Below are 70,205 nucleotides of genomic sequence, written 5' to 3'. Positions count from 1 at the left end.
CTACTCCTTGTACTTGTAGGGGCTCCTGGGCTTGGAGATAGGGGGAAACCACGACATAGAGCCGCTTAGACGAAAGCTATGACAGCCATGGAGTGGAAAGGGACCTAGCAGAGGGAGGGACAGGACAGCCCAGGGCAACCCCGCACCGCTGTGCAGGTGGCCGTCCGCGGCAGTCTTCTGTGCCAAGGGCGGCCAGTCCGGGCACATGCTGGTGTGTGCGGGTGGCTGGGAACTGCACATCCGGGTGGCTGAAATGTCCGTGCTGGACCCCCGTTCTTGAGGAGGCGGGCAGCCGCACACGCGGTGCCCTTCCTCGGCCGTGTTGTTGCAGGACACGGCTGTTCTATTTCATTCCAGGGAAGCCGGGTGCCTCTAAAGGCAAGGAACAGAGCAGACACCTTTCCAAGCCCAGGAGGCCAGAATGAATGAGCAGGGCACTCCCAGGGCCCCCAGGAGAATGTGGGACATGACTGTGGATGGGCCGCAGGGGGAGATGGCAGTAGGGGTCGTGTTCCCACATTGCCTTCCCTGCCCCCTTAGCAGCCAGGAGTGAGAACATCCGCAGCTTGGGGATGGCCGTGGGGTGGTAATGTGCCACCAGCGATCGTTGTTACGTATTATTTCCTTTTACTAAATGCCCACGCCCACCAACCTTTTAGAAAAATGGCTGGCCGGCATGCCTGCCGCTGTTCCAGAATCCCCGAGGGTCCTGCCCCCAAGTCATTGGTCTTGCCTGGCAACTGTCTCTCGTGTCCACCCACTTCTGTCCCATCCAGGAAGCCATCCTGCCCTGCCTGGACCACCGCAGCAGCACCTTTCAGTGCACGGACCACTGAGGACAGAGTGCTTGAAACCCTGCGGTGGGAGGGGGGGCGGTCCCCCGTTGTCCAAACTCCTCACTCCCCTCCCCTGCCAGTCCCTGAGCCTCATCCCTGGCATCTCCCTCTCCGTACCTCCCGCTCCCATGATGCCGCGCGGCCGCTGTCAGCTTCCAGTCCTGTCTGTCATCTGGAACTTGTCACAGGCTGCTCCCCCAGCCTATTGCCTCCCACGACTAACGAATCCTGCTCCCCCAGGACTTGACTGAGCTGCCACCTCTTCCGAGAAGCCTCCCCCGGTTTCCCATGTTCAGGTTAGCCCCCAGAGTCCCCTGCAGGGACTCATGTCACAAAGGCCTTGCTTACTTGCCTATTTCTCCCACTGGACCAGTGTTGTCTGAGGACAGGGGTTGTGTCTTCATCTCTGTGTCCCAGGGCCTGCCACCGTGCTGGGCGTAGAGTAGGTCTACCCTCCCCAAGGGGATCCACCCTGGGGCTGGACGCCCGAGAAAAGGCCTTGTCTTGACCTCTCGAGAGCTAAGTGATCTTCATCGAGTCCCTTAACCTCTTCGGTTTCTTTATCTGCAAAATGGAGAATGAAAATACTTAACCGTACAGGTTTTTCTTCGAGTATCCAAATGAGATAACCCAGCCCGGCGGCTGGCTTATCGTAAGAGCTCAGGAAATGTCTGCACCTTAATGAACTAATAAATAAATAAAAACAAATGTGTAGAGATCGTTTACTATGTGCTGAGTGCTGTTCACGGGGCTGAGGATACAACAGGGAAGCAAATGGAGACAGTGTGGATGCTCCAGTGCTGGGGGAGACAGACAGGGAGCAAGCGAAGACAAGGGAGTCAGATAGAACGGGGCGCATTTAATGTCACATGTAACAAAGGCTGCAGTGAAACATAAAGTTGCAGCAAGACACAGGGATGACAGTGGAGGCTTCTTAGACAGGGTAGAAAATAATAATAATTTATTATAAAGTTTTTTCTCAACCTTGCCACTATTGACGCTTTGGACCAGATGCTTCTTTGTTGCGGGGCCTGTCCTGTGCATTGGGGGGTAGTTAGCAGTATCCCTGGCCTCTGTCAACAAGATGCTAGCTGTCCTCCTCCCCTTCAGTTGTAACAATCGAACTGTCTCCGGACACTACCAAACGTCCCCTGGTTGAGAACTGCCAATATGCAAATGTCTGCGGTTAAAGGGTATGGCGGGCTGATGGGTGGCCCCCCCCAAATGTGTCCACATCCTAATCCCTGGAACCTATGAATATTGTCTGATATGACAAAAGATGTCATCAAATTAAGGATCTTGAGAGGGGGTGCTTATCCTGGGTTATCCCGGTGGCCCTAAATGCCATCGACGAGTGTCCTCGTAAGAGCAGGGCGGAGGGAGGTGAGACAGGGCCACACAGAAGAGAAGGCACTGGGAAGACAGAGGCTGAGAGTGGAATGATGTGGCCACAAATCCAGGAATGCCAAGGAACTCCTGCCACCATGAGACAGGGAGGGGGCAAGGGACAGACTTTGTTTTTTGTGTTTTTTTTTTAATGTTTGTATTTACTTTTGAAAGAGAGACAGAGACAGAGTACAAGCGGGGAGGGGCAGAGAGAGGGAGACACAGGATCCGAAGCAGGCTCCAGGCTCTAAGCTGTCAGCACAGAGTCCGATGCAGGGCTTGAACCCACGAATGCCGAGATCAGAGATCATGATCTGAGCCAAGTCGGACATTTAACTAACTGAGCCACCCAGGCACCCAAGGGACAGACTTTGTGAGGGCTTCTGGAGGGAGTGCGTCCCTACCAACGTCTTGATGTCAGACTCCTGGCCTCCTGAACCGTGAGAGCATACATTTCTGTTGTCTGTCACCTGATTTGTGGTCCTTTGTTAACAGCAGCCCCAGGAAACGAAAACACAGGACATACATCATCAGTGAGTGTTTCTCAACATCGAATGTTCTAATCTAAGGTTCAAATTGCCACATGGAGAATTTATGAAAGGGGTTGCTGATGTTGGATGAGGGTGATCTCATTTGCAGGTCACCCGAAGCCGGAAAAATTAGTAAAAACTTTGGCCACTGGACTCCAGACCCCAGAAGATGTCCACGGGGCAGTGGACAGATCTGAAGGTCAGGCTGTCTTCATGGGACACTGCAGTCCCATGTGGAAAGGGCCAGGATGACGTGGCTTAGCTAGCAGGACAAAAAAAAACAAAAAAACAAACAAAAAAAAAAACACCAAACCTTGGGGATTTCATCAACAGATTCAGGATGAGTCAACATTTTTGGGGCCACGGTGTAACAGTGGCTGTCAAGGGGATGAGATTATAGGGCTTTGTTTTCTTTTCCTAAATTTCCGGGGTTCCTCTAATGTAGTTCTGAGGCTTTGATTGTGACACAAAGGTCAAATTTGGTATCACCTCTGCTCCAGGTTGGGTTCAGCAGAACATTGGGTCCAGTAGGTTCCACACTTAAAGATTCAATAGGGAGCGACCAGAAGGAGGAAGGGGCTTGAAATCCTGCCCATGGGAGAGAAGAGACAACGGGGTGGAATGTCCCGGTTGCCGAATGTCCACAAGGCTGCCCCTCAAAGAAGGCTGACGTGTCTGGGGCAACGCTTTAGCAAAGAGCTAGGATTTCATGGTGATAGGTTTCAGCTCTGAGCACCGTGGCCCTTTCCTTAGAACCAGCAGTTTACAAAGTCAGGTCCATGGACGCCCCTATGGGTCCCCGAGGCCACTGCCGGGATCTAGAGGGTCAAAACGATTCTCATACTAACATTAAGACAACATTCGCTTCTTTACTGTCATAATCTGCCTCGTACAAAAGCCTTGATGGCTATAACTGCAGTGGCATAAAGTTGTCCTAGAAGTCACGGAATTCTCCAACCCCGTGCTCAGAGGACAAGCGGGAGACGCATTGCTAGCTTTACTTAAGAATGTCCTCAACGAAGCAGCTAAAATTACTAACGTTATCAAATCACAACTCTTGCGTGCACAATTTTTTAGTATTCTGGGTGACAAGAGGAGAATCTATAAAGCCCTACTGCTGAATCCCACGGTGCAGTGGCCACTACTGGGAAGAGTGTCGTGTCATCTGACTTGCCAGTGAGCTGGCTGGGTCGTCGTTTTTGGGGGGTTTTTTGGTTGGTTTTTTTTTTTTTTGTCATGGAATGCCATCTTTACTTAAAAACTCTGGGGGCGCCTGGGTGGCGCAGTCGGTTAAGCGTCGACTTCAACCAGGTCACCATCTCGCGGTCCGTGAGTTCGAGCCCCGCGTCGGGCTCTGGGCTGATGGCTCGGAGCCTGGAGCCTGTTTCCGATTCTGTGTCTCCCTCTCTCTCTGTCCCTCCCCCGTTCATGCTCTGTCTCTCTCTGTCCCAAAAATAAATAAAAACGTTGAAAAAAAAATTCTAAAAAAAAAAAAAACAAAACTCTGGTTATTCAGACTGGAGAATTTGGCAGATAATTTTTTGAAACTGAGCAAAGGAAGCCTGTCACTTCCAAAAAACACAAATGGCAGTATTTGCTGCCAGTCGTGAGTTTGGAGCTCTCAAGTGAAATCTCGAATTCGAGAGAAACTCATATCTACCACTGCGCTCTTGACAGCTTCCCACTACTTAAAGTTTTCTGAGGGGATCAGAGACGACATTAACGAAGGCGACTTTTTCCTATCATATAATGCCACATGTCAACATTTGGAAGATCGGCATAACTTTTGTGAGCCAGCATGCTCCAGAATGATCGATGCATGTTATTACACAAACACGCATGCGTGAAAAATCCGTTCAAAGTGCCAGGTAGGTCAATGGATTTTAATTTAACAGCGGATTAAAGTTCATTAACACAACTTTAGATCCCATACTCCAGCCAACCTTTAGAAAACATCACTCGTGGGGCGCCTGGGTGGCTCAGTCGGTTAAGCATCCGACTTCAGCTCAGGTCATGATCTCGCAGTCCGTGAGTTCGAGCCCCGCACGGGGCTCTGTGCTGACAGCTCAGGGCCTGGAGCCTGTTTCAGATTCTGTCTCCCTCTCTCTCTGACCCTCCCCCATTCATGCTCTGTCTCTCCCTGTCTCAAAAATAAATAAACATTAAAAAAAAAAAAAAAAGAAAACATCACTCGTCAAACTTTGTTGCAGCATCGGCGAAGGATATCTAAATTATCTTTACAAGGTATACAAATATTTTTAAAAAATAAAAGGTATAAAAATACTCCTTCTTTTTCCAACCGTGTATTATGAGGCCAGATTTTTTTTTTCCATATACAGTGTGCTTCGACCAAAACAACACATTTCAACAGACTGAATGAAAAAGCTGATATGAGAGTCCAAACATCTTCTATAAAGTCAGACATTAAAGAGATTTCAAAACGTGTGGAATCATGCTCCTCTTCCCCCCCCCCCAATTTTGTTTTGTTTGGAATATATGGTAATTTTTCATTGGAAGTGTTATTTACATTGACATGTGATGAGCTCATTGTTGATACTTTTTAAATGACTTAAATAAATCTTTAGAATTTGTCAGTTTAATTTCTTTTTTTTTTTTTAATGTTTATTTATTTCTGAGACAGAGAGAGACAGAGCATGAGTGAGGGAGGGGCAGAGAGAGAGGGAGACACAGAATCAGAAGCAGGCTCCAGGCTCTGAGCTGTCAGCACAGAGCCCGACGCGGGGCTCGAACTCACAAACCGTGAGATCACGACCTGAGCCGAAGTCGATCTCTCAATCAACTGAGCCACCCAGGCACCCCTATCAGTTTAATTTCTAATACGGTAAGTATCAATAGATACAACCCACATAAACAAAAGTTCTTTGGGTCTTTGATAATTTTTAAGAATATAGAGGAGGCTGGAAGGGGCGCCTGGGTGGATCAGTCAGTTAACTGTCTGACTCTTGATTTTTGGCTCAGGTCATGATCTCACGGTTTGTGAGATTGAGCCCAGTGTCGGGCTCTGTGCTGACAGCGTGGAGCCCGCTTGGGATTCTCTCTCTCCCTCCCTCTCTTCCCTTCTCCCACCTCTCTTTCTCAAAAATAAATAAATAAACAAACAAACATTTAAAAAAAAATTGGAGGTGCCTGGATGGCTCAGTCTGTTAAGCATCTGATTCTTGATCTCAGCTCAGGTTGTGATCTCAGGGTCCTGCATTCAACCCCCTTATTGTGTTTCATGCTGGGCATGAAGCCCACTTAAAAAAAAAAAAAAAAAGACCATAAAGGAGACTTGAGACCAACAAGGTTGAGAACTGTTGCCCCCTGTGTGCTAGAAGGTGGGAGACACGCCTCTCCCACCCAAAGATTCAGGTGGCTGCCATATTGGGCAAGATTTTAGGTGTCCAAAGGTCTGGGGCATGCCGGGACACTGCCTCTATGGCAAAGACCAAGACTTTGCACCTGCAGCCCCTCCCACCAAGAACAGGGCCCAGTACGCAGTGGGCCTTTTGGGAACTTGGAACATGGACCATCCTTGGCAATTCTGTTCCCACCCGCTTATCATGTGACATGAGGGGCTGCCGGTTCTGAGTGGGGTCCAGAGCAAAAGAAGACTTTGTGGCAGTTACAGGCAGTGGCACAGGCTGCTGTGCCCCGCCCCGGCCCCCGGCTGTGAGACCTGGACAGTCCAGTCATGCCAGAGGCACCAAGATTGATACGGATGCTGTGTGTAGTCTCTGGAAGGCTGTAAAGGGGGAGACTGTGCAACACAAGCCTCTAGCGCCCTGGAGAATAGAGGTCTGACTCCTGCAGCAGAGAACCACTTGTCATCTGAAAACCATCTCCTGGGGCGTCTGGGTGGCACAGTCGGTTAAGCATCTGACTCTTGACTTAGAATCAGGTCATGATCTCATGGTTCGTGGGTTCAAGCCCCGTGTCAGGCTCTGCATTGACAGTGCAAAGCTTCCTTGGGGTTCTCTCTCTCCCTCTCTCTCTGCCCTCCCCCTGCAAAATAAATAAACTTAAAAAAGAAAACAACAAAAAACCATCTCCTGCTGAGCTACCAGGCCCTGGTAGAGACTTGTGTCTGACGATGGGTGGCCAATGACGAGGCGACCTAAGTGCTGGTCATCAGCTGGAGACTGTAAGATCTGTGGGGCGAGCAGCAGGGATTCACTGCACGCAACAGCTTCAGGCCCAAACGGGCCCAGAAGGTGCAATGATGTTCCAAGAACAGATGGCCCCGACCTCTGTGGCATCCGTGTTTCTCTTTGAACTCATACCTCTGGCCTCTATGGAGCTGCCATTGATGGAAGAGAAAAAGCTCAGCCCTGGTTCACAAACGGGACAGCAGAGTAGGCCGTTAGTGAGCAGAAATGGGAATCTTGCCGGTGGGCAGAGATATGAAAGTATGTTTGGTCATCTGCTGCCTGTGGAAGGAAGTGGCTGAAGGCATGGGTGTGCGTGAACCCCTGGGCAGGGCCTGTGGACAGGTCTGGGGGAGCGGGCGCCCGTGTCTTATGTGAATGGCCAGCACAGAAGGTCTACCCAAAGGAGTCTCCAGCAATCCGGTGGGTGTGATGCCTTTTCCCGGAGGTGTTAGCCAGCTTCTCTGCTTCTGTCCTTCAGCGCTGGTGCATTGGGAGGCGGGAATGGGGGCTGGACCTGGGCCGGACTGTTCTGAGAACCATCACGGACATCAGCTCGACTTCTTTTTTCCATATAATTGACTTATTTGCTATGTCCGTTGTCTATAATGGGACTCTCCCACCAAAAACAGCAATGTTTGCCCGTTTCGCTCAATGCTGTGTCCCCAGTACCCAGAACACACGACATCCGTGCTGAATGCGTGACCAAGTGATGTGGGTTACTATGTGTACATTTAAGGACCGGATGTATAGACTGTGGTACAGAACGCTGGGCCTCAGAAAAGACGAGGACTGGCTGTGGACCTGCTTCGGGGATTGTCTCAGGACTCCAGAGACTGAGGAGGGGGCTTGACTTGAGCTGGGGCAGGACTGGTCCAAATTCAGAGCCCCATAGAGCCAGAACCTTCCTGGCAGAGATGCTGTGTCTCAGCCAAAGCATTCATGCTTAGACCACTCCCCCCCCCACCCCCTCCATCGCAACAAGGCTGACCTGTCCAAGGCTAAGAGCTCAGGGTCTTGGGTTGGACAGACCTGAGTCGGGAGCCTAGCTCTACACCACTCCTTAACTGCGGGTCCTTGAGCAAACTGCCTAACTTCAGTTTCCTGATCTGCACAGGTGTATTAAGGACAGTACCCATTTCATTGTGCTGCTGCGAGAACCGGGGTGTGTGTGGTGGGGGGTCCCATGTGAAACACTGGACACAAGACGATGAGCTCACTAAGTGCCCGTCAGCATGAGGCTTCCCCCCTGCGCCACATGGCGGGGATGAAGTTTGAGGGCCTCCCTTCCTTCGGGCCAGAAAGGCAGACTTACTTCCCTCAATAATGTTGCTTATTCTACTCTGCTGGGCCAAGGTCAGGAGAGAGACACAGTGTGGATGGAAGATGCCAGGGGCACTAGGTGTCCCTGCAAATGGAGTTCAAAGGGTCTTGGCTCCAGGGTGCCTGGCCCGCTCTGTCGGTAGAGCACGTGACTCTTGATCCCGGGGCCGTAAGTTCGAGCCCCATGTTGGGCATGGAGTTTACTTTAAATCAATACATCAATAAATCAATACATAAAATCTTAAAAAAAAAAAAAAAAGGTCTTGGCTCCAAGAGTTATAAATAAAAACGAGCTCATTGAGTTGGGTATCCAGCTGGGTTCATTTTCTAAGGTTCTGTACAGAGCTTCACGTCCGTGACATGTTCCTGAGGTACGTCACATCAATTCCCAGGGATGCTCCCACTACGACGTCCTGCCTCAACTTACCCCGTGCCCTCTGCCAGGAAACCGGCCATCCTTCTGTTCGTCCTGCTTGTCTTATTTTGTTTCTTTTCCTTCCCTTTCCTGCACGTCTTTCTATCAGGCCTTCAAGTCATTCCATGTTATTGTTCCGCTGGCTTAACATGCACGTTTAATTGAACAAAATCAAAAGCTAGTCGATGTTTTATGGGTCTGCCACATAACAGATCTTTCCAACTCCGCGCACTCCTTCCTCGTTGATGCCATTATCTTCTGGTTCTCTGTTTTTATCTTGTGTTTCCTAACCCCACAAATTAGACGTTATTGTAATTGTTACATACCACCCATGCTTATTTAATTTGCCTCCGTGTTGATGTATTTCTTTCCTCACCATTCTTACTTGAAACATATACTTTCCTTCTCTGGTTTTCTTTTCTTTTTTTTAATTAAAATTTTAAAAAAATTTTTTAATGTTTATTTTTGAGAGAGCAGGAGAAGGGGAGGAGCAGAGAGAGAGGGAGACACAGAATCCGAAGCAGGCTCCAGGTTCTGAGCTGTCAGCACAGAGCCGGATGCGGGGCTCGAACTCCCAAACCGCGAGATCATGTTTGAGGTGAAGTCGGATGCTTAACTGAGCCACCCAGGCACCCCTTGGACTATTCTCCTTGTTCTTGAAGATTGCTCTTTAAAATGTCCCTAGCTGGGGGTCTGTTAGTTGTAAATGCCCTCAATGTTTATCTGAAAATGATTCTGTTCAGCCTCATTTTTGTTTGAGTCTGTAGCAAAGCCATTTTGGTCTTTTTTTTTTTTAATTGAGGCATAATCGATCTACATCATATTGGTTTCAGGTGTACAAGGTAATGATCTGATGCTTGTATACACTGCAAAATGATCACCACAATAAGCCCTATCGCCATCTGCCACCATCACAAGCTACAAAAAAAAGCTTTTGTGTTTTCCTTGAGATGAGAGCGTCCAAGATCCACCCTCCCGGCCACCTTCGAGCCTGCGCCACAACACCGCTGCCACGGTCACCCTGCTGCACACATCCGGATGACCCGTTTGGTCCACACCTGGAGTCTGTACCTCTTGACCCCTTCATGCATTTGTGCACCCGCAACTGCATCCCCTAGCAACAACCGCTCTGTTCTCTGTATCCATGAGTTTTGCTTTGTTGGTTTGGTTCAGTGTTTGGATTCCACATATAAGTGAGATCATGCGGTATCTGTCTTTCCCTGTCTGACTTATTCCACTCAGCGTAATACCCTCGAGGTCCATTCATTGTTGCAAACGGCAAGATCTCATTCTTTTGTATGCCTGAGTAATATTCCATGGCCTATATGTAGTTTTTATTTTTGAGGGGGGTCTAGCGAGGGAGGGACAGAGAGAGAGGGAGAGACTGATGTTCGGAAGCAGGCTCCACTCTGACAGCAGAGAGCCTGATGCAAGGCTCGGACTCACAAACTGTGAGATCATGACCTGAGTTGAAGTAGGGTGCTTGACAGACTGAGCCACCCAGGGACCCCTATCCCGTTGTGACTTTAATTTGCATCTCCCTGATGACTGGTGATGTTGGCATCTTTTCATGTGCCTGTCGTTCATTCGAATGTCTTCTTTGGAAAAATATCTATTCACATACCCTGCCCATTTTTTAATCAGATTTTTTTTTTTTTTTTTTGGCTATTGAGTTGTATGAGTTCTTTACATATTTTGGATATTAACCCCTCATCAGATAGATATATGATCTGCAAATCTATTCTCCATTCAATCTCCTTCTTGAAACATAGTCAAGATCGACTGTTATTTTCTTAGCACTTCGAGATGTTATTCCATTGTCTTCTGGCTTCCATTGCTACCATGAAAAAGTTAGCGGTAAATCTACTTTGTAGTTCATCTTTCTAGATTAACAATTTTGTTACCAGAAGTAATTGGTGTAGATTGATTGATTGATGTGCGTATGAAAACATTTTCATTCTTTTAAGGTTATTTTTCCTCCTGGTTTTAATGAGAGAGATTTATTTTTATTCAACAGCTGGGGGTTGGAGGGAGCTTCTGGGATCGGAGGGCTATGTATTTCATCAATTCTGAATTCGAGCCATTCACCTTGTTCCGTCCTCTACATTAACTTATTTTTTAAAAATTTTTTAGAGGGGCGCCTGGGTGGCGCAGTCAGTTGAGCGTCCGACTTCAGCCCAGGTCATGATCTCACGGTCCGTGGGTTCGAGCCCCACATCGGGCTCTGTGCTGACAGCTCAGAGCCCGGAGCCTGTTTCAGATTCTGTGTCTCCCTCTCTCTCTGCCCCTCCCCTGTTCATGCTCTGTCTCTCTCTGTCTCAAAAATAAATAAACATTAAAAAAAATATATATTTTTTTAATTTTTTAAATGTTTATTTATTTTTGAGAGAGTGAGAGCGTGAGCAGGGGAGGAGGAGAGAGAGAGGGAGATACAGAATCCGAAGCAGGCTTCAGGCTCTAAGCTGTCACCACAGAGCCTGATGTGGGGTTCGAACTCACGAGCCGTGAGATCATGACTTGAGCCAAAATCAGACACTCAACCAAGCTACCCAGGTGCCCCTGTGTTCTTAACTTCTGTTTCATAATTCCCTTTTTTGTCTCTCTGGGTGGCATTCTCAGTAAGTTCTTCAGGTCTACTGTCCAGCTCACTTGTTCTCTCTTCAGCTATGTTAATCTGCTAGTTAATCTGCCCATTACGTTGCTAGTTTTGAAGGTTACATTTTTCATTTATTGTATTTTTTTTTCTCCACATCTTCCTGGTCACTTAGTGTCTTATCCATAGTCCCTTGTTCCTTCTCTATAGCCTCAATGATCAACTTTATTTTTCTTTAAGTATATGAAACAACCCTATTTGATATTATGTATACCATAATTCCAGCAGCTAAAGTGTTTGAAGGTCTGAGTTTACTGCTTCCTGCTTTGTGCAATTCTCACCTCAAGGGCCTTGTTGTGATGCTTACTTTTAGATGTCAGTTTGACTGATTCATAGGGTGCCCAGATATCTGGCTGACCATTATTCTGGGTGTGTTTGTGAGGGTGTTTCTAGATGAGATTAGCATTTGAATCAGTGCGCTGAGTAAAGCAGATTGCCCTCCCCACTGCGGATGGGCTTTATTCACTGAGGGCTTGAATGGAACAGGAAGGGATAGTAGAGAATTGTCTCTCTCTGCCTGTCTTCAGATTAGGATGCCAGTGTTCCCCTGCCTTTCAGCTCAGGCTCCAACTGGAGCTCATACCAATGGCTCTCCTGGGTCTTGGGCCTTTGGACTTAGACTGGAATGGTACCACCAGCTGTCCTGAGTTTCCAGTTTTCCAGCTGACATCTTGGGGCTTAGTTTCCAAAATCACTTGAGACAATTCCTTATAATAAATCTCACATAAATTCCATTAATTCTATTTCTCTGGAAAACCATGACTAATACACTTGTGTCTTATGTTTTATGTCTTCTCCTCTCCTCTCCTCTCCCCTCCCCTCCCCTTCCCTCCCTTCTCCCTTCCCTTCCTTTCTCTTTTCTTCTCTCTCAGACCCCATTGCAGGCGGCCTTGTGGTTAGGAACATTCAGGGTTAGCATTTCTTTTTCTTCCACTCAGAAGTCAGTGCTGAGCCAAGCACATTCTACGTCGGATCCTTTTGAGAGGTTTCTCTTTCCTGTTCCTCCTAAGTGGGTGTTGTTTTTCATTGTTTTGCTTTAGGTGGGAGATTTCTGATTTTGCTTTTCATTTGCTCAGGCGCTAGGTTTTGTCCCATTAAACTGAAGTTCTTGGCCACCTGGGGTCAGCGGGTACCTCAGGGCACCCTCTGCTTCTGTCGTCAATCATGTCTTCGGATTCGTGCTTTCTTGTCCTGTTGGTCTATCCTTACTTTCTTACCACCTCACCTTTGCATTTCTAAAGGCGTTTAAAAATAGTTCTTGTAGCAGGAGAACTTTCAGCATATGCTGGTTACCGTATTATCAGAAATGGAAGTCTAGCCTGTCCTCCAGCCCATTCAGACGTGTCTCTCTTAGGACACTACTCATCAGCAGGAGACCTCTCCTGTGTTCATCTCACCCTGGCCTGTGGTTTGGTCCTCTGGGCTTGTGAACTCTGTTCTCCTTGAAAGCAGGGGTCTGCTTTCTTGCGTTCACCTTCCACAGAGTTCCCCACACCAGTCTCCCTAAGTGTCCATTAAAGGGAAGTGAACCCAGGAGGTAGAGGTCCCCGTCCCCTGCCTGTGCTACCAGTGACCCTCCACAAGAGGGCAGCGTCAGCTGGTGCCAGGGCCCTGTCCACCCTGCAGGTCTGGGCCGGGTTTACAGTGGAGGGGCCTGGCTTCCCGTGGCTCCCATACCGGCAACATCAGAGGCGCCTTTGGACCGGGATCCAGTGAGGAAATCCTCCCCATTCCACAGACGGGGAAATGAAGTCAAGCGGGGGGCCCCGCCCCCGGGAGTGTCAGGCCAAGCCAGGTAAATCTGAGATGGGGTCACACGGGGAAGGACCAAGATAAAACCAGTCTCCTCCGGACTCAGTTTCTTCAAGGGCTCTGCTTATACAACCAAATTAAATTGTCCATTCCTTCCTTCACTCAGCATTTATTCAGCGCCTACAGTATGCCCTGCAGGGAGTGCCCCACAGGGAGGGCAGTGGTGAATGAAACACACAGGTCCCTGCTTCCTTCCTACAGCGTTCACCATAGACCAACTGAACAACTCAGCACCTCCCAGCAGTCCTGGCCCTTTGCTCCTGCTGTTCCTTCTGGCCCTTCCAGACACTTTCCACCATCTCTGCCTGTTGAAATCCTGCTCATCCTTCTTGGACCAGCTCCTCTGCCTGACTCTCACCAGGGAATGAACACCCAGCCCATAGGTGGGGGCCGGTGGGGGGGGGCACTGGAGCCTCCTGTGCCATCTCGGGGGACAGGTCCAGCCTGGGAGGATGTGGGGGACACCCTATCTCTCAGACCCTTCTCCATTTACAATTCTCCAAAGGGCATCTGGGACTTTCCCCTCTCAAAAGTGCAGGACCCCACCCTCCTCCTGACCAGCCACAAACACACCCAAGGACGAGGTAAATGTCGCGATTTTATCCCAGAAGAGCTGGCTTCCGTGGACCGGGACAGGGAGTGGGTCATGCACTCACTCTTCCCACCTGGACTGATTGATCATCTACTGTGCTTCAGGTCTCCAGAAAGGAAGCGTGTCCGCGTTTCCCTTTTCTTTGGGAGACACTTGGAGGAAGTGTGTGTGTGTGTGTGTGTGTGTCCCTCTCTATGACTTCTGGGGTTCAGCAGGGCTGGGTGGGCTCACAAGCAGCTGGGCTCTCCCCCTCAGCCCCTGTGATACCAGCCTGGCTTCCTGGAGACCAAAACCACAAGAAGAGAGCACAGAGGTGTGAGAAACACACTCACAGGCTGGTTTTGGTCGCATGCGTGCAAAGGAGCGCTCTCTCTTGCGGAAAGAGAGTCATAAACAGGAGCAGCCAAGGTCCGAGCGAGCGAGTGGGTGCGAGGAGCACCCAGCAGCCACGTCCACCTCCTGGCCCGGGGATGGCGCTTCCTGCTGGCAGGCACGCATAGCAGCCAGAGATGGCCCCGGACATGTGGCTGTTCTCTGCTATCCTTGGATTGCTGTCGGCAGCCCTCTCAGGTAGGGCCCCTTTCCCACCTCCTGCCGCTCATGCTGGGCGACCTGGGTCCTGGCCTCTTGCTTGGCCCCCTTCCCAGTCATTTTCTCACTCACCTTTCTAGAACCATTTAGCCGAGACGGTACCAGGGAGGCCCCAGCTACGGCAACAGCGGCTGGGACCTGGAGAGGGGCCAGGATCCCCCTGGGGGAGCTGGGCTGTGCCCGGACGGTGCCAGAAGTCTCAGCATGCGCGCGTGGTATCTTGTCAGCGGGCTCCCAGGGTCTGAGGAGGGAGACGCTTCCCACCATAAGTTTGGGAACTCCCCCATCCCCATTTCTCGGTGACTCTCAGGGAGAGAGAGAACGGTCCGGAGACAGAATTCAGGGAAGCCAATGGGAACTGAGGACAGCTGGGGGCTTGTGGCTCACATGCAACCAGTAAGGGGTAGTTTAGAGCACACGTGAATAGGAGAGCTCTTGAGGACCCCCTCCTGCCCCCTCCTGAGCTCCCCCAGGGTGCCAAGGCACTTTGTGACCTGGGCGGGGGCGTCAGGCAGGCAGTTTGGGGGCTGGCTGTGTTCATCAGACGCCGTTGGCCTCTGTCGAGTGCGGGGTCCAAGCTGGCGGGAGCTGGGCGGGGGCCCAGAGTTGCGAGAGATCCTGCTCCTGTTGGGACCTTTCGGGGGATGGGGAGACTCATGGAAACAGAATTCTGGGCCAGGGAGCCCGGGTCCGCCTGGCAGGGGAGATACCAAGTGCTTTCACTTTGCTGTCACAAGGGGACCCAGAGAGGCCCCATCAGGAGGGCCACCCAAGCCCAAGCCGACTCGGAGAGCTGAGAGAGGCGGGGAGTTATTTGGGATGGCGGACAACTCCTCTCTCGGCCTCCATCTAGAGGCATGTGCTCCTGAACTCACCCCGGGTCGGGGAAAGCCATTTAGCTGGAACGCGTGTGCCTTCATGTCCGTGTGGGCTCGTGTGGTCTCTCTCGCTCTACCAGGAGCACCCAGAACTCAGCCGCCTTCTGCCCCGAAGCTAAGAGCTAAGACCTAAGACGGACAGAGGGTCAGAGTAGGGGCCCCTCCTTCCCCATCTCCACTGTCGCCACCCTCTGTCCTTTTCCATGAGACCCGACCGCCGGCCTAGGCTCAGAACGAAATCTGGGACAGAGAGGGTGGCTGGCCGGCCCCTGGGCCCCGGGGAACCGGCCTTGAGTGGTGCCGCAAGCAGGTGGGAACCCAGGGCCCCGGGAGAGCCCAGGAGGGTGAAATGAAGGGACTCCTGGAGCCAAGGTCCCTACACCCCAGCCCTTTTTGTCCCCTCCTGACACTCCTGCCCGCCTCACCCCACTCCCAGCACAGATATTTCACTCTGTGTTCCTAAAGCCACATTCATATTCAATGGTCTCACTTGTTACTAATACCAGTTTAGTCTTGAAAGGAAACTTGATGTCACGATTCTAAGTGGAAAACCGACATCATGTGCCATAAATAAAAGGTGAAGGTAAGCATAAAAATAAATGGGGGTGGAAACCAATTTCTATTACGTGCTAGCAAAAAGTTGAAAGAAAGCAAAGGTCCTTGAGCCTGAAGCCGACACCTGTCCCCTCTGTTAAAGGGGAGATGGGGTAGCGATGGAGATACCCTGGCTCCAAATTGTTACTTTCTTCTTGATTTTCCAGGGGGACTGATAGCACTTGGAATGGGGAATAGTTTCCCTGCCGTGTGATTTAATGGCACTAAATGCTGCTTCCTGAAAGCCTCCTAAAGGGTCCCCAGAGGCATATGTCCTACTGCTGACAAATAGGGCCTGGCAGGAAGAACACTGCCGGCAGAAGGAAACGGTGTCCCCAGGAGTAAGGTGGGGAAGGCCAGAGCGAGCCGGTGTAGGGAGGCTGCTCCCCGGGCCTGCCAGAATGTTCTTCCCCGCCCCGCCCAGGTCCAGCAGGCCCAAACCCCAGCAGAGCTGAGCCCTAGGCGGGCAAGATGGACCCCGATCTGCCTGGGGGGTTCTCCTTGGCGAAATCAGTGTGTTGGGCCGATCAGACTTGGGGAAAGGAAATGAGGGTCTCCAAGGAGAGAAAGAAAAAGAAAGAAAGGAAAACAACAGAGACGAGGGAGGAAAGGATCCTGGAAGAATGAGGCCCCAGAGCGAGTCCCAGGGCCTTCACTCATGGAGCCCCGGAGGGGTTAACAGGCTGCGTCTGGGGCCGCAGGAGGCCAGAGGCTGGCCCTCCTGGGCCCCGGAAGACCCAGCCATGGCTCTTTCACGTTCAGCAGGCCTCCCCTCTCCTCTGTCCTCTCCAGTCCTAGCACCAGGCTCCATCCTGGGCCTCACACGGCCATTTCTCTGGCCAGGCTGGCCTGGGTTCTGGGCCCTTCTCTCCTCAGGTCTGGGTGCATGCTGTTCAACGACCAGGGCAGGGACCACGCTTTCCAGTTCTGCTGGTGCTCCCTGGAGGCCTGGGTCCAGGACCAGTTTGTCCACATACCCTCCAGTTTTGTGCCTCAGTTTCCTGATCAGTCATCTGGGGACGAAGAGGGAGAAGGAATGGACTCGAAGCCTTTTTACTGGGGAAGATTGGGTGGGGTCAGGAGGCCAGGGTATTGCCTGGGCCCCGTCTCTGACTCACCCTGTGTTCTTCTCTGATCTGGACTTGGGTTTCTGCGCCAGTGAAATGGGGTGCTTTGGGTGGACGATCCCTAAGGGCTCGGTCAGACCTGACATTTCTGTGTGCAGAGCGATAACATAGAACCAGGCCTCTCCCCCAAGGGCCGTGCCGAGGTTGGTGACTCTAATTCCATCTGGACGGTGGTGGGTTGAGGGCTTCTGTTGTGCACTAAAAAGGCTGTTTGTGGTTACTTTATAAAAAAAAAAAAAAAAAAAGTTTCTTAAATTAGCAAATTTTTTAACATCGATTTTTTTCCTTTCGCTTGTAAATTCAATATACAAAAATCACTTTATTTATAAGTCCAGTAATTTTCGACAATGACTCTCAGGGAGCCTTTGATGAATATCTCATCAAATCAGGTTGAACGGAGTAAGCGCCTTAAATAATAAATACCACTCACAAAGGTAGCTAATTAAATTCCCTTAGATCTGTAATGTCTAATATAGCGGCCACGGGAAGTTGCATTTGAAACGCGGTAGTCTGAGTTGAGAAGGTTGGAAAGGTAACATACACAGCAGATTTCGAAGACATGTTCAAAACAAGAACACAAAATACCTCATTAGTAACTTTTATGTGAATTGTATGTTGAGATGATAATTTGCTGGATATGTTAGGTTAAATACATTTTATCATTATAATTAGGTTGATCTATTCCTTTTTTACGTTTAAAAAATGTGGCTACTAGGACATTCTAAATGACCCAGGTAGCTTGCATGATGTTTATATCGGATAGCACTGCTTTACCTAATCTAAGCTGCATTTGTACATCTAACGAACTCGATTGTCTTATAAATGCTTCAAACAGCTCTAAGAAACACAACTGTTCCAAGGATTTCAGAGAATACTTACAGATCTAAAACCCTAACTTTTAAACAAAGTGAGGATTAAGTTCTCTGAAATATGCCAATAATGTTTACAGACATTACCAAACTCTCTTAAGTTTTTAACTCAAAATTTCAACTGAAGTCAATTACTCGGTCACACACACGAGAAATTCCAGCGGCCACGTGTTCTTTAACATCACAGGTAACAGGACTTCATGCAGCAACACAGGGAAATTGATCCAACCGAAACTTAACGTAAATGTATAATTACTCGGGGTTTCCACGTCTTTCCATCATCTTTATTTTTCAAATTCTAATCTTCTTGGGCTTCAAAGCCACTTACCAAGAAGAAAAGGCTTGTCCCATAGCAGATAACACGGATTATCCCCCTGGAGACTGGAGGTTCTGTCTTAGTGCATTGACAGGAGGTCAGCTTTTCTATTGTTTTGCTGAAATAGAAGATTAAGATTCTCCTGTGCTGCTGATGCGTGTGAGATGAGCTTTTGGATAGGCTGTGCCCTCCACTTGAGCCGGTCCCTTGACCTGTGACCTCTGGACCCAACTTCTGCAAGCCTAATTCTCTATGTGTCCTGGATCAGATTTAATCCAATCCACCCGATTGGATTAAATCAAACAAATGTGTTTGCTCTTCTATTCTTCTTCTTTTTCTTCATTTTTGCCCCCCTCATTCTTCCCAGCTGGCAAGACAGATGTATAAATAATATATGACTGGCATCTGTGTATTTCTCCTGGCTTAGTCTGGGTCTCTGGTCACAGGTCAATGACTGGTGGGGGACGTTGGCATGACGGTTACCATCGTTGTGATGTGGGATGACGTGGCTCCTAGGGTAACGTGGCTTATTACAGAGGCATCTAGAATGAGTAAGAAACACTGTCCACTGACTGCCTCACTCAGTCTGCGTTTATTGAGGCCTGCTGGGAGCCAGTCTCATTGCCTGATAGGGAAGCTCAGGCATCACATTGGGCCCCCAGCCGTTGGATTCAAAGGCTGAAGAATCAGCCCTATTCCTGGGGACAAGGGAGGGATTAAGCAGGTGGCCCCAATGGAGGCTTTGGGACAGGGGCTTGGAGGAAAAGACTAGGCCATGCGGATGGCTGTGAAACCACCGACCTGTACCCATGTTGATGCTCAGCCCTGCACTGAACAGACCCTGGTGGGGGCTGGAATCCCCAAGCCCATCTCCTCTCTACTCACAGCGTCCTCAGACTCTCCATCCCAACCCCTGGCACTGCCTCCTACCCGCCCCCCCAAGCCTCCCCCAGAGTCAGGGCTACCAGAGTCCCTCAGAGCAGGACTTCCTGGGGGCCCTCATTCCTGTCCCTTCCCAGGGTTTTCGAAAGCTGCCAATTCACTGATAATTTACTTAATATTTTCAGTGGATATTTGATTTTTGTTTTTATTTTTCGACAGCAGAGATCCCAATGCAGGGCTCAAATTATCTTTTTGAGATCATTTCCTGAGCTGAAGTTGGATGCTTAAACAACTGAGCCACCCCAGGTGCCCCTAAGCTGATGTTTCAAGGTGTAAATACTTTCGTTTTTAGAAAAAAAACTTTATCTTGCTCCCTTAAAGATAAGGCCATTGTAAATCGCCTTAATGGTGGTAATGGTGAAAATAAACATCATGGAAACAAAATGTCACTAAATTCTAGCCAAATGTGTTGCTGCTTTCCTTGAGCTCAAATGGGAGGGTTTCTAGATGTCAGAGAGGCATTAGGGACTAGCGCCCTGAGAGATTTTCTCCTCCAAGTAGTCAGAAAAGCTATGTAATTTAACAGCATGTCAGTGACCACCTAAATCATTTCTCAAGGCTTCAGCTATGGGCCTCGCCCTGGTCCGGAGAAAGGACGAGGGTGGTGGGCAATCTGTTCCCCTTACGGGACAGAGCCTGGGGAAGCCTTCTGCTTACCTTCCTGGTGGACATCCTAGAACATGGCGACCCCGTTTCGGGATGTCCCCAGGCCCCCAGGACAGCCCCTAGACTCCTGGTGAGCCTTGCAGTTGAGAATGGTGCCCAGATTCACATCCCCCCAGTTTACCTCTGGGAACGAGCCCCTGTAGGGTGGGGACAAGGAACCAGGAAGACGGGTGAGCGTAGGATTTTAGAACTCACTCTGGCTCTCGATTGCAGGGGAATCTTGGGCAGGCCCATTCCTTCCTCTGGGCTTAGTTTCTTCACTGGAAAAATGGGCAAATCGAACACTAAAAACCCAGCCTAAAAACCCTCGTACTCTGTGGCTTTACCATTTGTGGAGCAGGGCAGCGGAGATCCAGCTGTTAGAAATCAACTGGAGTAGGGGCGCGACATGGTAACCCCGGCTGGCACCTGCCACGCGGAATCGTGGACCCTGGCCGGAGGCCGGCTTGGCTTCTCGGTCCCGGCTCTGGGTGACCTGGGTTATTTCTCAGCTTCTGTGTGCCTGCAGGCTACAAATAAAAACACCCACCTCACCACATTATGAAATTTAGATAATTGCATCGGAAAATGCCTGAATATAGTAGTGCTTAAAAATGTGAGTTATAAATGTTACACAGCCAGGAGAAGCGTCTTATAAATGCGAGTGCAGGGTTTAGCGGTGAACACGCCGTTTGCACAGTGAGCTCGTTTACCCACATGACAAGCCCAGCGTATAGATGAGGAAACCAGGGTTTATCGAGGCTGAGAGACCGGTCCAAAGTCTGTAGCTAGTAAGTGACAGGACTTGAGCTTAGGGGTCGCAGCTCTGGCTCTTTCCCAGGGAAGAGCGGCCTGGCTTGCCTCCTGGAGAGCTGTCCTCGGGGCTCCTTGCAAATATGAGGTTCTCCCCCAGCTCCCCCATCCCCCCCAGCTTGCAGCCTGAGGGGCCTCTGAGGTTCCTGGATCTCCTGGAAGGCTTCTCAGGGACAGATGGGGTCAAATGTGGCTGCGCCCTTGTGGGGTCCTGCTGTGCACCCACCCTGCCCGCCTAGGCCAGAAATGAATGAAGGGGAAGCGGAAGAGGCACCGCGAGCCTGGGGACGGTTTGTCTGGCAGGAGGTTCCATCTAGTCACATTTATTGGGCGCCTGCTGCGTGCCAGGCCCTGTACGACACCGAGATGTGAGATACGAAGGTTTGTCCTCAAACACTTTACGTGCTGTGAGGAAGATGATAAAACACACAGGGTCAGCCTGGGGTACGTGTGACAACAGATGCAATCCGTTGACAGCCGTAGCCACCATTCACTGCAGGGGACTTACTGTTCTGTAAGTGTCGGCTGAGCGGATGCTGTCCCACCCTAACACTGGGTCACTTTATGGTTGGGTCAACTAAGGCTCAGAAGTTTATGTATTTGGTCCCAGGCTGGGGGCGGATCCGGAGTTTAAATCCAGGTCCGTAGGTCTCCAAAACCCACATTCTCCGTCACGGGGCTACACTGCCTTCCAGAGCTGGGAGTCTGAGAGGGGGAGGGCCCGAGCCTCCTGGAGACACTTGGTGGCTTCTCAGATGCGCGGTGGCGGTAGGGGCAGGGGGGTGGGGTGGAACCTGGCTGTCCCGAGGGGGCTGGACATACAGAGAAGAGTGGCCCAAACATCCTGGGCACAAAGTATGCAAAAACTAATGAGGCCTGAGGAAAGTGTAAATGGTTCGTTGTGTTGTGGCAGTATCAGCTTCCTGGTTTTGGTAAGTTACTCTGGTTAGTTACATAATATGTCATCACTGGGGGGAAGCTGGGCAATGGATACACGAGACTCGTCTCCATGCTATACTGGGTGGGAAACATTCCTTGCAGAAGGACCGATTTGAGCAGAAGCCTGGAGGTGAGGCAGTCAAGGGGAAAGCCCAGGACGGGCTGGCTGTGGGGGGTGGCTGACCAGCCGGCCCTGCTGGTCCTATAGGGAACGTTCTCTTCCTCCTGATTCATCTGGACTGCTGTGTGGCGGGGATTCGATGAGCTGATATTCATGAAAATGCCAAGCCCAGTGACTAGCCCATAGAAAGCACACACATAGACCGTACACACGTTTAAGGATGTTAGCCGGGCAGTCACAAGGGTAACGGCTTCCCAGACAGCACTCTGTAAATTCATAGATCTATTTCCTCATTGCAGCCCTATGAAATAGGAGTTATTACCCCCATTTTACCGATTAAGTGGCTGAGGCTCCGAGAGGCGAAGGGACTTTTCCTAGATCACACAGCTAATAGATGCTAGTGGATCTTTAACTTGACCTTGTGACTCCTGATCCATGTTCTTTCCCAGCCCTGGAAAATAGGCAGGGTTTGGGCCACGGACCCCGTCCACTTCAAGATTTCTTCGGGAAAGGTCTCCCCATTCTCTGGAGACTTTTCATCTCACCCACTATCGGCTAGGCGGTCATGGAACCCGGTTAAAAAAAAAAAAACAGGGGCGCCTGGGTGGCGCAGTCGGTTAAGCATCCGACTTCACAGGTCACGATCTCGCGGTCCGTGAGTTCGAGCCCCACGTCGGGCTCTGGGCTGATGGCTCGGAGCCTGGAGCCTGTTTCCAATTCTGTGTCTCCCTCTCTCTCTGCCCCTCCCCCGTTCATGCTCTGTCTCTCTCTGTTCCAAAAATAAATAAACGCTGAAAAAAAAAAAATTAAAAAAAAAAACAAAACCCTTGAAGCTACTCATGAGTCAGAAGCCACTTCCTGGCCAAGGAGCCACTCTGAGCCTCAGTTTCCCTGGCTGTAAAGCAGGGTCAATGTCAGCTTCCAGAACCCGGGTCTAGGATGAGGCTCCAAGAGATGTTGGCTCTGGAGTACTTGGGAAAATATGGGGTTCGTGCGCATGCTGAAGAGTCCCATGGCCATAACTGCTGCTGGGCCAGGGGCCATGACAGGAGCTCATGGGGACGGCAGAAAGAGAAGAAGGAAGCCCGAGTTTCCGCCCACCATTTTGTAGAGTCCTGTGGCCCAACCGCCTTCTGCCAGAAAATGGCAGCCGAGAGAGCCTCTGAGATGCCAGCCTGGACAGGGAGAGAGGGTGGATGGGGCTGCAAGAAGAAGTTGCCAGGCCCTTGGGGGATGCTAGACTGGGATCCCAAAAGAGGAAAGTGATCCCCTGGCTTTCCCCTGCGTCTCCACCTGTGTTAGAAGCTAGTGGCACACGTTAGAAGGTCTACCCTATACGTCTTCATGCCTCCCCTCCATCATGGCCAAGCTGAACTGGGCTCTCCAGGCAGTGCTCGCAGATGCCCACGGGGTCTGTGCATGGGGCCGCAGGCTGTGCGAGTGAGGAAGGGCCTCAGCGCTGGGAGCTTCTCAAGATGTCTTGGGGGTCCCACCTGAGCACCCCACTTCCAATCTGGAAGTCAACTGCTGAGGCCGGAGCGAGGGAGGGCACAGAGCCGAAGTCACCGTGTCGCCACAGCTATGTGCAAAGCCAAGCACAAGCTCTGTCCATTTGACAGAAGGACAAACTGATACTCACAGAGCTCCAGTCATGCAGCCAGTCGCTGAGAGAACTGGGACCCTAGCCACCTTCTGGTCACCAACCCACCCCCACCAGCTGCCTCTTTCTAAATGGAGCTTAGGGGAAAGATTTTGATCTATGCTTTTTTTTAATTCTTTTTTGCTAGGGTGCTCACCTCATCTGGGAGGAGTGCGTGAGAGCTGGGCTGGGCGGGGGGTGGCGGGCAGAGGTGGGAAACCATCCCTAGACCGTGTCACCCCCCACCCCCTGCCGAGTCTGCTCAGGGAGATTCACTTTTCCCTACTTCCCTTGACTAAACTAAAGTCACTTGCCAAATGAATTCAACTCCTTGGAGAAATGTGCCACATTCTCCAGATAGGATTCTAGAAATATCATGACAGTATCTGGGCAGGAAGAAACCCCGGAGGGCTGCCAATCATGTACTCCTGTTTGTCAGAGGAGAAAACCAAGGCGCAGAGTGGTGGTGGGGGGGGGGGGGGAGATGGGATCAAGGTCACGGAGCCGGAGTGGAAAGTGGGGCCTGCAGTCGGCATAGCGGGGGGTCCTGTGCTCTCCCCAGTTGACATCAATACGAAACTAACCCTCATCCACAGAACTTTTTCAGATTTTTCCAGTTGTGCCAATAACGTCCTTTAAGGCAAAAGAAAACTCCAGTTAGGGGACTGTCCTTTATTCTCATGTCTTTCTGTTCCTTCGACCTAGAATAATTTCTCAGATTTTCTTTCTCTTTCATGACATTGATCCTCTGGAAGAGGATGGTCCAGTTATTCTGTGATCTGTATCCCAAGTCGTGGTTTGTCTGATGATTCCTTGTGATTAGTCACGCCTTCTATGGCAGAAATAGCACCGAAGTGCCGTGGTGTTATCGTCGGCCTCTCGTGGCAAGGGGCGCGCCCCATCAGCTTGTCCCATCTCGGTGTTCTAATTTTGACTGCGTGGCTAAGGGGATGTCTGTAGGTAAGGTTGCTCTTTTCTGCTTTGTGACTCATGTGCGTCCTGGGGGCAGATTCTGTGAGAATGTATAAACACGTTAGCTCCCCTCAAACTTCTACCCTCTGGTTGTGACATTAGTGATGACCCTGGCCTGAATCGGTTACCATCGTTACCGTTTCTCCATGGCGATGTTACCACGCCATCGTTCCTCCTGCAAGTTTAGTCACTGGCTTGGCTTCCTTGGCTCAGGTTCAGGGGGTAGGAGCCAACTGGTTCAGCGCCTCGAAGGCTGGAGCTGAAGAGGCCAAGGTGTGGGCCCCTCAGGCTGGGCCTCTGGCGGCGGCCATCTTGCTCCACCTCAGAGGTTAGAGCTTGGTTCAGTTCCTCTCTGCTTCCGGGCCGCTTCCCTCCCCGCCTACAAGTTTTGCCACCCATTTGTAGCTCCCGCTACATGTCGGGCACCGTTTTCAGCCACTGAGGATACGGGACACAGCCTCAGACTTCGAGGAGCTTGTATTCTAGTGGGGGGAAAACAGACAAATGAGCGAGCACGTTTCAAAATCAGTATCACATCAGAAAGGAAGTACCTGCAACAGGGGAGATAAAGCAGAGTCCGAAGGACAGAGAGTGACTGGGGTCGGGGTCCAGGTAAGGCCTCTGGGGGCATTTGAGCAGAGATGTGACTCGTGAGATTAACCTGGAATCGAGATGGAGAGATCAGGGAGCAGGACCTTCTGGGCGGAGGGAAGGCAGGTGCAAGGGCCCTGAGGTGGACACCAGTTGAGGTGCTGGAGGAGCTTGCTGAGGGAGCAGGGAGCAGAGAAGATAGAGACGGACAGGCTGCAGATGTCAGGGATCATCAGTCACGCAGGGGCTTGGAATGGACCCGTGGGAAGTGGGAAATCTTCAGAGAGTTTTAGGTATAAAAAGACGTGACCCGATCTGCGTTTAGGCACGTACAATTATTTAACAAATATGGTTGATGGTCAACTCCACACTTAAACCTAAGTCAGTTTGTTTGGACCTTCTGTCACCATCATCCATTTCCAACAAATATTACTTCGGTAAACAGAATATGTCCGTATAAACAAAACACTGAAAACAAAGCGGCTTTAAAGAGCCTGCTATCCAAGCCTGAGTCACTCTCCCCTTGGTACGAAGCGTTGGGTGTTCAAGGCTGGGCGGCACCAGCCAAGACTTGGAACCCCAAGCACCGAAGGACTGGAGAAGGACTAATTTCCTTTACTGTGGGATTCAGTACCAGTTAGTACCCACTCTTAAATTGTCTGGGGACCCTGGAGGGCCATGCCGTGAGGGAAGGAAGTGCAGTCTGCCGGGCACCCTCAAACCAGCCGTCAGAGGCAAGGGAGCCCCCTCCCTCCAGCGTTCAGACCCCATCTGGCCCGGTTGGCCCATTTTACCCTGGAGAAACTGAGCCCCCTCCCCACCCGCCGCCCCGTCCCACAGGGACTTACCCAAGGTCATAATCCTGGCTTGTCTCACTTCTGCCAAATTCCGTTGTCACTTCCACCGGGCTCCAGCTGAAAATGCACACGCGCCGTAAACATTAGTCATCCTTATTGTAAAAATCGTTCTAACAACCACATGAAAAGAACTGTCACCCAGCACAAAACTCGGCCTTTCGTTCTTGAAGGAGGCAGGCTGCAAGTCCCTGGAGCGAGGCGCGTGTTTCGTCCCTCGTCAGCATGACGGTGGGTGCGGGGGGCATCGTGCTGCCTCTGATCCGTGTTTGTCAGGACCGCTGTGAGCACGTGGAATCTGGGGTCCGGGAGACGAGCGTTTGATTCCAGGCCCCACCACCTCCTCGGTGGCCCTGGGCGAGGTCCAGAACCTCCTGAGGGGACACGGGCCTACGCCCCAACGCCAGCTCCTCCATTCTTACCCTCGAAATGGAATTTCCACCTTCCCTGAAGATCTTTACGGACCATTTCTAGCCATCTGCACGTGCATGGATGGTCTCGGTTCCAGCCATGTCAACAGAAGCCATGAAACAGTCCCGGGAGCACTTGCGGGTTTAGGGTCTGGCCCTCTGGAAGTGAAGGAGGGGGCACAACCATGCATCTTGCAAGTTCCGCCCTCCCACCCGCCTCCTGGAATTCCCTAGAAGTCCCAGGGGCCCTCCCCCCGCCCCCAGCCCCTGCCTCTGGAAGGCCACCTTTGTTGCAGGTATGTGTGATTTCGTTTTCTAGAGCTACCATAAGGCAGCACCACGGATTGGTGCGTGAGCAACAGAAGTGTATCGTGTCACAGCTCGGGAGGCTGCAAGTTCAAGATCAAGGTCTCCTTCCCAGGCGGGGAGGGAGCATCTCTCCCAGGCCTCCCTCCTAGCTTCCGATGGTTTGCTTGGCGTCCTTCGCCATTCTTTGGCTTGGAGAAGCCCTGATCCGATCTCGGCCTTCATCTTAACGTGGCATTCTTCCTACGCACATACACCCGTGTCCACACTTCCCCTTTTCATGAGGACCCCAGTCCTCCTGGACCAGCCGCCCCTCCCACCCGCCCCCACCAATGACCTCGTTTTAACTTGACTACCTCTGTGAAGAGCCTATCTCCAAATAAGGTCACATTCTTAGGTACTGAGGTCAGGACTCCAACATATCTTTTTTGGTGAGACACAGTTCCACCCATAGCCGTGTGTGCGCACGCGTGTGTGTGCGTGTGTGTGTGTGGGTGTGTGTGTGTGTGAGAGAGAGAGAGAGGGAGAGAGAGAGAGAGAGAGAGGGAGACTCAGGGGTAGAATTTCTGGGTCATGACTATGGAAATATTTTCAAAGTCGTTGTGTGGGCTCGGCCTCCCCAGCAATCTACAGAGTCCCTGCTGACCCCCGTTCTCAATACTCAGCATTACCCCACTTCTCAATTGTGGGTGTAGGATACTGTTTCCCCGTGGCCTTACTTTGCATTTATCTGATGACCGTGAGGCTGGATACTTCCCATGAGTTTATGGGTCCCGCGTGTTTCCGCTTCCGTGAAGTGCCTATCCAGGCCGCTTGCCCAGTGTCCCATCGCTTGCCTTTTCCTTATTGATTTATAGACAATCTCCTTTTCTAAGGAGGGTTTCCTTTAAGGGGGGGCGAGGAGAAGGGAAGGGGAGGGGGAGGTTAGGGTACCTTTTGTGGCCTTAGATGTGGAGGACTGACCTGCACAGTTACTCCTTCGGGAGAGAAACAGAAAACCGCTCTGGGTCCTCTGTCTCCTTCTGGAATCCGTGGGGCCGGGTGTGATTCAGAACCGAGACTGTTTGGATTTCTTCTCTACTTTGTCAGGTCTCAGGCAGGGCCCGGTCAGCCACTGGCATCGAATACATTAATATATCTGCAGCAACAATGTGTGATTGTCCACACCACACGGAATAAACAAAGACCTTGCTTCGGTAAAGGTCAGGTGCCACCACCAACAGAGTTAAGAAAACACTTTCAGTTTGGGGGTCTCTGGGGCTCCCAGACCGCGGTAAGGGAGTGTGCACGCAAACCCCAAGCTGGGCCCTCTGGTGCCCCCTTTATCGGCTAATCCCCCTGACTGCTCCAGGGAGGTGACATGACCATCCCCATTCACGTTGGAGAAGGGTCGCCGAGGCGCGGAGAGGCTAAGAAATCCAGATCCTGGTATGAAGAGGAAGAGGGGGACTTGGACCCACATCGGTCTGACTCCAGGGCTCACAGACGTCCAACCCTCTGGTGGTGGCTTCTTGGTTTCTCCGTTCCCCAGGACTCGAGAGTTTAGAAACAAAGTCACAAGCCAGAGGAGTGGATTCGGAGGGCAGAGCACAGCTGGGAGTGAGCGGTGGCTCCGTTGGCTGAGCCAGACCCTCACCCCAAAGCAGTGGGTGCCGGTGGCCAAAGCTTGGGACGCCCGCCCCAAAACTCTGCCGAACTTGCCAAGTGCCCATCATACTCTGGTACTGACCAAACATTCAGCCGGGCCTCTGCGTATCCTGGTTTGAAGCCTAAAGGCTTGGGGAGAGGCGCTGATCAGAGATCTTAGCCGTCACTGGGAGCAGGGGCTTGAGAAAGCAGCATGTCTTTCTGGTGTATAAATCAGGGCTGAAGCACCTTGGCAGAGAATGATGGGAAGGCCTGTGAGGCCAGGCCACTGGCCGGGAGAACAAGGCGGGTACAGACAGAGGAGTGGGTCGTTGCTGCCCGTGGTGATCTCTCCTCCTGGCCCACTCACCTCTGGAAAGGTGCAGGTTGGGTCTCTCGAGTCCTTTGTCCAAGGCTTGGATGGCTCTCTCTCTCTCCCCCCACCACTTTCTCATCCCTGAGAAGTCCTACACATCCTCTAAGACCCCTCCCGATGGTCCCCTGCTCTTTGGAGTCAAAGTTATTCCCACCCACCTCTACTTCCCCTAGAGCACTTTGCTCTGACCCCTGGGATAGAAATTCTCCCCGACTGTACTGAGCCATGAGTACACGTGTGAGCCCTACCGCGATGTGCGCACAGCCTGGCCAACGGTGAGGAATGAACGAAGGCCCGAAAGAATGCACCTTCTTGGCTAAGGGTTAAGATAGGCGGAAACGTGGAAGGACTTTGAGCCCCCTCAAAAGCGAGCCTACGTGTGACTTGTGGAGGGAAGCGTGGGGTGACCGTGAGGCCTGGTGGCTAAGACTGTGGGCTCAGACTGGATCTGAAGTGATGTTCTGTCCCCCGCCCCCAGCTCCCCCCAAGACATTCCAGTCCCAGCCTGAAGTCACATGCTCAGGAAGGGGCCCTGGTTCCTTCCTTAGAGGGATGCCGATGGCTTCCAGCAGCTCTGGGTGCCCGACATCCGGGGGCCCTTCTCCTAAGGGGGCTTTAGGCCCCCTCAGAAAGGTGTCAGCACCGCCTCTAGGAGCTGGGGGGATTTTCATCCCGTGCCCACACTCAAGCTTCATTCACCCAGAAACTGCTGCTCCAGCAGCTCTCAGAGACTCAAACCAGAGTCCCTCCAGAGAGCCAGTGGGTGGGGACAGGCCCCCTGGAAAACCCTGTGCGGCCCAGCAGGGTTTCGGCTTCCACTGAAACCCAGAAACCTAGCCCCGAGCTTTGCACAGGGGGCCATGCTCTGGAGGATTTTATTCTTGAATCTCATTCTGCCTTCACACACCAGTCCCTGACCTGCCCCGGGGCCTTCGCTCGTGCCGTACTCCGGACCCAGAATGCCCTTCTTCCTCCTCTCACTGGCTGATGCCGCATGAAGTCATGGAAAGAATAAATATGGGGAGCAAACCTGCATTTGCATTCTGGGTCTGTCAACACCAAGCTTTGTGACCTTGGGCTAGTAACTTAACTTCTCCGGGCCTCTTTGTCAGGAAGACGGGTTTCCTCACAGGGTTGTCATGAGGATTCTGTACAATAATGTATGGAAAGCACTCGGCACAGAGGAAGCCCTTGGTAAATGTGCATCTGCTCATCCGGTCCTAGTAAAACGCTCCTTGACCATCAAGGCCTCGCCCAAATCCTCCTCCCCTGCAGGAACTTTCTAGACTCACCCTCCTCAGGGCTCCCTGGGGACACCCTTTGTGCAGCCAGAGAGACAGGATTTAGCCAACTCATGACACCTGGGCCTCCCGGCTGGACCCCAAACTGCAGGCCGGCCTGGGGCTCCCTCACCTCCACCTTTCTACAGTAGAGCCCAGAGAGGGCCTGGCCACGGGCATGACCCTGGAAACGTGGGTGGAGCTAAGGCAAGTTATACAGACTTCTATTAAAAACTAACGGGGGGCGCCTGGGTGGCTCAGTCGGCTAAGCATCCGACTTCGGCTCAGGTCATGATCTCATGGTCCGTGAGTTCGAGCCCCGCGTCGGGCTCTGTGCTGACAGCTCGGAGCCTGGAGCCTGCTTCGGATTCTGCATCCCCACTACTCTCATTTAAGAAATGTTTACATTTAAAAAAAAAACAAACAAACAAGAAATGTTTCCATTTTTGCTACATTTGGCAAAATGATCTATATTAATAAGAAAGAAAACCAAATAGATACTGTTGAAATACGTATTATTCTTTTCCTTCCTTCCCCAGAGGATTCACACACTCCAAAGTGTGACATGTATATCATTGTCTTCCGTGCTTTCATATTCTTATTACACAAAAATGTATCAATACCCAATGGATGGGCACATGTGCCATATTTTATATAAGTGTTAGCATGCTGCACAGGCTGTTCTAACACTTACTTTTCTCATTCAATATTATGTTTGCAAGATCTATCCAAGTGGACAGATAAAGATCTAGTTCATGCTTCTAGCGAAATAATCCAGTCTATGAATATAACACAGTATCTTTAATTATTTCCTGCTGGTGGGCTATTAGATTACTCCTAATTTTCTTTTTTTTTTTTTTAATTTTTTTTTACAGTTATTTATTTTTTAAGAAACAGAGTGAGACAAAGCGTGAGTGGGGAAGGGGCAGAGAGAGAAGGAGACACAGGATCCGAAGCAGGCTCCAGGCTCTGAGCAAGCGCTCAGCACAGAGCCCGATGCGGGGCTCAAACCCACGAACTGTGAGATCGTGACCTGAGCTGAAGTCGGACGCTCAACCGACTGAGCCACCCAGGCGCCCCACTCCTAATTTTCTTTCTGCAGTAAAAATCCCCGTGGATGTTTGCATGTGAACATGCCAGATAATTTTTTCTAGGATATGTATGGAAAGGAATAGGTTTGGGGGTCAAGGTCTGAACATCTTCAGCTTTTTGAGGTATTATTGGCCATTTTTCGATCCGTTATATGTGTAACGATGTGACCATCCTGCGTAATGTGTTTATAATCTGCTCTATCCACCTCCTATGCCCATGTGCACACACACACACACACACACATCTATCACATATACACGTTCATACTCGTTGACCCGGCAAGATCTTGAGTACTTAACCAGGGCCAGCGTTGGGTCTCTCTTGTGATCGTATGTCAGTCATACGAGACATTTACATCTGTGAGGTGGGGGAAGCAAGGCTGGCATATAACGAGATTGGCCCAACACGCCCATGGCGTGGAGGCAGCTGGGTTCCAACCCCGGGCAGGATTGGTTCAAACACCCCCCCACCCGAGACCTACTAGAATCAGAATTCTAGAGGAGGGACCGGACGTCTGCCTCGCGCACTCAGTGGTCTGAATTCTTATGGGGGATCGAGCAGGTGGGACCTGTGAAAGGCCAGTCAGTGCCTCTGGCCTGCTGGGCTCTCTTGGAACCACATCCCTTCTGTCACCCCTTGGGCTTAGTATGGAGCTGCTCATGACTCTCCATGGGTGGTGGTGTCTCATCTCACCGGGCGGTGGTGGTCCAGAAGGTGGGGTCTGGCGGAGGCGGCTGTGGGGTCAGGACCATGGGAGCCTTTGGTTTTGGAAGAACTCCTGTTACCATGGCAACCGCAGGCCCCATCTCGTCTCTAGGACCATAGGATGAGCATCTCTAGAACTTGCAGAGCCAGGGAAGGGGGCGGCAAAATGTGAGTGTGGGGCAGCTCTGCTGAGGTTCATAAGAGGGATGGGGAGGAAGGAGGAAATAGCGAAGTCTTTGGGGAGCTGGAACTGTCCCTTTGCAGAGAAGGCTGAAGGGTCCTCAGAGCCATCTTCGTGCCTGGGACGGAACGTGTAATCGACGGCCAGATGCCCCCCCCTCCCCCCCACCGTATCCACTCAGGACCGGACAAGAGAAAGTAGGCCAAAGCCTCAGGATGGGGGAGTCATCACGACAGCTTCCAGATACCACATCCGAGGCATTTCACATATGTTCTCCCCGCAGCCCTCGAGGCAACCCACGGACCTTCCCAGTTACACGCTCGTGTCCCTGACACCTGCTCCCATCCCGGCACGCGGCGAGCGGTCAACGGGTGTGAATGGAATTGAACGCAGGCCAGCCACAGACTCATTTCTCAGCTCTCGGCACAGTGTCACTCACACAGCCTTGCTCTCTTGAGCAAGAGAGAGAACGGGGGACTTCCAGAAATCTAACGGGCCCCAAAGCGGGTTATGTTGCGTTGTTCCTATGGTTGAGCTTCCCTTTCGGTGGGAATTATGAGCGGCCGTTGGACGTGGCGATGGAGGGGACAGAAAGTCCAGCTGGGCATGCAGGGAGGGGGTCACGCAGATGAACATCCTCTGTCGTGTGACAGGGTGATGCAAGAAAGCTAAAAAGGCTGGATGTTCTCTGCCCTGAAGGAGTGGAGTCCTCTGGAGCTCTGAACTCCCATCAATCATGTGCTGTCTCAGCTTGGGCTGCTAGAGCCAAATGCTACAGACTGGATGGCTCAAAGTACCAACGTGGTCTCACAGTTCTGGAGGCTGGGAAGTCCAAGGTCAAGGTGCCTGCAGGCTCAGTGTCTGGTGAGGAACCTCTTCCTGGTTCATGGCTGCCCCCCCTTCCTGCTGCGTCCTCATGTGGCAGAGGGACAGTGTTCTTTTTTCCATCGGGAGGTCCCCACCCTCATGACCTCATCTAACCCAAATTGCGTCCCAAGCACCCCACCTCCTGAACCATCACACTGGGGAGCAGGGCTTCAATATACAGATTTGGTGGGTTGTGGGGGGACACAAAGGTCCAGTTCATAGCGTGTGCACTGAGTTTCCTCTGTGTCCCCAAGATTTTCCTAGGTAGAAGAGGAGAGAGTGAAATCAAACAAAAACGCCCATCAAATAAAATAAAGCCAAAATCCCAAGTCATTGACTTCCCCTTACATTTTCTTTTTAATTAGAAAAATTTTTTCTTTCAGTTCATTTAGTTTGAGAGACAGAGAGACTGAGTGGGGGAGGGGCAGAGAGAGAGAGAGAGAGAGAGAGAGAGAGAGAGGGAATCCCAAGCAGACTCCGCACTGTCAGCGAGGAGCCCCATGCAGGACTCGAACTCACAAACCGGGAGATCACGACCTGAGCGGAAACCGAACGTCAGATGCTTAATCGACTGAGCCACCCAGGAGCCCCCTAACTTCTCTATAGGTTCCAAAGGGAGGAAGGTCACCCCAACCTTCTTGGACTTAGGGATTCCCAGCGGGTACAGCCTGGTCTGTTCACCACAGCCACCGACACCAGTGAGAGAGGGTTGTGCTGTCCCACCAAGCCCCTGGGCCAGCCTCAATCTCCGTGACAAAGTAAACGCAGCCCGACTGGATGTCACAATCTCCCCCCAAGTCCCTTCGAAGACAGAACACAGCTACCTCCAGTTGCAAGTTACTTGTGTAAACGGGCACCATGCTTCTTTCCAAGTTTAATGGAATTGTAGCTTGTTCCTTTATTCTGTCCAGCCGTTCGGCGGATCGCTGCCCAGTAACGACCTCCAGGGAATTTCTTGAAAGAGAACCAGTCGCCTAGTCCCGGGCCACCCCCCCTCTCCTGGCTGCTTCCCCGATACCCGCCCCACCCCACCCCGGTTCCACTGGTGGTTGGTCTTCTAAGTGTCCCTTTCCTCCTCACAATAGAAACGGGGGGAGGGGGCAGATGGTACCGGACCCAGCCTGGGTCGGGGAGCTGGTGGGGAAGGGGCAGGGGCAGCTCGTGGCTCAGCCAGCAGACTTGTGTCCTCCGTGTTATGAGGGCAGTGGGACAAATGCCATCCCAGGGGCCTCTGCCCCAGGAAGGATGGTCTCCTCACGGTGGCAGCTCACCCTGGGAGTCAGGGCCCCTTTTGGAAATTAACCCCCGGAAGCTGTACCACCATTATGGGGGGAGCTTTCATGTCTGAGTTCAGGGCTTGCTGAGCGGTGCAGAGGTGGAAGGAGTTTGGAAGATCCCCTGGCTTGTCAGAGCTCCCTGCCCCCCCCCCACTCCACTCCCCCCCCCCCACCACTCCCCTGCCCCCGGCACTGTCACTGAAGCCGAAACCAGGACCCTGGATTCCAACCAGTGGAGTAGAGCGGTTGAGAGTGTGGGCTCTGGAACCAGAGAGCCTGGGTCCAAATCCCAGCTCCAACATTTTCTCACCGTGTCGTCTTGGGTAAATTACAAAACGTCTTTGTGCCTCAGTGTCCCCACTTTGCGGGCTTGCTGTGGGAATGAAATGAAATTAAATGAGTTCTTCTAAAGTATTGGAAGGGGCGCCTGGGTGGCTCAGTCAGTTAAGCATCTGATTCTTGGTTTTCGCTGGGGTCACAATCTCATGGTTCATGAGTTCAAGCCCCGAATCAGGCTCGGCGCTGACAGCACAGAGCCCTCCTAGGATTCGATCTCTCTCCCCCTCTCTCTCTGCCCCTCTCCCACTTATGCACGTGTGCTCTCTCTCTCTCTCTCTCTCTCTCAAAATAAATAAATAAACTTAAAAAAAATAGTTAGTAAGGGCAGGGCTGGGTCTCCTGTCCAAGCCTGTGGATGCAAGGCCCATGTTCTCCCCCACATCGTGCTGTCTGATGCAAATAGGATGTGAGCCACATTGGTCATTTTAAATTCTCCTGTAGCCACATTTTAAAAAGTGAAAACAGATGAAGTTAACATAATGATATATTTTAACTGAACCCATATGTCCAAAATATCATCTCAACATGCTGTCAATATAAAAAGTTATTAACGAGCTATTTCACAGTCCACTTTTTTTCTTAGCAAGTCTTCGAAATATGGTGTATACTTGGCATTTAAAGCCCATCTCAGTCTGGACCCTAAAGTTTCATCAGCAGTACTTGATCTGTATTCAGATTTCATAAAATTCGCTATGGCAAAGGTAGATTCACGTATCTAAGCAGCTCGAACGGTTTTTGAAGTTTTCCAACGACTGGATCGAGTATCAGTTTGTAAGATGACGTTTAAATGAACTGCGTTAAAATAAAATGAAAATTGCAACCATATTGGACAGTGCAGCACAACACAGTTCTCCATTTTGGACAAAAGGATCTCTAACATCTCCAGATTTCTACTCCTCTTGCCGCTTTGGTACATACGAACTCTTTGCATATGGTGAACCGCCCCCTGTAATGATAGACTGAGAGCACAGGACACATTTTCCATTTATATCGATAGGATATTGGAAGTCGTACGATGTAGTGGTTTAAGAGTGGCTTCTGAAGCCAGACTGCCCAGGCTCTACGCTTGCCTCTAATGCTGACCAGCTGGGTGGCCGTGGGTGATTTGCTTAACCTCTCTGTGTTGCAGTTCTCTCTGTGATGACACAGGGAGGCTGATAGTTCCCACTTCATAGGATAGTTTCAGGATTTGAATAGATACTACATGGGATTAAAGCGCATTGATAATACTCATCATCTCTGGGGCATACAGTGAGTGTTCATTAGAGTTGCCTTTCATTATATATTTTATCTAATTATAATGAAAGGATCGAAGGACTAGAAGAGACCAGAAAGCTATCAGTCTGTTGTCTTGCAAGTGAGAAAACAGGTCCGGGGAGTATAAAAGACCCATCCGAGGTGACACAGAAAGCCAATGATAGAAATCAGCCCGGACCCGCCTCCTCTAACACTCAGCCCCAGTGTGACCCCTCCACTCTGCCCCCAACAATCCTGACATTTACCAGAGAAGAGACGGCTTGACCCATGGAGCACACGAGCTCTTTGTTTCGCCTCCAGGCGTGAGTGTGGCTCTGGCTGACACGGCCACACTGGCCACGTGGTCTGCCGGACCCTCTCCACAGGCTCGGGTGAGCGGAATGAGTGGACAGCTGGCTTCAAACTCATTGTGGGGGCACCTGGGTGGCTCAGTCGGTTAAGCGTCCAACTTCAACTCAGGTCATGATCTCGTGGTTCATGAGTTCGAGCCCCGCGTGTCAGGCTCTGTGTGGACAGCTCTGCCCCTCCCCCACTTGGGCTCGCACTCTCTCTCTCTCTCTCTCTCAAAAATAAAGAAACACTAAAAAAACTCATTGTATTAGTACTGCGAGCCAACCACATGTTCTCCCCGAAAAAAAGGCCCACTTGTTTCTTTGGAGACCTTTGATTTTTAATTTGTCGTAGAAGATTTTAAAAATTTAAAGCAACCGAAAGAGAGAGAAAACAACAAAACTCGCCGTGTGGGCATATTTCCTGCTAGTGTTTTTATTTTTCCTATGCTTTTTTTTTTCCTGTAGTAGAGATCACATTTCATTTATTTATATCCTTTTAGCATCTCTTCTGAGCAAGGCACTGTGCCAAGTGTTGGGGATATGGAACATCCCTGTCCCTGTGACCCTTAGAATCTAGCGGGCCTGATGGGAATGAACAGCACATCACTAAAACCACCCTAACTGCATGCGACTGGGGCCACGGAGGGAAAAAGTCCAGGGTTCAAGGAGAGGACAGAATGGGGGACCGAACTCGGGCTCCCTCTGGGTCTCAGAAGACCTTCAGAAGCTTAAAGCCGGGCTGGGTGGGGTTCTCTCTGTGGGCCCCCTCCACATACGTGGCTGTAGCCCTCCGTCTCCACCCTGCCTTCCCCCAAACCGCGGCCCTGCAGCATCACCCTCTCGGCAAGCACTTATTACGTCTATGCTTTTCTCGGCACATCTTTGGAGCCTTCCGCTGGTGTTTCTCTCACCCCGTGTGCCTGGTGTGCCCAGGGCAGTGTTCTGGTGACCCCGAAGGGGCCTGACAGCTCTCCTCCCCCACTTGCTCTGACACTGGGCCGGCCAGCTGGGCCTCGGCCTCTCCTTCAGTGTCTACGCCTCTTCCCTTTCCATGTCCCCCAGCTCTCCAAGCCCCAGGGAGTCCCACGGGCCTGGGTGACACAAGAGGAGGACAAGTGTCTCTCAGCCTCCAGGAAAGGTGACTCTTCATTTTTCCTGTCCTCGGTCGCCTACATTTCACGTTCCCTTGGCATCTTCCCCTGGCTACCCTGTCCAGGGTCCTGGCCCGTTCTGCTTGGGGCCATCTGGAAAAGCTGCTGTCCGTCGTCCTGCGCTGGGGGGGTAAGCTTTTCTCCCCCCCGTCGGAGCCCTCCCCTCCATCTCTCATCCCTGTGGGTCCCTACTTTTGCAGAATGGGGAGGGGGGCACAACTCAAGATGATTTTGTGGGGCACACAGCATAACCGAGTTTAGTATCCAATAACACGGAGCCGCGTGGGAAGAAAAAGATTTAATTATTTTAATGATTTTCTCTTCGAGGCTCTGTCATTCTTTCTGAGCCTACCAAAGAGACCATCTTTATTCGATGATGACGCATCTTTTAATATTTCTTATGTGGCTTTCCTTTTAGTACACTTAGTTTCACAGTTAGCTTCCATTTGGGGCACGCCGTACTAAAAGTCCATTTGTGCTCTATATTCGCTAAGTTTGTGCACGTCTACCTCGGTACCTGATTTTATAGAAATGCATTCATACCACACATGGGTTCCTAAATACAGCCTTTTATCTCCTTCTTTCCTTGTTTGCTTTCTCTCTCTCTCCCTCTCTTCTCCCACCAGCATAAGGCTCGGCCCCAGGACCAGTTCCAAAATGTGAAGGGGCCCCCCCAGTGCAATAGAAAAATGTAGAGCCCCTTGTTAAAAACTGTTAAGAATTTCAAGATGAAGACAGCACTAAACCACGTCCAGGGAACCTTCTGAGTTGGGGGCCTGTGAATGCACAGGTCACTCGCCCATAAATCTGGCCTCCTCTGTCTTCCCCCCCACACTCTTCCCCATGTCCATATAATCGTACCAGTTCATAAAAGGTGTTTTTTTTTTCTTTTTGGCCATCGCTTTATCAAAGTTGTATCACATTACACCTCCTTCCCTGCATCTTGCTTCCTTACTCAACACAGGATGGAAACCCCTCCAACCGGTGTGTGTCCATTTCATTCTCTATAAAGGCGGCATCAAAGGACATGCTGTAAATGGGCCATAATTCATTCCATTTCCCCAATGAATGACCATTCACTCTGTGTCCAGTGATTAGCCCTCCAAGACACGCAATCCACACTTTTATAGTTGAGTATCTTAATGCTGTAAAGCAGATTCCCGGGAAAAGGTAACGGTTCCTTTTCAAATAAGTTTACTCCAGCAAAAAGTGAATCAAATGCAAAGAAAAGTGTGAAACGCAGGACCAGACAAAGGCAGAATGATGCCTGGGACGCACCGGTGCTGCGTTGGGCCCTGCTTGCCAGCCGAGGCCTGGATGCAAGGAGGGTGGGAGGGAAATTCTTCTTTTGTTCCTACAGGCACAGGACTCAGAGAACACAAAAGCCAGGATCCCTTCTTGGGATTGGGGGCAGGAAAATGCCTGGGACACAGAAAACAAACCCTTGAGAATGAATAAACTGCCTTGGTGACAGCTGTCCTTAAAGCTGGCAGGTCTAGGGGCGCCTGGGTGGCTTAGTTGGTTGAGTGTCTGACTTCTACTCAGGTCATGACCTCACGGTTTGTGAGTTCGAGCCCCGCGTCGGGCTCTGTGCTGACAGCTCTGAGCCTGGAGCCTGCTTCGGATTCTGGGTCTCCTTCTCTCTCTGCCCCTCCCCCACGTGTGCTCTGTCTCTGTCTGTCTCTCCAAAATAAATAAATGTAAAAAAACAAAATAAAACCTGGCAGGTCTACTCACTCCTCCATCAGACAGTCAATCAGCAACCACGGGGTTGGACAGCCTGGGACACAGGGCTGGTTCAGCTTTGAGCCCCGCCCTCCAGGGTTTTCTGGTCTAACAGAAAGCATGTGTGTTTTTGCACACGAAAGTGGTTTCCCAGACCCAGAGAGACACACGCAGTCGACCTAGGGCCCTACACACACACACACACACACACACACACACACACACACAGAGACGCTTGCACACAAATGGTCACAACCACACACTCACACACCCACCACAATCACAAGCACACACACGCCACAGCCAAGACCCCATTCCCCACCCCGGGCCCTGGCACACGTATTGAAAACTGTTACTCTGTGGCACTGGGACCATTGCTGTGGGAACCGGGATTCTGCAGTCCTAACCTCGGGGCGTCTGGATCCTGGTTCTGAATATTCCATTAGCCACGGAGTTTGTGCTCTGAATTCTGAGTCCTTTCCCCCCCCCGGGGGTCAGGCCGGGCAGCCAAGCAGGGAGCTGGCAAGGACAGGCAATTCTAGGCCTGATTACTTTCTGTCTGAGTGATGGAGTGGCCCACATGGGTGCCTACAGGAGAGCTGTGTCTGCAGGCCTGAGCGTTGGGTGCGCCTGGGCGCACGACTGGGTACGAGTCCGGAGAAGCTTCTCAGAATATGTAGCAGCCGTGCCTGAGTCTGCAGCCCCTAGATCAGTCAGGCCAGGCCAGGATGGGCCGGGGTAACAAACATAGGGTGAAATCTTCATGGCTTACCCCAGCAGAGGTTCACTTCTGGGTTTTTTGGGTTTTTTTGGAGGGTTTGCGTATGTTTTTTTCGGAGGGGGCACCAAGATGTGAACCGGAAAAAAGGTTTACTTCTTACACAAAATTCCAGTTGGGTCCGCATTTCCCTCCATCTTGTGGTTGCATCAGGGCCTCCAATACTGGGTCAAAAGAGAAGAAAGAGAAGGAAGGGACGAAGGAGGCTCGCTGCCTCTTCCCCACATCGGCCCATCAGCGAGCACACGCCCTTCTGAATGCAGGGGAGAGACCCTGAATGCAGGGGCGCTCCTTTGGGAGCACAGCGGCCCTGGCCACAGCCCTCCCTTTCTGCGTCTGCAAACTGGAATATCCCCGCCCAGCACGGAGCCCATTCCTCCGAGACTGTTCAAATCCAAACTCTGCTTTTTGCTCAGCTGGGGCGGGGGGTGCCTCGGGCCAATATCAGTTGGGGTCCCAACAGGAAAGGGGAGGCGCTTTCAAAATAGGAGACTTTGAAGGGGCTTATTTACAAAAAGACTATTTACGGGGGCGCCTGGGTGGATCAGTTGGTTAAGCATCTTCAGCTCAGGTCACGATCTCAGTTTGTGGGTTCGAGCCCCGCGTCGGGCTCTGCACTGACCGTGTGGAGCCTGCCTGGGATTCTGTCTCCTTCCTTCTCTGCCCCTCCCCTGCTTGTGTGTTCTCTCTTTCTCTCTCTCTCTCTCAAAAATAAATAAACATTTAAAAACACACAGAAAAACAAAAAGACTATTTACAAAGGATAAGGTAAGCAAGAACCAGAAGTGGCTGAGCTGTTGCCACTCTGGACCCAAGGAGACAAGACCAGGGAGTGGTCAGCGAGACCTGGAAGGAGAGAGTCAAGGACAGGAGGAGCCAGGGGAATAAGCACCTACCACTCCGCGCTCCTCCCTCCCTCCTACCTCTGCTGGGGCTCCCCATTGGCTGAGCCAAGCAAAAGCTAAAGGGCCCAGGGAGATGCTGATGTAGCCCAAACAGGTCAGCCCCCAGGGGGCCAAGAGGACAGGGCTCTGGAAGGACAAAGGGGTACCATCCGGGCCAGGCGATTGGTTTCTGTTCTTTGGGCCTCCCTTTCCTAATTTGTAAAAAGCACATGCTAATATCTACCTCACTGCCTGTTTGGAGGAAAATGGAATACTATCTGCAAGGACCTTGCGTAACTTCAGCCTTTGGCAAATGTTTCTCCGCATCTGAAAGCTCTGCAGTCTGATGGTCCCGCCCCCAGATGCAACGATTACCCAGAAGCCTGGTGTGAGTTTCTCAAACAGGTTTTCCAAACAACAATGTTCTTCCTGACAATAACATCCGTTCGAGTTTCTTCTGTAGGTCTAGTGTTTTATAGGTATTGACTCCTTTTAGCCTCACAATACCTGCCTCAGTGCTATTGCCAACAAACTGGGACTCTGACCCAGAGAGGGTAGTAGCCCATCCACGGTCACTCAGCCAGGAAGTGTGTCCCCAAAGCCTCCAGTCACTCCTCCCTGCTCTACTCTGATGTCTGAGCACATTTGCACAATTCAAAGGGGAAGTGGAAAATGCCCCAGAAGAAAGCTTGAGAATTTCCCTACCCTGAATGGAGGCAACTATGCCCAAGGCCCAGGGCCATGTCGTGTCAAGGTCCCCACGTAGCCACAGAAAGTGTCCCCTGTCCTTGAAGTCACCTCTGTGCCCTCTACCTCTGTGCTCACTCACCCACCGTGGCCACTGCTGGTTAATTTCAGGTCACCCGACTCCAACCCCATCCGGCCAGCCCAACACCAGCAGCACAGAGACCCAGCCCTTGGAGTCAGGTAAGGAAACAATCTTTCTGGGGCGCACAGCCAGCTTTCTGAGACCAAGCGGGGGGTGGGGGGGTGGGGGGTCTTGAGTGATGGGAGAGGAAAGACTTTTAGGGTATCAGGGAGGCTCCCTAACTTCCTGGCTCAGTGCCTGAGTCCTGCCATCACCTTCCCTCTGAGATCTTAGAACTGCCATCTTTGAAAGGCTACTGATAAAATGTCACATATGCTTGGGGCACCTGGGTGGCTCAGCCCATTAAGCATCTGACTCCCGATCTCAGCTCAGGTCTGGATCTCAAGGTCATGAGTTCAAGCCCCACACTGGGCAAGGGGCTTACCTTAAAATAAAATGTCACATATGGGAGGTCAAAATGTTCAGTAAGCATTTTAAGGAGACTTGCTGACAACAAGCTGAAGAACTCTTAGTGGGGGGGGGGGCGCTGCCAAGTGGGTCCTTGATTAACTCAACACATATTAAGCACCTACTCTGTGCAAAGCTGTGTGCTATCCTGAGGGTGTAGTCCTGGGCAAAAATAGGCAGGTGACTCCCCAAGGACGGTGTCTGGGTTACCACCATCCTAAGAAGCCCATCTTCAACCCCATCACCAACCCCATATCCATCCTCCAGGGCTTCAAGGTCATGATGGCGGCCTCAATGGTAACTCTCCGAACAGCAGAGGGGCCTAAGAGTGGACGCATGGCACCCACAGTACAAGGGCAGGGCCTGGCACCCAGAACTATGCCCTTCCTTCACACAAGGGTGCCCTGGAGACAGGGGCAAGAGAGGGAGGTTTGCGGGGACTGGACCCCTGGTTCTCTGTCACCCTAGATGGAACAAAGGCATCCTAACCTCTACAGTCACCCTCAGCCCCCGTCTCCGGACTCTAAGGAGAACCAGGTCAGGCCCCAAAGGGGGATTGGGGATGAACCAGCCCAGCCCCATTCTGCAGATGGGAAGGCTGAGGCCCAGAGCCCAGGAGGGTATAGTCTGAGGTAACACGGCAGGTCAGCGGTGGATCCCCTGGAAGCCGCCGCCCCCCACTGCCATCCCTGGGGTCTGCAGAGTCCCAATCGGTGGAGGTCTCAGCTGGCGTCTGGCACTTCCAGGAGAGCCGCTCGGGATCCGCCTGGTGAATGGGAGCAGCCACTGCAGCGGGACGGTGGAGGTCTGGATCCGACAGTCGTGGGAGCCCGCGTGCGGGGCATTCTGGAACCACAATGCCACCGAGGCCGCGTGCCGCGCGCTGAGCTGCGGCGGGGCGGTGGCAGCCGTCCAGCCCACCCTGCCGCCCTCGGAGCTGCCGCCTGGTCCAGGCGCGGGGAATGCCAGCGAGGCCCCGAACGCCACACTGGCCCTGGCGCCCGCCGTCCTGTGCAGAGGGCCCGAGTGGCCACTCTGCGACGTGGTGGAGCGTCCGTGCGACAGCGACATGAGGCCAGCTGAGGTCACCTGCGCAGGTACAAGTAGACCGTCATCTTGGCCCTGCCTGCCCTACCCTCAGGGCTTCAAGCCATTGTCCCTCACTCCTGTCCCCAGCCCTGGCCACTGGACCCAAGGCCCGCCCGCAGGACCCTCCCTTCCCCTACCCCCCCACCCCCCGCCGCCCGCCACCGGCCACCCGCCACCAACGCAAGCACAGCTGGTTCCCACACTGGTGGACTGCAGCACTGTCTCATTTCCAGTTCTGAGCAAGTCCTCAGATCTGGACGCCGGACCTCTCCCCCTACTGGATCTCCAGCTCCGCCACTGTGGTCCCCAACCTGACCCCTTGGCTCCCCAATCCTAACTGGGTCTCTAGCCCTTACCTACTGGTCCCGCCTCTGCTTTCGCTCAGGACCTCTATCTCTGCCCCTACCTCCCATGTGCATAAATATGCGAGGTTCCCTGTGTCCTTTAGCAGCGCGGCTCTCCAGCCCCAGGACCGCCTGCTCTTCGGGCTCCGCCCACCAGGCCTCTAGCCCCACCCACCAGCCTGCAGCTCCGCCCACCCAGTCCGCAAGCCCAGAGATTTCCCCTGTCCCGCCCACCAGGTTACTAGCCCCTCCCACCGGCCCCATAGCCCACCCACAGGTCCTTAGTCCTGCGGAGTCCCCCACGTCTGCCCACTAGGTCCTCAGCCCTGACTGGGTTTTCCAGTCCTGCCCACCGAGCTACCAGCTCGTCTCATCGGATCCACCGCTAAGACCACCCTCCCCCCTCCCCCCCACGCTCTTCCCAACCACCCACAAACCTCTTCTTCCCCAGAGAACCGCGCGGTGCGGTTGGTGGGCGGCAGCGGTCCGTGCGCCGGCCGCGTGGAGATGCTAGAGCGCGGCCAGTGGGGGTCGGTGTGCGACGACACGTGGGACCTGAAGGACGCCCACGTGGTGTGCCGGCAGCTGAACTGCGGCTGGGCGGTCCAGGCCCTGCCCGGCCTGCACTTCGCGCCCGGCCAAGGACCCATCCACCGGGACCAGGTGAACTGCTCGGGGACCGAGGACCACCTGTGGGACTGCCGTGGGCTGCCAGGAAACGGCTACTGCGGTCACAAGGAGGACGCCGGCGTGCTGTGCTCAGGTGAGCCGGGGGTCATCTACCCGCACTTACTGGGAGCCGGGAGGGATGACCCCTGCCGGAGCGAGGTCGAGTCCTCGCAAATACGGGGACAAGCAAATAAGAGACAAGCAAATAAGAGGCAACATCGGAGGGAGAGAGTGACAAGCGCCCTAAGAAAGCAAGCCAGGTGGAGTTTAGAGGGAGCCAGGACTCCAGAGTTGGAGGGTAAGCCTGCCCACCTCCTGGAGGAAGCCACATCGGTGGTGAGACTCTTCCCCGGGGCCAGCCGGTCACCGGGTTCAGAGCAGCAAGGGGAGCCGGACGGAGGAGGCTGTCAGCCTTCCAGATGAGGCCACGAAGCTCTGGTCCAGCCAGTGTTTCTTTCTACTTGTGCACGGGCATGGGGGCTGGGGAGAAGGGGTCTTGGTAAATAGGGATTCTGACTCAGTAGGTGCGGGCAGGGCTTGAGAGTCTGAGTTTCTGACCAGATCCCACGCCACGCCGATGCTGCAGGTCCACGGACCACAGTTTGAGTAGCAGAGCAGCATGGGCCAGTGTAGATGCAGCAGATGACCCCCGGGGGATGTGTGGGCAGATATAGACGGGGAAGGACACGGATTCTGGAGACTGGTTGGCTGTAGGGTGTTTGCATCCATGAGCCAGGCCTGCTTGGGGGGGGGGGGGTTCAGCCCAAAGGGTCCTGACCTGACTCTGCCCCCACCCTCACCCCCCGCACCTCTCCTCTGCAGAGTACCAGTCCTGGCGCCTGACTGGGGGCGCCGACTCCTGCGAGGGGCAGGTGGAAGTACATTTCCGTGGGGTCTGGAGCACAGTGTGTGACAGTGAGTGGTACTCCTCGGAGGCCCAGGTGCTCTGCCGGACCTTGGGCTGTGGGACCGTGGCCACAAGACTCCAGGGGCTGCCCCATTCCCTGCCGGGGAAAATGTACTACTCATGCAAAGGGGAGGAGCCCACCCCCTCCGATTGCTTCTGGAGGTTCAACAACCCCTATCTCTGCAGACAGTCGAGGGCAGCCAGAGTCCTCTGCTCAGGTATCCCTCCTCCCCACCCCTACCTCATCTACCCCCAGATGTAGACTAGGATTCCACCCGAATCTGAAGCCTGAGAACTGGCAGGCCAGGGACCATGGCTTGGACTAGGTCAGGAATGACAACTACTGGCCTTCCAGGGACCGTTGCCCTTACCATGCCCAGGGAGACACGGCTAAATAATCAGGGCACTCTTGCCCCCAGATTCCTCGATCCAGCCCCCAGATCGTGACGTCCAATATTTGGTGAGACATTCCTACATGCTAAGCAATGGTCTCTGTTGACCAGAACTGGCTCAAGGACATGAAACCAACTGCTATCCCAGGGCTGGTGGCATAGAAGGATAACAGTGGGAGACACTAATGGTAACATCAGCGACAGAGTCTGGGGCCCCCATCACGTGCCAGGCATTGGGGAGCACCCGGTGCCGCTTATTTCCACTAAGCCTCATTTCCCCACTAAGAATCGGACTCTGCCATATTTCGCCAAATCTAAGGCGGCATCGGGAGGTCACAGTTATTGTTTTATGTACCATAAAGGACAACAATGCTGCCAAAATAAACTCGTGGCACGCCATCAGTTGTAGCAATGGATGGCATCGCCCCAATTTCAGAGGTGTTAAACTATGACAAAGCCAGAGCGTTAGACCCAGAGAAACATGGCATTAGGCGTCGCGAGGGAGCTCAGACACCTGTCTACGAAGCCTAGCTCCACCATTTACCCACTGGGGCGGGGGGGGGGGGGTTCAGTTCCATGACCGTGTGGTTGCCGATCCTTGCCCTTTCGCAGGGTAGCTGGGAAATCGGGTGATATCCACCGAGGGACTTTGTAAGCCCCATCCCTTACCTGTCAAGCGATAATGATAGTGATCGTAATGTCGGCTCCCCAGCTCCCGGGGCCAATGTGCAGAACGAACCCAGGACTTGACAGAAAAAGAGATTTGGGGTCTGTAGCAGATTTTACAGAAAGAAAGGATCATTCTTTTCTCATCAGCCTCTTACTCTAACCCAAGAAACTTCCCAGCATGAAGTTTCCTTAGTGTGGGGGGTGGGAAAGGCAGGTTTTCTTACCCATATGCACCCCCAAGTTCCAGGTCACTTGTCTGTCTTGCTCAGTTTCTAACACAAGGACTGGCACACAGTAGGTGCTTGGTAATACGTGTTGAGTAAGTGATCGGTGCTTTCTGACAGGCTCCCGAAGTCTGCTCAATCTGTCCACTTCTGAAGCCCCTGCAAGCATTCAGCCGGTCACTGTGGGTGAGTGTCGCTGGGGGTGCGGTTTCTCAGGGAGGTGGGTGCACTCCTCCCACGTCCCCTACCTCCAGCCGATGGACTTGCCGCTCCCTCCGCCCCCTCCTTGTCCCCGGGCTCCATTCTGTGGGTGCTTTTGCCCCTCTCCTCTCCCCTCCCTGCCGTGTAAGCTCCCCAGCTTTCCCGAATCCTGGTATTTCATGGACAGGAGCCCACTCTCCTGTCGGGCAGGAGAACAGAGCTGGAGAGAGCCAGCGCTGACCTGGTCTGACACGGGCCAGTGGTAGCTCACAGTCAGTGGGTTAATAACATCCCGGGCACCGATCCAGAGCTTTGCCATCATTAGTTCCCGGCCCTGTGATGCTCCTGGTGTCCCCATCGGGGAGGTCTCATTAGAGCCTTTACCCGGAGAAAAAAGCTCGCGCTCACAGGATGAAGACGCAGCCAGCCGGCATTTGGCCGGAGTTTGCATCCAAGGCTCTGATCTGAACCAGGCTTGGTCTGCCCGCCAGCTGTGTGTAGCTTGGCTGACTTCCAGGAAGACTCCTGAAGCTCAAAGCCCAGCCGTGTGTCCCCTGCTAGCTGGGTAATGTTGGGCTGAGTGTCTCTGAGCCTCAGATCCCTTGACTATAAAGTAGGGATGATAATCGCCGTAGCTTTCTCCTGGCTTTGCTGTGAGTCTCCAGTGAATTCATTTTTCTAAAGCACTTAGAACAGGGCAGAGCACACGGTAAGCACTGTCGGAGCATTAGATGTTCTCGTGATTATTTAGTTCGGGCACGGAGCCCCTTGGCAGCCCCGGGATAGGCAGGGGGTTCACCGGCTGGGTGCCGTCCCCTGCTTCCACTGGAGGAAGGTGGACAGGGGCCTGGGGACGGAGTGGAGGGGCACTAAGTCGACAGACAACTGGCGATGGATGAAGGCACAGAGAGGGAGTGGAACGCTGGGAAGGGTACGGGCTGTAGGGTGAACTCCTGCCAGGACCCCAGACACCCACTCGCATACTCTCTCTCTCTCTCTGAGGTCAAGGTGGGAAGCCTCATCAGCCCTCAAAGAGCAAAGAAAGATCCACATTCTAGCCCTTGGCCCCACAGCCCTGCCTTCAGCCTGTCCCTCTGGGCCCGAATTCCCTGGTCTCTTCATGGCCCCCGCAGCCCAGCCTCCCTCTTACACCCACTTCCTGCTGCTAAACCCACCTCCCACCCTGGTTCAAGTCAAGCCCTTTGCAGATGCAGGGGAGGGGAAAAAATGAGAACAGGGAGAGGGTAATTTCTTGGCAGTGGGGAGCAGTCACTATGCCCAGCCAGGGGGTCAGGATGCTCGCATCCCACCAGCCCCCTGTGGTGCTGTCACTACCCTGCATCCAGCCCTGTGGCCTAACACCGAGGAGGAGATGAGTCCCGCCTCTCCTCTCTCGAGGGTTCCAAGCACCTGCCTCATTATAGCCTCTTTGCAGGCTTTGGGTTCTTTTTTAGCAGGGGTGGCACCGAGAGAGGGGTGAAGACAGGAAGTCACATCAGGGCTGCGGAGCTGGGAGGTCCAGAATCACGGCCCTCACCTCTGCCCTCAGGGAGTACGTGTCTGATGGGAACGATGCATCCAGGGCACAGAAAGGACATCTCGCCCTCCTGATGGTCTGTTCACTGCCAGAGGTGGCTCCACGTCACCTTCTCTGGAAAGCCAGCCTCGGTGTCCACCTCCCACCCTGCCCTACCAGAGAAGGCCCCTTGTAAGGCCTCATGCCTGCCCATACCTCCTTCCCAGTAAGCCTGGCGCCATACTGGATTGAGTCAACGTGTTGATCTCCCCACTAGACAGTGGCCCTCAAGGCCTATGATGCCGATGTCGTATTTGTATCCCTAGAGCCTAGTGGGCACACAGTGGGCACTCAATGAGTACTGAGCGGGTGGCCAGGGGAAAGGCTCACTCAGCTAATTGTTCATTCAACATTTCTTGGGCACCTCCCAATATAAAGTGTCTAAAAGCAGATGGGGACATTTGGAAAAAAGAAGAGAGGAGGAAGATAAGTCCAAAAGGGAAGTAAGTCGGCTGCAGAGATGCTGGAGAGGCAAGAAGTCTATGTCCGTTCCTCTTTCTGATGTGGGGTTCTTGCTTCCAGAACCTACTACGATCCAGAAAGCAGAAGCCTGGAAATCGCGAGAACTAATGCTTTTCATCCTCTGCATCATTCTGGGAATTCTCCTCCTTGGCTTACTCATCTCCACAGCCTTCATCTTCTTGAAAGTTAAAGGAAAATACGGTAGGTGCAGAGTTCTGGGAGCCACAGGAAAGGCCCAGAGAGGGAAAGCAGCAGGCCTGAGGTGTGGCCTTCTCAGGGGGATGGGGGCCTCAAGGGACTCAGCAGAATGGAGCACCATCCAGCAATGGCCACCCAGCCCAGACCCCTGGGAGCACCTCCCGATGGGCAGGATTTTCCCAGCATGCCTGGCAGAAGTGGTCCATGGGAGGACTAGACTGTGTGCGTGCGTGTGGATTTGAGGGAGAGGTGGGGAGAGAGGCATCTCCGTGAGAACAGGACCAGCTAGACCGGGAGAGACCAAAAAGTGACTTATAGCATCTCTGCCTCTCCTCTCTCAGCCCTGCCCATTATGGTGAACGACCAGCACCCACCCACCACCACCCCAGAGGGTATCAATAGCTATCAAGATGTTCCCATCACCATTTCCAAAGAAGAAGGTACGATGTCCACCACCCTGGGAGTGAGGAAGGCTGGGAAGGACAGGAAAGGAATCCTTTTTTGGAGAGTCAGAACTGTGTAGGTCAAAGCAGCACCCCAGTTGGAGATGAGACCTCAGCCAGCCCACTGGTGCCCGTGGGACCTTGAGCATGTCGTGCCTCGATCTGGGCAGAGGACCCTCCAAGGCAGTCATTCTAGACTAAGCTTTAGAGTTCTGGAATAATACAGGGCATTTCTCAGAGGAAAGTTCTGCCCTGCTAATTGGCTGGTAGGTTTGTGATATTATCGCCTCTTTCAATAGCCTCAATCAGCCTTCCTGCAGAGCCCCATCCAGGTTTCCTGGAACATAATTTTATTTCATTTTTCTGAATGAAAAAAAAAAAAAATCAGATCAGTCATCCATCTTTTACAACATAGGGATTTATACCTCTTGAAAGTCTTGTAAAGGAACTCGAGTTTCATTGCATTGCATTATGACTGTATTAAATCACCTTTATTTGAAAGCATTCGGTGACTGGAAAAGCAATACAAAACTCAGCCAAATTATATACATATTCTCTCTGCACGGTATCAGTGTATTTGAGAAGAGACTATGAATACAGAACTTAGCACATAAGTTGGGCCCAGATCATTCGCTCACTGAATGTTATGGTCTCGAGGTTAAGAGCCACACTGCCTGCTTCTCTGGGCAAGCTGAGAACCTCCCTGTGCCTCAGTTTCTTTGGCTATAAAAGAGGGACCGTAATGCACCTACCTCACAGAGTTGTTCCGAGAATCCAGACGAGATCATGTTTTAAATGTTAGAACAGCGCCTGACATGTAGTGACTGCTCCGTGCTTGTGAAATAAACACGTGTTGTTAGTTCCCCGTGTTTGAAGTGTGGGCGGGGGGGGGGGGGGAGCTTGGAAAACCCTGGCTGGATGGGCTTGTACAAGATGGGCTACCCCGTGCTCTCCCTGCCGCTCTGTCTCTGGTCCCCCCCACCCATGCTCTCTGCTGCCTCTCCCTGCGCCTTTCTGCCCACCACTCCCCCGTGCCCCAACTCTGCTCTCTCCCCAGTTCCCAAGCTGCCCATCCAGGTCCAGGCCCTACCCCCCAAGGACTCGGACTCCAGCTCGGACTCAGACTATGAGCATTATGACTTCAGTGCCCAGCCTCCCGTGGCCCTGACCACCTTCTACAGTGAGTGCCTGGGCTCCCGAGGGCCCACCCGCCCCTACCAGGGAGAGGGCCCATGTGGCTGGGGACCCTCCGTAGGTTCCATCTGGTGACCCCTGCATGACATGGGTTGAATGCCCCTTCTTACCCACTGGATCCACGGCAGATGGTCCTACACTGAGGCTCTCACAATACTTTGTGACCCTAGAGACCTCTCCATGGCTCCAACTTCCTTCTTTCCCACGTTTGTCTCTGGCCACGCGGGGTCTTAAGACCCGCCCCTCGACATTCACCGGAAGGTGGCCGTGGCTGTGTTAGACAAGCAAGTCCAAGCAAGAGACATTCATTCAGATGGTTTCTCCCACACCCCTTCTGTGTCCCATTCTGCCCGTCAACCTGGCACCCTCCCCTCCCTTCATGGGCAAGCCCAGCTTGAACCTCTCAGCCGGGTTTTCCAGCTTTCCTTCCCGCCTGCTGGGGATAGGACGAGGAAAGACAGTGCTTAAGGCAGGGCCCACGCAATGCTGGAGGTTAGAGCACAGAATCCCATGCCTATTGTGAAGTCCCTTGGGAGCTTGTCAAACATTCCCCGGTTCTCCCCGGGACCCGCCATATAAGCGAGGATGGGAATTTGGCTGTGTGTGACGGAGGTCCCCAAATGACAGCATCCTAAGAAGTCGGCAGGGGCCCAGGCTCCTCCTTTCTTGCTGCTGTGCAATCCCTAAGCTGTTGCCCTTGTCCACATGGTCCAGCCTGGCTCACTACAACATCCACACTCTGGGCAGCAGGATGGGAAGGGAAGGTGGGGCATGCCCTACCCTAAAAGGCAGGATGCCAGAGATGCCCACATCACGGCCACCCACATCACCCCGGCTGGAACTTAAGCCCCCCCAGCTGTAAGAGAGGACGACAGACGAAACCTCTGTCCCAAGCAGCTGTGTGTCCAGATAAAGGCCAGAGGGGAGAATGGATATTGGGGACCACCGGTTGCTTGTGCCCCACCCGGCACACCAGGGCCTATGGGGTGGGAGGTGGGTGATTCCACTTCTGCTCTGTGCCACAAATCAGCATTTGGGAGCCACCGGGATGAGGCATCCTTAGAGCCTGGGATTCTGAGCCCAGGCACGTAAGAGGCAAGACCAGGAGTCCAAAATCTTGTGACATTGTGATGGAAATTCAGGGGTACCGGTTCTGAGAGAGCTGACGGCAAGGTTCCAGACCCTCAGGTCCTTAAGACTCAACAAATCCACATCTCTCCAGTTCTGAAACAGGGAACTGGATGTAAGCAAGGCTTCCACTCCGGAAAGTTCTAGGTGCTCCTAGAAAGTTCTAGGTGCTCCTAGAAGGCACCGCCTGCCCCTTTCCTGCCCAGAGTCTCCAGGGCATGAGCGGAGAGCCCAGGACTCTTCCTATTTCCTTAAGGAGGAGGAGGGGCAGCTGGCAGGCCAGAGGGGCTCGAGGCACTGGGGTCTCTGGCCAGAAGCAGCCTGTCCCCGTGCTGGTTAGCGATTGAGGTTTGGGGTCTGGCTGGACAAGAGCCTGGGGTGTGATGGGAAATGCCAAGCCCCTCGGTACCCCTGGGCTTGTCCTCCTCCACTGTTCAGCCTCAGGGCCCCCTCCCAAGTCCCGAGGCCCACCCGCCCCTCCTCCGGGCTCCCAGGACCAGGAGGTGGACCTTCACCCCTCCTCACCACCGCTCTGCTTGTAGATTCCCAGCGGCACCGGGTCACGGAGGAGGAGATCCAGCAGAGCAGGTTCCAGATGCCTCCCCTGGAGGAAGGTGAGTCGGTGATACGGGATGTCGGCCCCGACCGAGTTGAAAGCCCCCTTGATGCATTGCCGCTTCTTTCCTCACCATCCTCCCTTTCCTGGCCCAGGACTTGAAGAGACGAGTGCCTCCCAGGTCCCACCCGCCAGGGCTGGACACTACGTCGCAGACACGCCCTCCCTGGGCTCTCAGCGCCACCCAGGAAGCAACAGGGGATCCAGCACGTCCTCCGGGGAGGATTACTGCAACAGCCCCAGTAGCAGGCTACCTCTGTGGACCCCTCAGGTGTTTTCTACAGAGAGGAGCCCCTTCTTGGAGCAGCCCCCGAACTTGGAGCTGGCTGGCTCCCAGGCTACCTTTTCAGGTAAGCTGGGCCCAGGAGGACTCTGCGTGTACCCCGGCCTCCCATCCCGTAGCCGGCCTGGCTGGAGGAAGCATACAGCCGGAAGCCCTGAGCCAGGCTGAGTTCGGGATCCCAGCCCCAGCCCTGCAGCCACTTGCTGTGTGACCTTGGGCAAGCCTCCACCCCTCTCCGGACCTTCATTTTCTTATTCGTGGCCAAGCCAGGGACTTCACTCTTGTGAGTCGGGAGGGCCTCCTAGCCCTGGCAGCTCGTGAGCTGGCTGTCCCCAGGCAGAGAGTGACCGGCTCCGGGGCTTTCCGGCAGGGCCCTCGGCTGACGACAGCTCCAGCACCTCCTCCGGGGAGTGGTACCAGAACTTCCAGCCGCCGCCCCAGCCTCCCTCGACGGACCAGTTTCAGTATCCAGGTGCCAGCGGCAGGGGAGGTGGGTCCCGGAAGGGGGGGATGGTCAGGGGCAGCGGGTGCACGCGTAGGGGGATCTCTGGATCCATCGGATCCATCGGCCCAAGGGGAAAAGAAAGGAAGTAAAATGAGGAGGTGGGGAACATGGATGGGGATGAGACAGAGAAAGACTCAAAGAGTGCCTGGAGAGGAAGTGAGCTCCCCATTAGCGGAGGCATTCAAGCAGAAGCAGCCGATGGTCCCTTGGGGGGGGGGACACTGAGGTGGTGGGTGTCTGCCAGCACTCAGTCGCCCAGCTCGTCCTGTGCAAACTTGGGGACTGTAGCCCTACACCGCACAGACGAGGCTCTGCCTTCTGGGCTGACAGGCCAGCAAGGGAGCTGGCCGCGACCAAGAACATACAACGGGAGTCTCATCACTGCACACCGCCCGGCATCACAGGGGAGGGGGCGGACTCGGACCCGCTCGGCTCCGTCCCATGCGGCAGGAGGGGCGGTGACCAGCCTCCCACTAACCCGAGCCCCCTGGCCACACAGGATCCCCCAGGCCCCAGCCTGGTTCCACTGGCAATGAGGACTATGACGACATCGGGGCATCCTAGGCCGGGCCCACGAGAGGCTCCGGCGACTCCCTTCCGCTGGACTCCTGCTCTACCTGCCCCCGCTCTCCCACCCCGTCCTCCCAGCTCACCACCCCCCCCCCCAGGGGGCTGAGAAGCCTCCCCCGGCGAGATGCAAGGAAAGCCCTCACCTTGCATCGCTCAGTCTCCGTCCATCAAACAGAAGCTGCTGGCCCAGCCCTCCCCCGGCCCCAACAGCCACAAGGTGGAGGGTGCTGCCTCGGAGAGGTGGTGAGCTCTCCGTCTCAAGGATGAACGGGTCGCCTGGGCCACCACTCAGCAGGCTGCAAGGAGGGGCTGAGCTGAATGACTCCTGAGGCCCCTTCGGGCCCTCGGGCGTCTACGATGCGTTTGCTTCCCCGGGTTCTCAGACGACTCCGGGCCCAGAGGTGCTGAGAGAACAGAAACAGGCCCCGTCCCAGCGCTGCCCAGGGACGCCCCATGTGCAGGGGCTGCTGGGCTGCTTCGGCAGGTGGATTCTGGGGCTGGGGGTGGCACACCCACTGGCCCAGGTTGGCAAGGGCCCGGGCATGGAGTCCAGCCTTCCTGGGAACCGCCAGCTGACCGCGAGCGGGACGACTGACCCTCCCCCACGACCAAGGTGCTGGCGCCCGCAGCCAGCCCAGCCTCTAGAGACCCTCGGAGCCCACCGGGGCACAGCCCTGTTCTGCGGTGACCGTCCCTGGACAGAAGATCCTTATTCTAAGCTTCCCATGGCTTACGACGATGGCCCTAGCCCAGCTCCCCCATAGACCCAGAGCTGGGCACCAGTGCCCACGGCAGCAGGAGGGGCCCAGAGGCTGTGCGAAGTACCTCGCGCCCATCTGTCTGCTTGGATTGCTGGGAGCTTCCCCGAGGAGCATGGGAATATACAGTGTCGCACCCAGAGCCACAAACACGTCCCGGCAGCCTCCAGAGAGAGGCCCGAGGGCTCGGGGCCGGCTGCTGGTGTCCTGTTCCGAGTGTCCTGAGATTAAAGTAATTGCTGAATAAAAATGGGGCATTGAGTGACAAGTCCTTGAACTCTCGCGCGCGCGCGCGCGTGTGTGTGTGTGTGTGTGGAGGGCGGGACAAGGTGGACACAGACATGCCCGTGAGGGAGGTCAGTGGCTGCGTCCCTCTCTTCTCTGCCCCACTCGGCCGGCGCTGGCTCAGTAGCTCCACGGGTTTCCAAGGCAGGGTCATGTGATTGACGCTCAGAGCTGCCGCCGGGCAAAGAATCGCTCCCAGGCCCGGGGGAGTTGAAACGAGCCTGGCATATGCCCGGAGGGGACGGGTTGTGGAGTGGCTTCGTACAGAGGAATCCTTTCCCTCCGTCAGCCCAGAGGCCGCGATTTGGGCCCAGTGGCAAGGGCCAGCGGCCGGCTCTGCCCCGGGGCTCAGGTTTCCTCCCAGAGCAGGCAGATGGTACAGGAGGCTGGGCTGTGGGTCCTGCCCAGCGGGGCTGACGAGGGCCTGTTTTCCGTTCACTTGTCCCAGACTTGGAGAGAAAGCGAGCTCTCCCCAGGGCAACTGTCACAGGATGTGGTTCCCGGTGATGGCCCCCTTCTGGCCCTCTGAACCCTCCCCAGCCTTCGGGTTGAGGTGGGGGGGTGGGGATTTCTGGGGGAGGAGTCAGGGCTGGGGTGGGCCAGGACAGAGTCCCAGGGTGGTGTGTGAAAGTTTTTTGTTTTTTTGCAGCCTGGGTTCAAATCCCGTCTCCTCCCTGTGTGGCCTCTGGCAAGCCACTCGGCATCTCTGAGCCTTTGCTGTGAAGTTCATCTGGAAAGGGGGCATGGCAGTGATACCACACAGCTGGCGGCCAGGGTTAGCGGCTTAGTTCTTTCTCAGTGGAGGTGAGAGAGCTCCTTAAAAGGAGAGAGGGGGGGAGAAGAGAAGACAGCCACCAATCCCTGGGTCTTAGCACCCTCTCGTTTTCCAGATGAGGACGCTGAGCCCCAGGAGGGAAAGGACTCGCCCAAGGTCACTCAGAGCATTAATAGCCAAGTCACAGTTCAGCCCTATCCCACCTACGCGCCCCCCCCCGCCCCGCCCCCGCCGCCACCCAGGACTCAGACAGGGGGTTGTTGACACCCTCTGAGTTCTGGCTCCTCTCTGACGAGAGCCACCTCCCCATCCCCGGCCCCTTCTCTGCCCACACACACCAGTCTGAGAGAAAGTGGGAAGCTCTGAGACGTGTCTCCCTTGCCCCCTTGCAGCCTGTGGCACCAGGATCACACGCATCAGGGGGACTTTCTGATGGCTGGGGTCCAGAACCACAAGGCCTCCTGCGCTGGGTGATGGGGGCTGCTCCCAGAGCCGGCCTTCCGCAGCCATCTCCATGCCTCCGGGGGACGTGGAGGGTTCCTTATGGAGCCAGACTGCGCCCGGAGTGGAGAGGCAGAGATCCGAATGGCATCCAGCTTCGATCCGAAGAGGGGAGGGGGTGGGAGCCTGGCAGGGAAGCGTCCTAACATAAGCTGGTGTGCTCACCGTCCACTCTTCAGAGACCAACCATTACGATAAGCCTCAGGGATCTGGGAGAGGAAACACCAAGATGTTAAACGGATGTGGCAGCCGCATCCCAATTTCAGAAACGTCGATACAGCAGGAGGGGCTGTCTCCTAGCACGAAGGCATGGCAGGAATTCTTCGGCTCTGCAAGCCAGCGAGAGAATGAGCCCCGGGAATGTACGGGGGTGGGGCCTGGAGAGCCCCTGACCCAGCTGGAGGGAGGCCATCCAGAAAGATCTGGGCGAGGTGGGGGTGGCGGTGGGGGGCGCTGCTGCCTGAGCTGGGCTGTAAAGGATGAGTAGGAGTTTGCTGTCTGGGAGAGGAGAGGGAAGGGCATTCCAAGTCAATGCAATGGCACGAGCAGAGACAGCACAGGAAACCAGGTCGCTCACAAGGTAAAGGGCGGTCCCGCCTGAACAGAGGCTGAGGACAGTCAACTCTCACACCAACTCAGTTTTGTTGGTAAGAAAACCGAGGCCCCGACGGGTTAAGTCAAATGCCGGAGTCACACAGCTAAAAAAGCGGCAGCTTTTACGGGCTGTCTAGCTTCAGAGTCTGAGCATTAACCATGGCACTTCCGGTGGAAACCTATTCTTGTCCCCGTGCCCCCTGGAGTCACACTGCTGGGCACAGCCAGAGCCCCGGCCCAGCTCTGAGATCTGAAAACACCAGCCTGGAAACACCAGCACTGACACCTGCTGGGTACTGGGACTCCGCGCTCATTACCCGGGCACCTGTGCGGAACCAGGCACAGAGAGGAGGGAGACTGAGCCCTTCCCTTGTGGAGTTGAAGGTCTCTGCGGCAGACACACAGAGACCAGTAGCCACAGTATGTCACCATGGATACGGTGGCGATGGCGATGGCGGGGGTGAGTGGCATTTGCTATGTGCGAGGCTTAAATCATTTCACGTAATCCTCCTACGAGCTCTTTGAGAAGGTGGTATCCTCCCTAATTTACAAAGAAGGAAACGAGGTCCAGAGAGGTTAAGTGACAAGCCGGAGGTCACACAGCTCGGCAGGTAGTACGACTTTTCTACCTAACTCGAAAGCCCCAGTGTGAAACCAACCATTGCACTGCACAGTGAGGGCCCACCATGGCCATATTTAACCCACACAAACTTCAGTGTATCTGCCCGGCAGCAGAAGAGAAAGGAAAGGAACGATGGAGCCCACAGTCCCCCTCAGTGAACAAACACCCGGCGGGAAGGAGGGAGGCGGGAGGGAGGAGCCGGGGGGCCCTCTGTTCCCTCGGACCCTGAGAACAATTCATCACCTGGGCATCCTGCCACATCAGATAAGACTTTAGTTACTAACAACTAAACCCTCGTGCACAGTGGGCCCGAACACAACCCCCCACCCCCCCTTCATCTGGGTCAGCCAGCGCCGGAGGGGGAAACATCTAAATTGGAGACGATGCACGACAGACTCAAATACGGGAGAGCCTTCCTAACAGCGTTTACTTTTCCTCTCCCTTCCTCCAGCCCTCTTTCTTTTTCCCCTTCTTTCGTTTTCTTTCTTTTTTAAAAATTTTTAAATGTTTATTTTTTGAGAGAGAGAGAGAGAGAGCACGAGCATGAGTGGGGGAGGGGCAGAGAGAAAGAGGGAGACACAGAATTCGAAGCAGGCTCCAGGCTCCGAGCCATCAGCCCAGAGCCCGACGCGGGGCTCGAACTCATGAACCAGGAGATCGTGACCTGAGCCGAAGTCGGACGCTTAACCGACTGCGCCATGCGGTGCCCCTTCGTTTTCTTTCTCTTAAATAGTCACGTGGTTCAAAACTCCAAACAACATACACATGCATATCATTAAAATCTTGTTACCCACCCATCTGCCCTCCCCCTCCTCCTGCCCCCTTCTCAGGTGAACAGTACTGTTTCTGTGATACAAAGACAAGCAACTGTGAATATCCCTTGCTTCCCCCACGTCCCTGCTTATTAAAAACGCAAACAAACAAACAAAAACGAAAACAAAAAATGGCATTCTACCCACGGTCCTAGGCTCCTTGCTTCTTTTCACTTCTTAAAGCATGCGAGAGAATTCTCCCGAGGGATCTTTGAGAGTAACGTTGACCGTATGTGAGTTTTGTCCCATGTGCTAGTCAAGCATACGATCTCTATTTCATGGGTGACTCCAACACAGTGCTCCAGGGGGCTGTGCAGACAGAGAGGAAGAAGCCACTAACTTTGATGGAAAGCTGGGGAAAGCAGGACAGAGGAGAGAACAAATGAATTGGTCATTGAAGGATGAGTAGGAGTGGGATGGACAGAAAAGAGAGTGAAGGGTGTTCCCAGAGGCAACATGTGTGGAGCGTGTTGGCTGAAGTGTGGGGAGCAGGGAGTCTACTGCACATGGGAAGAAACACTGGGAAGCATCTCAGAGGGTCTATAACCTCAGCCAGGGGTTCGGTCGTGGTCATACAGGCACTGGGGAGTCGTGAGTAGTTTCTAAGGCAGGGAAGTGACCAGATGAGACGGATGCTCTAGAAAGATCACCGCTGTGAGGTGGGGGTGGGTTGGAGGGAGACCAGTTGGGGGGTGGTCACTGAACACTGATGGCCAGGACTGGGGGCTGGAGAAGGGTCCCAGGATGTGGAGAGTGAGCACATACACGGGAGATGACTTTCTGACACGGTACCCCCAGCCACAGTGATAATTATGATGACAGTGACAATACAACAGCCTCCATTACTGGGATGCCTGGGTGGCTCAGTCGGTTGAGCAGCTGACTTCAGCTCAGGTCATGATCTCAAGGTTCAAGGGTTCGAGCCCCGCACCGGGGTCTGTGCTGATGGCTCAGAGCCTGCTTCAGATTTTGTGTCTCCCTCTTGATCCTTCCCCCTCTCATTCCCTCTCTCCCTCTCTTTCTCCTTCTCTCTCTCTCTCTCTTTGGTTCTTAAAAATGAATAAACATTTAAAAAATTTTTTTAAAAACAGCTTCCATTCCCGAGTTCTCCGTCAGGTGCTGTTCTGGGCATTTTCCAGGTACTAACACATTAATGTTCTGCGAGGTATTAATATTTATCTCCATCTCACGGCTAAGGAAACCAAGGCTCGGAAAGATCCAGAGTTTTCGCCAGAGCTGTCCACTGGTCATGGTGTGGCCGGGCCGTGGCTCCCCCTCCACGTGGCCTCCTGAGGTGGGACGGGCCAAGCTAAAGGCTCATTTCTGTGCTTACTGATCTGAATGCCCAGCCAGAGAGCACCATACCACTTACTCTTCAAGCCTCGCAGCTCATTTGCATCCTCCAGGCATTTGGGGGACCCTGAGGGCTGAACCCAGAAGGAGGCCTGGGTTCGATTATCCTGCCAGAGGCCCGTCCCTGAGCTGCAGCATGTGGCTCTGAGGTCACTCCCAGGGGCACGGGCTCTGGCTTCCCTGCCTTGCTGGGATCCGAACTTTTCCACTGGAAACCTCAGCCCCAGAGTGCATCTGCCAAGCCCTGCTCGGGCCCCCATCCTCCCCGCCGCCCCGTCTGCGGTCCCCACTTCCACCCCTCCCCTGGAGGCGGGCAGAAGTGGCCAGGGCCCCGTGCGGCTGCTCAGCGTGGGCCTCTCTTGGCTGTGGCCCCAGACCCCCCGTCCTGGCTTTGCGAAGATGGGATGGAGTCTCCACAAGGGGGGGGGGGAGCAGGGGAGACCCATCGGGGAAGGGGTAAGTTCAAAGTCGCCCCAGTGGAAAGTTCATCTCCCACCACATCCTTCAGCTGTTTACCAGTTTGACGCGGTGCTGGCATCCTGACATGAAAAGAGGCTCACCCCTCACCAGCATCGTCGAGGAAGGACCGAAATAGCAACAGAGGAAGACAAAGAACAGAGAGACAAAGGCGGGGAGGAGGGAGAGAGTGCGTGATGAGACAGAGAGGAAAGTAATCCGGAGGCAACGCGTGGGTCGCAGCAGGCAGCCAAAGCTGACTTTATCCACCCCCCCTCCCCTGGCACCATCCTCGGTCCCTTAGCCTTGGGCGTCCCTTGGACCTCAAGGGCCTCTCAGGGCAGCCGGATATTCTAATCTCCATTGTCTTCCAGGTGAGAAAAGTGAAGCCCGGAGAAGTCATGGGACTTGTTTGAGGTCACGCAGCTAGGACCCGGATGGAGAAGCCAGTCAGTAGGCTGGAAGGAGAAAGGAAAGACCATGGAAGAGTGGAAGGACTGGAGAATGAGACGGGACGGGTTGGAGGCCCAGGAAGGATCGCGAAGCGTCTTCTCTTGGGGAGGGACTGCCCCCCACCAAGAGGACCCCAGCCCTATCCTGGCTGAAGGCAGGTGTCCCTTCCTGGCTCCTTCTCTCCAGGCTCACCCCCCCCCGGCCCCCCACCCCCACAAGTGCAGAAGGAGAGAGGAGGAGTCATCCTCCAGCCGTCACTGCCTTCTGAGCAACCCCCTCTGCCTGTGGGGTCTCCTGCCCGCCCCGCCACGGCAGAGGGGGGCCAGGCCCTTCTCGACCCCCTCCAGTCTCTCACAGTGGGGAGAGAAAAATGATCCCCATCTGTACCCGCAAACACATTCTCCCTCATGGACCTGTGAGCCACACTCCACTCGAGCATGAACATGGGGTCCCACTCCCCTCCCCGCCCCCCGCCAAGGCCTCCCCTCTGAGGTGTGGCCACCCCTCTCGTGGGCTTCGCTCGGCCCCCCGGGGCCTGGCGTGAAGGCAGGTGGAGGCCTGCTCTCGTCTGAGGAGATGCTAACATAACTGGAGTCAGTAACCCCCAGCTCTTCTGAGTGACTGAGATGTAGCGATACCTTTTGTCACACGTCCACGACAGCCACCCTCTTCTCTGCACCAGTGCCCCGACCTCCCAGGGCTTCCTCCATTTCCCTCACTCCTTCTCCTTCCCGGGAGCCTGCAGGACCACCCCAGCTCATACCCACACCCCTGCTCTGGCAAGAACAGCCTATCCCTGGAGAAGGTCCCTGTGGGGTCTCGGGTGACACAAGACCATCTTGGCCTTCTGTCCCCAGGCCACCTACCCTGGGGATAGTTAGTGCAGGACCCAAAGTAGGCAGGCCATCCTGCTCCTCCAACATCTGGGGAACACTCCAGAGTGTGGGGGAGGGGAGGGGGGTGCAATAGCTGTGAGTCTGAGGCTGCTGAGATACCTTCCTCTGCTTCCAGAAAATTCTCCCATCCACATTCAAGTCTTCCTGCTGCCTTGTTGGGCTGTTTCCTCCATTCTCCATGTTATGAACCATTCGTTCAGATCTGCGCAAGCCTTCCCCCCCCAGGCCGCTGACCAGCACCCAGGAGGGAGCCCAACACCCTCATGCCTGCCCCCTGAGGCTGAGTTTCCACCCAGCGTGACCCACAGGCTCTAACCCAGCCCCCCAGGCCCGAACCCCACCGGAGGGGATGAGGAGCCAGGGGCAGAAGGAAGGTGATCGAAACCATCAGCATTTCTTAAACCTCAGTTTTCCGTGTGTCTCCACGGTCTTGCTTTATCGGGGGACCATTTGTTCTCTGGTTGCTTAATGCGGGCGCGTCTCCTTTTATCGCCATTGGCTGCATCGCGCTCCGCAGATACGTCTCATTTGATTGCGATTCTCAGTATCGCGCTCCGCAGATAGTGCGTGTTTTACAGACTGAAGGTTTCCTGGCCGCCCAGCAACAATCAAGTTTCTTCACGTGCACACTTTTCCAAAAGCACTGGCTTCACTTCGTGTCTCTGGGTCACATACTGGTCGTGCTCAGAACATTTCAACTTTTTCATTATTGTTATAGTTGCTATGCTGGCCTGTGATCAGTGATCTTTGATGCGACTGTGGTACCTGGGGGCACCGTGACTCGCGCCGTGCAAGACAGCGAGCCTTATGGATAAATGTACGTGTTCTGACCCCTCCACCCACCAGCCATTTCGGTCTCCCTCCCTCTCCTTGGGGCCTCCCTGTTCCTTGAGAGGCAACAATAGTGAAATTTGGGAAATGACTAAGCCCACAACGGCCCAGAAACCTTCAGGTGAGGAAGACTCAGCGCAGCAAACCTGATGGTCTCACTTTTAGAAATTGCCTCCAGCCACCCCAGCCTTCAGCGAACCACCACCCTGATGGGTCAGCAGCCAGCAACATCCAGGCAAGACCCTCCACCAGCAAAAAATGATAACTCGCTGGACTCACTGAAAGCTCAGGTGACAGGTAGCAATTTTTAGCAATAGTTTAAATTAAGGTATGTACATTGTTTTTATTTTTAGACATAACGCCGTGGCACTCTTAATAGACTATAGTATAGTATGAACATAACCTTTATATACACTGGGAAACCAAAAAGTTCATTTGATTCGCTTTATTTCAGCGGTGGTCTGGAACGAATCTATGATATGTCCTACGTATGCCTGCAATTTTTCTATAGATGGATTCACAGTTTTGAAAACGTAAATGTAAAGGAAATAGCCATTTTACAAAACATCGACTGTGTGCTTCTCAAAAATACTAACATCACCCAATACAAAGTTCCAAGACATATTTCAGACCAAAGGAGCTGAGGAGAGAACAACTGAATTCAAGCTGTGATCTGGGATTTCCTTTCGCTATAAAGGACATTACTGGGGCAGACGGAGAAATAGGAATGATGTCTACAGTTTAGAAAATAGTGCTGTATCCAGGGACGCCTGGGTGGCTCAGTCGGCTAAGCATCTGACTCTTAATTTCAGCTCAGGTCATGATCGCACAGTCGTGAGATTGAGCCTCGCATGGGGCTCTGTGCTGAGTGTGGAGCCTACTTGAGATTCTCTCTCTCTCTCTCTCTCTCTCTCTCTCTCTGCCCCTGCCCCGCTTGCATGAGCTCGTGCACCCACACACGCTCTCTCTCCCAAAAAATAAAAATAAAGGAAAACAAAGAGAATCAACTCCTCTCTACCTTCAAAAAACAATAGTGTCATATCCGTGTTAACTCCCTGATTTTGATATGTGAACCACGGTTAATGGAAGAAAAAATTCTTGCTTTTAGGAAAAACACACTAAAATATTGATGTATTTAGGAGTGAAGGGACAGCCTACTTTCAAGTGGTTCATAAAAAAAATTTTCTGGGGCGCCTGGGTGGTGCAGTCGGTTAAGCGTCCGACTTCAGCCAGGTCACGATCTCGCGCTCCGTGAGTTCGAGCCCCGCGTCAGGCTCTGTCTGGGCTGATGGCTCGGAGCCTGGAGCCTGTTTCCGATTCTGTGTCTCCCTCTCTCTCTGCCCCTCCCCCGTTCATGCTCTGTCTCTCTCTGTCCCAAAAATAATAAACGTTAAAAAAAAAAAATTTTTTTTTTTTTTTAATTTTCTGTTTGGGAAAAGGGTTAGGTAGGGGGAGGGGGTAATTAAGTTGTAAAATATTAACATTAGGGGATATCCAGCAATGAGCAGTTTCCAGGAATTTCATATGTTTTTTTTAAATTTTTTTTAATGTTTATTCATTTTTGAAAGACAGAGAGAGACAGAGCACAAGCAGGGGTGGGGCGGAGAGAGAGGGGGACACAGAATCTGAAGCAGGCTCCAGGTTTCGAGCTGTCAGCACAGAGCCCGACGTGGGGTTCGAACTCATGAACCGCGAGATCATGACCTGAGCCGAAGTCGGTTGCTCAACTGACTGAGCCACCCAGGCACCCCTATATATATATATTTTTTAATGTTTATTTATTTATTTTTGAGAGAGAGCATATGCACATGCACACAAGTGGGGGAGGGACAGAGAGAGAGAGAGAGGGGAAGAGAGAATCCCGAGCAGGCTCCGTGCTGCCAGCACAGGGCCCGACGCAGGACTCGAACCCATGAACCGTGAGATCGTGACCTGTGCCAAAATCAAGAGTCGGACACTTAACCGATTCAGCCACCCAGGCACCCCTCTTTATATTATTCTTGCAGCTTTTCTCTAAGTCTGAAATTGCTTTAAAATGTAAAACACATTTAAAGGAAGCATTGTGTTGCCGTCGTGAGGGGGAAACCAGTATCGCTCGCTACAAAGTGAAGGTCATTCTTCAAGGGCAATGCCACTCCTTTTGCTAGATACATCAGTCAGCTGAGTCTGAGCCTGTTCTTGGTTACATGTGGGGATGGGCAACAGAGGGGAGGTGCAGGGACGTCCTCCCGCTGGCCTGAGGTGTTCCTGATGTCAGAGAAAAGCTGGCACAGGGCTGACAAGGGTGTTGCTTTCTCAATCTGTGATCTGATGGTATTTAGAGTCCTGTCCTATGGCTATGAGCTCAGGGACACCCATTTCATGATAGTTTAATGGGTGCCCTCAGGGCCCTGGCCCTGAAAGAAGACAGGGTCCCTGCCCTCAGGAAGCTCACTGTGGGACAGAGACAGTTATGGGCAGCACTAGAATGGAAAAGTGCCCGGGTAGGGCTCGCTTCTCTGAATCCAGTGCTCCCGAGCTTTCCAGAATCCAGAGGCGGTGACCCCGGGGCCAGCAGGTGCCAACGGAGCAGGCACACAGCAGCGGCCACTGGGAGCTGGAGAAGAAAAGAGAACATCGTCAGTGTGTGAGAAACGAGGTGGCAGGACCCAGCCTCACGGTCTGTCCCGCCCAGAAAGACGGAGCAGATGAAGCCGACTCAGTCTTTAGTGTCTTGTTTTGATTCCCCCTCTTACTCCGCACCCACCCTGCTCCCCGCTCAGACGGCAAGTGAGGCTTTCCCCCCATTTTTCTTATGGCATATCTAATTTTTAGAAAGTCACTTTTTATTTTAGGGGCACCTGGGCAGCTCAGTCGGTTGAGCGACTTCGGCTCAGGTCACGATGTCACCGTTAGTGAGTTCGAGACTCGCGTCGGGCTCTGTGCTGACAGCTCGGAGCCTGGAGCCTGCTTCCGATTCTGTGTCCCCCTCTCTCTCTGCCCCTCCCCCTTCTCTCTCTCTCTCTCTCTCTCTCTCTCTCTCAAAAATAAAATACACAGAGACAGACCGTGAGGGGGGAGGGGTAGAGAAAGAGGGAGACACAGAATCTGAAGCAGGCTTCAGGCTCCGAGCTGTCAGCACAGAGCCCGACACAAGGCTCGAACTCACGAACGGTGAGATCGTGACCTGAGCCAAAGTCAGACGCTCAACCGACTGAGCGACCCAGGCTTCCCCTAATATATTTGTTGAGTGTCCACTATGAGCCATTTTCTCTGCTCATCTCTAGGGATGCGAAGACCAGCAGGATGTGGCACTGACTCTCTAATGGCTCCCACTGCCGATAAATCCTCCTTGAGCATTGAAAGAAAGCTCTGGGCCCCTGCCTGGCGTGCCAAGACGGCCACATCACAAGAGGAGGGCCCCAGAAAAAGGAGACACAGACTGCCGCGTCAGCTCCGGGCAGGTAGTGAGTGTTGCCCCCTTTGTTTCCTGGGGTACCCGCAGGACCCAGAGCAGAGTCTGGCCGGACTCAGGACCCGCATCATGAGTTCTCCCCGGGAGCTGGGAGTGATGCCTCTCAACACCAAAGTCTCCTGGGTACCACCCTTCTTTTTATTTTATTTTTTTTAATTTTAACGTTTATTTATTAAAAAAATGTTTTTTTTAATATTTATTTTTGAGAGAGAGACAGAGCCCAAGCAGGGGAGGGGGAGAGAGAGACAGAAACACAGAAACGGAAGCAGGCTCCAGGCTCCGAGCTGCGCGCACAGAGCCCGACGCGGGGCTCGAACCCACGAACCGCGAGATCGTGACCTGAGCCGAAGTCAGACGCTTAACCGACTGAGCCACCCTATAGTAACTTCTTAATTAGGCTTAAAGTAGGCTTAATTAGGCTTAATTAAATTAGGCTTAATTTAATTAGGCTTAATTGGGCTTAAAAAGACAAAAAGATGCAACGGAATTAGAGAGCAAGCCTTTGGGGCGTGGCGATGGGGATCGAACGCACTCCCAAAGCAGAGAGAAGTCATTCTTGCGCCATCAGGGGTTTACAGCAAACGTTCCTCCTCACTCATCCGTTCGGTGCCATCCGCATTCATCCTGCTCCTCCTCCAGCGGCCCTCCCTCTGCACGCTGCTCTGCGGGCGGGATTCAAACCCGGGCCCGCCAGCACCCGCCCGGGCCCCCTGACCCGGCCGCACCCCGGGCTGCGCCCCACGAGGATGGCCTCGTGCGGTCACCATCATGGTCAAGGCACCTGCGGCAGAGAAAACGTGGTGGACCCACCTCTAATCTTCCTCTAAGGGGAAAACGCCCACATGAAAACCGGAGAAGAGTCACCCTCGCTGCAAAACTCTTATCAAGGCCATCTCAGCAGCTCCCCCCTCCCCAGGGTGGCGATCAGTGGGATCTAAGCATCTCCCGTCTGACAGGCTTCCTCGGGTGGGTGGAGGTGCCTCAAGGCAGTGCCTGAGAGGGTAAGACGAGACAGTTACCCAGGTAAGTCCCGCCCGCCCTTCCAGAAGCATCCAGAAATGGAGCGGTGGGCAGCACAGCAAACCCACCCGACAACCGGCCCCGACTTCATTTCTCTTGTCATCAGGAGACATGGACAGTTTCCGAGTCAGGAGAGGAGGGACGCCCGTGAGGACGCCCGTGAGGACGCCCGTGAGGACGATCATCCCACCTTGGAAGTGAGGAAATCGATGCTCTGGGGGCTTCAGTCGACCACACTGGCAGAGCTGAGGCCCGCCTGGGCTCCCAAGTCCAGAGCTTAGGCTTTGCCCCCTCACAGGCCTTGATCTTGCAGCCTGGAGCCTAACTTTGACCTATAGATGTGCTTTCCTGAGAGACCAGCTTGGTTTTTTGATGTTTTTGAAACGAACTGCCAACATTTGGAAATCAGATTTCCCATTGAATTCCAGATTTCCGGTTTCTTTAGAAAATTTGGAAATGCTGGCAACCCCAGACCTGGAATTTCAACAACCGGCTACAGTCAGCTGAGAGAGAGCCAGAGAGGTGCCCCTTTGAGATGGGACAAGGCTGCCTGTCACCCAGACTAGGACCCTGTTGGCACTGGGTTCGTCACCCCTCCCCCACCCCACTGGCCTTCCACAAAAGCCAGCAGGGCCACGTTCGACCCATGGGGGAACAGGGCTGGCACCTTGGCTGGGGAAGCTGGAGGAGTCAGAGGGAGACCCTGAACGCCCAACCCTCCCTTCCTTCCGTGGGAGACCCCAGTGCATAGCCCGCTGGAGCGGGTGGGGCCTGCACAGCATGGCCTGCCTCACTCAGTGTGGCCTGCCCCTGGTCTGCCTGTAACCTCGCCCTCCCTGCAAGCCCAGCATGAAACAAGAGCTCTCCATAGACAGAGACAGAGGGCGTGAAAAGCGCCCACTCTGTCCTGCATGTGCCCGGCCTTCCTGAGGCCTCTACAGGAAGTCGGTGGGCTGGGAACGAACCAGGAGTGGCCTCTAGGGGGTGTTGGTGGATGCTCGTCCCTGGACAGATTGATTTGTTCAAACCTTTGTTCACCACAAACGCTGCAAATGGACGATGCTGGAAAGAACCCCTTCACCAAAATGGCGGCCACCAACCCATGGTGGGGAAGCACCCCACCTCTTTGGGTTAAGAAGCTGCCTCTTCCGGGGTCACTGTCAAAGGTGAGTACTCCTGGGAGGTATTGGCCATTAATACCTGAGTGTGCATTGCTTTCCCAAGCTTGCCAAGTTTTTAGAAATGGTAGAGAACTCAAACACGACTTTGTCCAAATGGCACGTTTTTTTCAGATGAGAGGCCCGAGTCTCAGAGCCCTGGAGTGGTTTGTCCACGGTTGGGAGCAGAGCCGGAACCACTTCCCCGATTTCCTTAGTCTGTGGTAGGCAAACACCTTCTGCAAATGGCCACATAGTAAATATTCCAGGCTTTGCGGGCCATATGGTCTGTGTCACAACTACTCAACTCTTCCTTCGTGCTGGGAAAGCAGCCAGAGACGAGACGTAGATGAATGAGATTAACTGCGTTCCAATCGAAGTCTATTTATGGGCCCTGAAATTTGAATTTCATACCATTTTTATGTGTCAGAAACTATTCTTCTTTTTACTTCTTTTCAATCACATAAAAATGCAGGAGCCCTTTCTTCATTTGCAGGCCATGCAAAACCAAGCACCCCCCGACCGCCCAAGGGCGAGAGTTTGCTTCCTCTCTGGTCTCGTGAATGGTTTCGAGAGAACTGCATCAGACATCCTGGGACCTTTTTTGCTTGTTTTCTAAAACGTTGCATCAAGAGTCTGATGAGGCAGGATGTGATTCATATTTCGTATTCAATGTCACATTTTAAATACTGACATGTTAAAAAAAAAAAAGTTACCATTATCCTTTTCAACGAACCTAGTGGAATAGAATGTTGATATCCGCCGTCCTCCTTTTCTTTCCAAATATTTTTATTGTGGTAAAATACACACAAGGCAAGTTTTACCATCTTCTCCATATTTAAGTGCACAGTTCAGTGTATTAAATACATTCAGAACGTGGCACGGCCGTCCCCACCAGCCATGCCCATAGCCTGTGTCATCTCGGAAAACTGAAACTCTGTCCCCATGAAACACTGGCTCCCCTCGCCCTCTCCAGCCCCACGCAGCCTCCATTCTACTCTCTGTCTTTATGATTTTGACCACTTCCAGTCCCTCACAGGAGTGGAATATGCAGTAGGATTTGTTTTTTTGCCACTGGCTCATTTCACTTCGCATAATGTCCTCAAGGTCCATCCAGGTCATAGCAGGTGTCAGAAATTCCTTCCTTTGGGGCCACCTGGGTGGCTCAGTTGGTTGAACGTCTGGCTTCGACTCAGGTCACCATCTCACGGTTCGTGGGTTCGAGCCCCGTGTTGGGGCTCTGTGCTGACAGCTCAGAACCTGGGACCTACTTCAGAGTCTGTGTCTCCCTCCCTTTTTACCCGTCCTCCTCACCCGTCTCTCTCTCTCTCTCTCTCTCTCAAAAATAAATAAACATTAAACATTTTTTTTAAAAAAGAAAGAAAGAAAAATCCCTTCCTTTGTACTCAGCCTTTTGGGCAAAAATAATATTGTAAGTATAGGCCACATTTTGCTTATCCATTCACATCTGTCAAAGGGTTGCTTCTACATTTTAGCTGTTGTGAACAGTGTTGCCAAGAACATGGGTGTTGGAGTACGGCAGAATATACCACCCTAAAATACACCACTTTGGCATAAGGATTATTTTGAGTTAAAGCCACTTGGAAAACACTCTGGCCTTCTTTTCTTTTCTTGAAAGCAGGAGATGAAATCTCCATGTAAAAGACGTCTTCCTTGTAAGACCAGAAGGAAAGTAGCTTTCTTATCATCAAGGACCAGAAGTTGAGATGGAGAAAATTCTGTCTGAACAGAATCTGTTAAAATAATTCTCATCTCCCTTTAGCCTCTCGTCTGGTTTAGTTTCTTTCCCACAATTGCCCCTCTTTGTTTAACCTGTTATAAAAGCACGCAGGCTTTTATCATGTCTTTGGGTCTTCATTCATCACAAGGCCCCCAGTGCTTTTCTCCTGCTAATTAATCCATTTTAAGTCAGTTTCTCAAGCCCAGCCAGAAACCTAACAGAGTTGGAGGTGAAACTTTGCCTCCCCGGGGGCCCCTGGCTGGCTCAGTCCACAGAACGTGTGACTTTTGATCTTGGGGTTGTAGGCTCAAGCCCCACGTTGGGTGCGCAGATTAATAAAAAATAAAATCTTAAAAACACATTCGCCTCCCCCCAGTGTGCAGCCATCATCTATTTAAAAACTACAGTTGATGGGGCACCTGGATGGCTCAGTGGGTTAAGCGTCCGACTTTGGCTCAGGTCGTGATCTCACAGTCCGTGAGTTCGAGCCCCACATTGGGCTCTGTGCTGACAGCTCAGAGCCTGGAGCCTGCTTCAGATTCTGTGTCTCCCTCTCTCTCTGACCCTCCCCTGTTCATGCTCTGTCTCTCTCCGTCTCAAAAAAAAATTTAAAAACATTAAGAAAAATAAAAATGAAAAAATAAAAACTATAGTTGACTCTTGAACAATGCGGGGGGCTAGGGGGACCAACCCCCATCCCCACATAGTCAAAAATCCGCATATAACCTTGGACTCCCCCCAAATTTAACTAGTAATAGCTACCATTGACCAGAAGCTTTGCCAGTAACAGAAATAGCCAATCAACACATATTTTGTATGGTATATGCATTACATACTGTATTCTTATAATAAGGCAAGCTAGAAAACAGAAAATATTACTAAGAAAATCATAAGAAAGGGAAAATACATCAATAGTACTATTCATATAGCGATAGAAAAAAATCCGCATATTCGTGGACCCACACTCAGTTCAAACCCGTGTCTTGCCAGCATCAGTTGTATGCGAGTAAAGCCTCATAATAATCCTCCGACCATGTTTTAAAACAACGATATAGGGGTGCCTGGGTGGCTCAGTCGGTTAAGCGGCTCGCGGTCCGTGAGTTCAAGCCCCGCGTCGGGCTCTGGGCTGACGGCTCAGAGCCTGGAGCCTGTTTCAGATTCTGTGTCTCCCTCTCTCTCTGAACCTCCCCCATTCATGCTCTGTCTCTTTCTGTCTCAAAAATAAATAAACGTTAAAAAAAAAACGATATACATAAATTAAAACATTAAAACTTTACCACTTCCGTGGTCATGAGGCTCTGATCAAATTTCCCCCCCTCCACCAGGTGGTCATTACAATTATTCTTAGCACACAAATCACAGTAATGTGGGTATTACAATTTTGCTAAATGATGATTAGCCACAAAAGGCTAAATGTTATTAGAAAGGCATCTCTCTCGTAATGAGGTGTTTAGATATTTTCTCCTCCTCATTGAGTCGATGCACCCACGGATGGATGTTGTTTATTGCTAAAACCAGACAGACACCAGCATCCCGTTTTTCATTTTTACAGGATGCACACGCTGGCTGGATGACGCTG

The 70,205-nt window shown here is 53.0% G+C and overlaps 1 protein-coding gene across 3 annotated transcripts; it reads left to right on the top strand.

Annotated features, from left to right (window-relative positions):
• Positions 1–14,024: 14,024 nt before the first annotated feature.
• Positions 14,025–53,944, top strand: CD6 (CD6 molecule). Of its 3 annotated transcripts, none has more exons than XM_040494998.1 (13): positions 14,025–14,265; positions 41,031–41,099; positions 42,195–42,545; positions 43,333–43,644; positions 44,373–44,675; positions 45,863–45,928; positions 48,042–48,182; positions 48,521–48,619; positions 49,680–49,802; positions 51,487–51,558; positions 51,656–51,910; positions 52,214–52,315; positions 52,848–53,944. In XM_040494998.1, the coding sequence occupies exons 1-13, from the start codon at positions 14,205–14,207 to the stop codon at positions 52,910–52,912; spliced, it is 2,019 nt and encodes a 672-aa protein (XP_040350932.1). In that variant the 5' UTR covers positions 14,025–14,204; the 3' UTR covers positions 52,913–53,944. The 3 variants fall into 3 exon arrangements, with proteins under 3 accessions (XP_040350932.1, XP_040350931.1, XP_040350933.1); XM_040494997.1 differs by having other exon boundaries at positions 52,214–52,333; XM_040494999.1 differs by lacking the exon at positions 44,373–44,675 and having other exon boundaries at positions 14,026–14,265; positions 52,214–52,333.
• Positions 53,945–70,205: the final 16,261 nt, after the last annotated feature.

This window comes from Herpailurus yagouaroundi, unplaced genomic scaffold (assembly GCF_014898765.1).
Source record: "Herpailurus yagouaroundi ecotype Mexico unplaced genomic scaffold, PumYag 187, whole genome shotgun sequence".
Lineage (NCBI taxonomy): Eukaryota > Metazoa > Chordata > Mammalia > Carnivora > Felidae > Herpailurus > Herpailurus yagouaroundi.
Note: the sequence above shows the minus strand (reverse complement) of the source record. Positions and strands in the feature narration are given on the sequence as shown.

Bases quoted from the DNA above. Each gene is read 5' to 3' on its own strand.
- CD6 (XM_040494997.1), top strand. From the start codon at position 14,205: ATGGCCCCGGACATGTGGCTGTTCTCTGCTATCCTTGGATTGCTGTCG. The intron at 42,546-43,332 runs GTACAAGTAGAC...CTTCTTCCCCAG, and splicing joins AGCTGAGGTCACCTGCGCAG to AGAACCGCGCGGTGCGGTTG. The intron at 48,620-49,679 runs GTACGATGTCCA...CTCTCTCCCCAG, and splicing joins CACCATTTCCAAAGAAGAAG to TTCCCAAGCTGCCCATCCAG.